Source organism: Amphiura filiformis, chromosome 1 (assembly GCF_039555335.1).
Source record: "Amphiura filiformis chromosome 1, Afil_fr2py, whole genome shotgun sequence".
In the NCBI taxonomy this organism is placed as follows: Eukaryota; Metazoa; Echinodermata; class Ophiuroidea; order Amphilepidida; family Amphiuridae; genus Amphiura; species Amphiura filiformis.
The window spans coordinates 12,925,002-12,993,288 of record NC_092628.1 but is presented as its reverse complement, the minus strand read 5'-3'; the positions used below and the strand labels follow the sequence as shown (position 1 = coordinate 12,993,288).

Here is a 68,287-nt window from a genome sequence, read left to right as displayed (position 1 = left end):
ACACTCTGATCACAAAGGACAATAGAGAGTTTGCAAAATGCGATTCAGAAGCACAAACTTCAACGTCTAGAAGGTTATAGAGGATTATCTATTCAAACCCACTCTGCCATGAAAGCGTCTAGAAGTCAAAGTGAAGCGAAAATCTATAGTAAGCAGTAAATTATGAACGAAAATACATCAATTTAATAACAATAGTTTCTACATTTCCTCATTGACTGCAAAATCAACTTATTAACGAAAATACATCAATTTAATAACAATAGTTTCTACATTTCCTCATTGATTGCAAAATCACCTGTTATGTATTATCTAGTTAAAAGACCAATTATTGGAAATCTAATTTGGTTTGGGTAAAAAACACACCGTTGTTGAAAATTACTGATTGAATTAGGTTAAAATATTTGTTTGTTTCAAACGTCCAGCTTGATATATACTTTTGTGTGTAATCATGACATAAAAAAAAACTGGAGATAACTGTTGTCTAAGACAACAAACACAGCTGTGGTGAACCCTTAATGACCTTTGACCCCAAAATCTCTGAAAAAAATGGCTAATGTCAATTATGCATGTGGCATCACTTTGGTATTATGTTAATTGTGCCAGAAGAGAGGCATTTTGAAGGAATTTCATTTCACAGCAAAATTTTGTATTTTTCACTCTTTTACACTTACTGCTGGCTATGCTACTGTGCAGTAGCGGTAGCCAATGGGGAGGGACAGTTCCCCCATGGGACATCTTGTCCTCCTTCTTGACCCTTCCTCTGTTAGATGCTGGCCACTGTGATATTTTAGTCCTTTTTTGCCCATTTTTGTTAATAATGTCCTCCCTTGTAAGTCGCATACATTTTATTGCTGCAATCACTTTACAGCAATTTCCGATGTCTTGTCTTGAATTTTTCCTTATGGAGCATTTTTTGTGTCTCCACAAGGCTGTACATGTATGTCTCCATTAGGTTGTTCCAAAACCCATAATTCATTCCACAGGGCATTAGGTTTAAAAGCACCAATCTTAAATCATACATTTATTGTAAGAGCTGCAAAATTATGGAATAACTTGCCACCATCATATCGAGTAAATTTAACCTTGAAGCTCTGTCTTTGACTCAATTAAAGACAAACATCATTACTTGTACTGAATTATAATCATTTATCATTATATTGTATGTATTTTTAGATTTATATCGTTCATGAGCTTTGAGATGCATTTATTTTCTTTCACACTTATTATTGATGTTTTGTATAAATTTGTGAATATCATGTTATTTTGTAAATATTATGTAAAAATGTTGTAAATATATCATTTTCTGCATGAATGTCTGCTTGGTGTTAAATCCCTCAATAAAGATTTCACATAAAAAATGAAATCCCTCTCTAATGAGACTGAACAAGAATTCATAACGTCGGTCGCTCCAATAAGTTGCATGCACCCCTTATACACCCACCCCCACACATACACACACCAGTCTTAATACATACCTCTCACAATGAGTCTAATGAGACTGAACAAGAATTCATAACGTCGGTCTCTCCAGTAAGTTGCATAGACCCCTGCATCATCTACTGTGACAGGGTTGAAGATCAGAGTAGTACTACCATCACCACTTGAAATATCCTGGAAATCACCCACTGTTGCACCTTGTTTCTCCCATCGTACATCTGATATTGAGTAACCAGCAGGAGTGGTTTTGATGGCGACAGAAAGGGCAGTGACTTCACCTGCATTTCTTGTTACTGTAAATTCTGCAGTTGATGATTCAAAACGTCCTGTTACAAATAAAAATAAGCAGTACAATTATATTTTGTATCAGAGTAGGTGTAATTGGTGCAGAAGGATACTGATATTAAAGGAGCTGTATGTGCAATAATCATCTGTCCCCCAGGAGGTAAAAAAGAGGGGGATTACATTTTTGGCAGGGCACAAAGGGGGAGCAAGCAATTTTTGTCAGGTTGAAATGGTGGAGGGGGAAGAAATGTTTGGCAAGTCAAAACGGGGAAGCAAAATATTTTTGGCATACATTTATGGGTAACTTTTAAATAAAATGCTCTAAAAGGCTTGAGAATACAGTACAGAAACATTCTAATATATCAACTTTTTCTGCTTGCTATGCTTGTGTTATATAATCTATATACTAGACCATTTATGATTTTGAAAATTGAGTTCCCCAAAAAAATTTGTTATATGCTAAGGGGGGGATAAGATTTTTGGCAAACCAAGGAGGGAGAAGGGGCAAGCAATATTTGGCAGGCTGAGGAGGAGGGCAAAGTTGTTTTTGGCATGCCAAGAGGGGAGGGAGCAAGCATTTTTTGGCAGGCCATTTTAAAATTTGCTCGCCCCACAAATAATTATTGTACAGCCCCTAATTTAACAACTCTTTTGTTGGAGAAATATGCGGAGTGTATAACAAGTGTCTAGACATTGTTGCATATAGTTAATTTAGTTTACAATTTTATATTTGCTAAGGTATTTTATGAAATTTTTAAATGTATATCAAAATAGCAAAAGTTCTGAATGAAATCCCGGGGGTCACTCACTACTTGACTTGCTACGCACCCGCCCAAGGAAAAACGTCTAAAAGGGTATGTTTTTTACCACACAGCGTTGTCAACGTCTTTTTGAAAAAGGGTACTTTTTCAGAAGGCATCACCATTTAGGGTCCTTTTTCAGATAAATCCTTAGACGTTTAGGGTTAGTAATATTATTGTTTGAGTGAGTTTGCACTAATTTGGTAAAAATCACCACTTTTTAATTGATTCTTGTTACCTTTGTGCATGTTTTCTTTAGTATCTATAGGTCGATCTGCAACATCAAAAAGACACCTTGGGTATCAAATTAGCTCAGAATTAGATATTTCTTCGTTGACGCCATTTAGGGTATGGTTTTTGCATGTGCTACGCCATTTAGGGTAGGATTTTGTATGTGTTTCGCCATTAAGGGGTGCAATTTGGTTATGTGAAAATTCGCCATTAAGGGTGCATTTCAGAGGTGGTCGGACGCGGGTGGGTAGCACTTTTGTGTGAGAGTGACCCCCCGGGAATGAAATCAGGTTAAACATTGGGCATTTTTTGTTGCTCGAGAAATTGGATGAAACAAAGCACTTATATGCGCCCAAATTTCAATGCACACCCCTTCCAAGCTTGTGCATTATAGACACACCAACATACATTGTATCTGTGTATTATTTTGGACAATTTCTCTTTCACCTATTGGATGCCTCACAGTATTATACACCCTGAGATTCTATGCTATAATTTAAGGTGCCTAGGAATAGTACTTACTATTGGTAGCCAGGATAGTGACAGGTACCCTTGTGGTGAGTCCTCTATTAGTTGCCTCACAGTAGTATACACCCTGAGATTCTATGCTATAATTAGTGCCTAGGAATAGTATACAAATATTGACTGCTATGAGGGGCACAGTTAAAATTATAGGCCCGAGGTGATGTCAAAACCATGACTATGCCCGCGAAGCTGAGGGCATAGTCATGGTTTTGACATCACCGAGGGCCTATAATTTTAAACTGTGCCCTAATATTAAGCAGTCAATATTTGTTTTATATACCTAATAATATAGATTCTTCTCATTTGATTGGTTAAAAGATTTCCTGACTGACAAGGCCTACAAGCTTTTAACTGCATAGGCCTTTAGGCTTAAATGCACACAGCATGACAGTGCATGCAAGAGCAAGGGTGCAGAATTTGGACCGATATCTACCGATGTCATAATCTAAAACAACCCTACCGTTTCTGTGCTAACATCACACACTGCCGAGTCTCCAGGTCGTAGTAATTTGTCTAAAAAGTGACATTTGGCAGGTATAAATCCTTGACATGTAATATTTTGTAAACAATCACTGCACTCACTACGGCGGCGGTTAAAGATCGTCATCAAGCAAGGAGAGGTCAAATTCATTGCGAACTGTGACCGCTGATAGTCTCAACACTCGTAATCAACGCCGGCCGGATAGTGGGTGCGCAATGTATACGAGCGATCTGTGTATTCGGGGTTGCGATTATCCAATTATATCCAATTATTTTCCGGGCATAGAATCAACTGTGCCCGGGGCACAGTTGTTTTATGACGTCATCTTGATAGAAAAAGGGGGCACAGCTATTTTAATGACTCCACTTTTAACCAATCAGATGAGAGGAATCTATATATGAGGTATATAATACTTACTATTGGTAGCCAGGATAGTGACAGGTACCCTTGTGGTGAGTCCTCTATTAGATGCCTCACAGTAGTATACACCCTGAGATTCTATGCTATAATTAGTGCCTAGGAATAGTACTTACTATTGGTAGCCAGGATAGTGACAGGTACCCTTGTGGTGAGTCCTCTATTAGTTGCCTCACAGTAGTATACACCCTGAGATTCTATGCTGTAATTAGTGCCCAGGAATAGTACTTACCAGGGTTCGAATTCGTTTAAAAATTTTGCGTAGCAGTTTTTGGCTAATTCATCATAATCAGGATACTTCCATATACTAAAGCACTATAAAAAGTGCTATACAAATGCAAAATTGGGTAGCAGTTACTTCAAAATGTGGAGCAAACTGCTATGCGATACAGCCGAATTCGAACCCTGGTACTTACTATTGGTAGCCAGGATAGTGACAGGTACCCTTGTGGTGAGTCCTCTATTAGTTGCCTCACAGTAGTATACACCCTGAGATTATATGCTATAACTAGTGCCTAGGAATAGTACTTACTATTGGTAGCCAGGATAGTGACAGGTACCCTTGTGGTGAGTCCTCTATTAGTTGCCTCACAGTAGTATACACCCTGAGATTTTATGCTATAATTAGTGCCTAGGAATAGTACTTACTATTGGTAGCCAGGATAGTGACAGGTACCCTTGTGGTGAGTCCTCTATTAGATGCCTCACAGTAGTATACACCCTGAGATTCTATGCTATAATTAGTACCTAGGAATAGTACTTACTATTGGTAGCCAGGATAGTGACAGGTACCCTTGTGGTGAGTCCTCTATTAGTTGCCTCACAGTAGTATACACCCTGAGATTTTATGCTATAATTAGTGCCTAGGAATAGTACTTACTATTGGTAGCCAGGATAGTGACAGGTACCCTTGTGGTGAGTCCTCTATTAGATGCCTCACAGTAGTATACACCCTGAGATTCTATGCTATAATTAGTACTTAGGAATAGTACTTACTATTGGTAGCCAGGATAGTGACAGGTACCCTTGTGGTGAGTTCTCTATTAGATGCCTCACAGTAGTATACACCCTGAGATTATATGCTATAGTTAGCGCCTAGGAATAGTACTTACTATTGGTAGCCAGGATATCAGGTACCCTTGTGGTGAGTCCTCTATTAGATGCCTCACAGTAGTATACACCCTGAGATTCTATGCTACAATTAGTGCCTAGGAATAGTACTTACTATTGGTAGCCAGGATAGTGACAGGTACCCTTGTGGTGAGTCCTCTATTAGTTGCCTCACAGTAGTATACACCCTGAGATTATATGCTATAACTAGTGCCTAGGAATAGTACTTACTATTGGTAGCCAGGATAGTGACAGGTACCCTTGTGGTGAGTCCTCTATTAGATGCCTCACAGTAGTATACACCCTGAGATTCTATGCTATAATTAGTGCCTAGGAATAGTACTTACTATTGGTAGCCAGGATAGTGACAGGTACCCTTGTGGTGAGTCCTCTATTAGATGCCTCACAGTAGTATACACCCTGAGATTCTATGCTATTAGTGCCTAGGAATAGTACTTACTATTGGTAGCCAGGATAGTGACAGGTACCCTTGTGGTGAGTCCTCTATTAGATGCCTCACAGTAGTATACACCCTGAGATTCTATGCTATGATTAGTGCCTAGGAATAGTACTTACTATTGGTAGCCAGGATAGTGACAGGTACCCTTGTGGTGAGTCCTCTATTAGATGCCTCACAGTAGTATACACCCTGAGATTCTATGCTATAATTAGTACTTAGGAATAGTACTTACTATTGGTAGCGAGGATAGTGACAGGTACCCTAGTGGTGAGTCCTCTATTAGATGCCTCACAGTAGTATACACCCTGAGATTCTATGCTATAATTAGTGCCTAGGAATAGTACTTACTATTGGTAGCCAGGATAGTGACAGGTACCCTTGTGGCGAGTCCTCTATTAGATGCCTCACAGTAGTATACACCCTGAGATTTTATGCTATAATTAGTGCCTAGGAATAGTACTTACTATTGGTAGCCAGGATAGTGACAGGTACCCGTACCCTTTTTGGTGAGTCCTCTATTAGATGCCTCACAGTAGTATACACCCTGAGATTATATGCTATAATTAGTGCATAGGACTAGTACTTACTATTGGTAGCCAGGATAGTGACAGGTACCCTTGTGGTGAGTCCTCTATTAGTTGCCTCACAGTAGTATACACCCTGAGATTATATGCTATAACTAGTGCCTAGGAATAGTACTTACTATTGGTAGCCAGGATAGTGACAGGTACCCTTGTGGTGAGTCCTCTATTAGTTGCCTCACAGTAGTATACACCCTGAGATTTTATGCTATAATTAGTGCCTAGGAATAGTACTTACTATTGGTAGCCAGGATAGTGACAGGTACCCTTGTGGTGAGTCCTCTATTAGATGCCTCACAGTAGTATACACCCTGAGATTCTATGCTATAATTAGTACCTAGGAATAGTACTTACTATTGGTAGCCAGGATAGTGACAGGTACCCTTGTGGTGAGTCCTCTATTAGTTGCCTCACAGTAGTATACACCCTGAGATTTTATGCTATAATTAGTGCCTAGGAATAGTACTTACTATTGGTAGCCAGGATAGTGACAGGTACCCTTGTGGTGAGTCCTCTATTAGATGCCTCACAGTAGTATACACCCTGAGATTCTATGCTATAATTAGTACTTAGGAATAGTACTTACTATTGGTAGCCAGGATAGTGACAGGTACCCTTGTGGTGAGTTCTCTATTAGATGCCTCACAGTAGTATACACCCTGAGATTATATGCTATAGTTAGCGCCTAGGAATAGTACTTACTATTGGTAGCCAGGATATCAGGTACCCTTGTGGTGAGTCCTCTATTAGATGCCTCACAGTAGTATACACCCTGAGATTCTATGCTACAATTAGTGCCTAGGAATAGTACTTACTATTGGTAGCCAGGATAGTGACAGGTACCCTTGCGGTGAGTCCTCTATTAGTTGCCTCACAGTAGTATACACCCTGAGATTATATGCTATAACTAGTGCCTAGGAATAGTACTTACTATTGGTAGCCAGGATAGTGACAGGTACCCTTGTGGTGAGTCCTCTATTAGATGCCTCACAGTAGTATACACCCTGAGATTCTATGCTATAATTAGTGCCTAGGAATAGTACTTACTATTGGTAGCCAGGATAGTGACAGGTACCCTTGTGGTGAGTCCTCTATTAGATGCCTCACAGTAGTATACACCCTGAGATTCTATGCTATTAGTGCCTAGGAATAGTACTTACTATTGGTAGCCAGGATAGTGACAGGTACCCTTGTGGTGAGTCCTCTATTAGATGCCTCACAGTAGTATACACCCTGAGATTCTATGCTATGATTAGTGCCTAGGAATAGTACTTACTATTGGTAGCCAGGATAGTGACAGGTACCCTTGTGGTGAGTCCTCTATTAGATGCCTCACAGTAGTATACACCCTGAGATTCTATGCTATAATTAGTACTTAGGAATAGTACTTACTATTGGTAGCGAGGATAGTGACAGGTACCCTAGTGGTGAGTCCTCTATTAGATGCCTCACAGTAGTATACACCCTGAGATTCTATGCTATAATTAGTGCCTAGGAATAGTACTTACTATTGGTAGCCAGGATAGTGACAGGTACCCTTGTGGTTAGTCCTCTATTAGATGCCTCACAGTAGTATACACCCTGAGATTCTATGCTATAATTAGTGCCTAGGAATAGTACTTACTATTGGTAGCCAGGATAGTGACAGGTACCCAGTACTTTTTGGTGAGTCCTCTATTAGATGCCTCACAGTAGTATACACCCTGAGATTATATGCTATAATTAGTGCATAGGACTAGTACTTACTATTGGTAGCCAGGATAGTGACAGGTACCCTTGTGGTGAGTCCTCTATTAGTTGCCTCACAGTAGTATACACCCTGAGATTATATGCTATAACTAGTGCCTAGGAATAGTACTTACTATTGGTAGCCAGGATAGTGACAGGTACCCTTGTGGTGAGTCCTCTATTAGTTGCCTCACAGTAGTATACACCCTGAGATTTTATGCTATAATTAGTGCCTAGGAATAGTACTTACTATTGGTAGCCAGGATAGTGACAGGTACCCTTGTGGTGAGTCCTCTATTAGATGCCTCACAGTAGTATACACCCTGAGATTCTATGCTATAATTAGTACCTAGGAATAGTACTTACTATTGGTAGCCAGGATAGTGACAGGTACCCTTGTGGTGAGTCCTCTATTAGTTGCCTCACAGTAGTATACACCCTGAGATTTTATGCTATAATTAGTGCCTAGGAATAGTACTTACTATTGGTAGCCAGGATAGTGACAGGTACCCTTGTGGTGAGTCCTCTATTAGATGCCTCACAGTAGTATACACCCTGAGATTCTATGCTATAATTAGTACTTAGGAATAGTACTTACTATTGGTAGCCAGGATAGTGACAGGTACCCTTGTGGTGAGTTCTCTATTAGATGCCTCACAGTAGTATACACCCTGAGATTATATGCTATAGTTAGCGCCTAGGAATAGTACTTACTATTGGTAGCCAGGATATCAGGTACCCTTGTGGTGAGTCCTCTATTAGATGCCTCACAGTAGTATACACCCTGAGATTCTATGCTACAATTAGTGCCTAGGAATAGTACTTACTATTGGTAGCCAGGATAGTGACAGGTACCCTTGCGGTGAGTCCTCTATTAGTTGCCTCACAGTAGTATACACCCTGAGATTATATGCTATAACTAGTGCCTAGGAATAGTACTTACTATTGGTAGCCAGGATAGTGACAGGTACCCTTGTGGTGAGTCCTCTATTAGATGCCTCACAGTAGTATACACCCTGAGATTCTATGCTATAATTAGTGCCTAGGAATAGTACTTACTATTGGTAGCCAGGATAGTGACAGGTACCCTTGTGGTGAGTCCTCTATTAGATGCCTCACAGTAGTATACACCCTGAGATTCTATGCTATTAGTGCCTAGGAATAGTACTTACTATTGGTAGCCAGGATAGTGACAGGTACCCTTGTGGTGAGTCCTCTATTAGATGCCTCACAGTAGTATACACCCTGAGATTCTATGCTATGATTAGTGCCTAGGAATAGTACTTACTATTGGTAGCCAGGATAGTGACAGGTACCCTTGTGGTGAGTCCTCTATTAGATGCCTCACAGTAGTATACACCCTGAGATTCTATGCTATAATTAGTACTTAGGAATAGTACTTACTATTGGTAGCGAGGATAGTGACAGGTACCCTAGTGGTGAGTCCTCTATTAGATGCCTCACAGTAGTATACACCCTGAGATTCTATGCTATAATTAGTGCCTAGGAATAGTACTTACTATTGGTAGCCAGGATAGTGACAGGTACCCTTGTGGCGAGTCCTCTATTAGATGCCTCACAGTAGTATACACCCTGAGATTTTATGCTATAATTAGTGCCTAGGAATAGTACTTACTATTGGTAGCCAGGATAGTGACAGGTACCCGTACGTTTTTGGTGAGTCCTCTATTAGATGCCTCACAGTAGTATACACCCTGAGATTATATGCTATAATTAGTGCATAGGACTAGTACTTACTATTGGTAGCCAGGATAGTGACAGGTACCCTTGTGGTGAGTCCTCTATTAGATGCCTCACAGTAGTATACACCCTGAGATTCTATGCTATAATTAGTGCCTAGGAATAGTACTTACTATTGGTAGCCAGGATAGTGACAGGTACCCTTGTGGTGAGTCCTCTACTAGTTGCCTCACAGTAGTATACACCCTGAGAGTCTGTACTAAATGATAGAAGAGTCTTTATGTAGCTAGCGGGAACTGTAGAAGTACCTGATACAGGGATTGATAATGTGTTATACGGGGAAATGCTTCCCCTCATTACATGTCTTTGACGTATTATGCTATTGAGATCGAGGCTTTTATCCGGATCACTGAGAAGACACACAAAGTTACTCGATGAAGAAAAGGAAGCACCAAATGGAGTAGGCGTGACTGACATCAGATGAACTGTGTCCCCTGAAAACAAAAATCAAAGAAAACATTTAAAATAGACAATTGGTGTGGAGTAGTTAAACAGTGTTCGCCACATCTAATTCTAATCTAGCTGGGAACAAATTAATGGCTGCATAGAAAAATATTCCCAGGGGCCTGAGACGATAATACCTAAATCGTCACAGCCAGGGCTTGTCTGCTCTGGACCCTTAAGTTTGATTCAGACTCCACATCGCAGCATGATGTGATGATGCAATGCTTTTAATTAAAATGTTTTAAAAGCATGTGGGGTCTACATCTCCTTTATGCTCATTGGCAATGGCCTATTTTGATCTGTTATAAGTGGGCAACAAGTCATTCTAGTTGGTCCAAACTATTCTATATTAGAGTTGATATCACAGAAAGCACCATTTGATACCATTTTCATCAAAATTGGAGCATTTAATCAAACCCCTGTGGAGTCCCCTATTTAATCTTAAACCTTTTTGCTCTTACCAAACAACGACAAGTTGTAGATATGTGAAACTATGTATTTTCTGAATCCTTATGACGAGAGGAATAATTTGTAGGTTTGGACAAAATTGGACCAGTTTGACCCCTGTATAAACTTCGAACTTGGATATCGATCTCCAATTACCCAGGGGTGACAATTTTACAAAATTAGTGGGTGACCCCATGCGTGAAGCATGTGATAGATTGATCACTTGAAGACAGGTATTCAGGGCCCGGGATTCAGGGTTACCACGGCCATTGGATACCCCATTGAATGACCTTGAATTTACAGTGTGACATGAAATGTTGTTATTTTATAAAGAAAAACTTTTGAATTTTGATCAACTTACGTATAGATAGGGCATATTATATCACTCATACATAAATTCTAGACAGTTCATTGGTTGATTGCCATTTATCATTTTTACCATCAGCCTCTCTGTGTGATAGTTTTTACCATCATCGTGCTGCGCCGTAGTGCGCCTGCGCCAAGTCGTGCGCTGACTCTTAAACTCACCGATTTAGTTATGGGGTGGACCCAAAAAATGTGAAGTATATCATCATGTTGATAAAAAAATGTATTTCCGACCTTAAATAGTATTTTAGTAATAGAATTTATGTATGAGTGATATAAAACAAATATTAACTGTCTTACATTCGTGTAATGATCAAAATATAATCACGAGGTGAAAGATGTATTGTTCCATCTACCACCTCGTGATTATATTTCGACCATCACACTCATAGACATTTAATATTTGTATAATATATATTAAAAAAAGAGACGGGGATTAACAGAATCTGCTAACAGATGCAGAGAATAAAATCTTTTTTGAACTTTTTCAAACACATCCCCTATTTCACGAAATTGAAGGAACTTGATTTATGTTAATATTTCTACTATACTATCTTCAGTAGACAGCATGCATTTTTTTTCAAAAACAAAGTTGATAAAAGGTACGAAAATACTAAAACAAACTTTCTTGATCATCCCCCATTTGAGAATTTGAAAACGCATATTGGTTTTGGTCAAAACGTTTTAATAACATCTAAATGTCGGGTTATATACACAACAACATAAAATGTTGTCAAAATGTAACTGCAAAATGTTTCAATTATATTTATTGCTATCTTGAGTATATAGTAAGCTTAGAATATCCCAGATGTTTCCCAAAAAAGTTTGTATGTAAGGTATGAAAATATCAAAATAAACTTTCTGTGGTCATGCCCCCCCCCCACACACACACACACCCACACACATTTGACATTTCCCCTCATGCCAAAAGACCATTTTGTCAGTTGGAGAAATTGGAGGAAACCTATTTTGCTGTGTTACCTAGGTAACGAAACATCCAAGATGGTGCAATCCTATCCTTATTTGATTTTTTTCATCAAAATGAACATTTTGACACCTCTTTTGGCAAAATTGGAGCACTTTGATGTTTTCGACCCCATAGAGGCAAAAACGTGACCTTTGACCTTTTTGGATATAACTCAAGAAAAAAATAAGATACTTTTTTTTATTGAAAATACCCAGATATTTTATAAAATAGCCCAATATTATTATTTCATACATATTTATGTATTTTTCTAATTTATAATGATTTCCAATTCTTTCTTGAAACTATAGATCTAAGTATTATTTGCTTTCATTTTCATTTTATAGGCCTATATGAAATCTGCATAAAATTAGAATTAAATTCAATACGATATAACTAGGACCAACACCAACGCCAAAAAGCAAAACATCATTTTTCCAAGAAAGACTTATGAATCATAGTTTCGCTTTCATAAGACAAAAAGTACATACACTGAAAAATGAAAACATTTTGATTTTTGATTCAGTGAGCACAGGAAATTATTTTTGTTACTTTTAAATATTTTGTTTTAAGATGAAAAAATTGAAATTTTTTTTAGTTTTTGCCATTTTTACCAAGTGGAACTGCAGTTAAAACCATGATTTTTTTTCCTCCTGCAGCAAAAACATGCAAACCCTGCATGCCATAAACCCTACAGGGAAATTAGTAGTCCTTCCCTCATTGTGGCAACAGGATTTTCTATGGGGGTATGAAATTTTACTAAATATGCTTTCTTTTTTTGAATGGGTTGGGGGAAGGCAGAAGCCAAAGACTGGGGGATGAAGAAATACATTGTACCTCCAATGCCTCCCCCCCCCCAGGGCCTCCCCTTAGCTAACTATGGCACAATTCTGTACACATCTTTACTACATACCTGAGACAAATATAACTAATTTTCGTCTCAGCTACATACTGCAGCGTTTTCTAAAATCCATTTTCCGTGTTTTATTCTGTATTGTAAAATTTGCAAATCCATGTTTTATGAATAAAGCTTAAAATGTATAAACAATGATTATGAATGATATTAATGTCACAATAAAGTGTTCAATATCACAATCAATATGCTATGATTGGAATATTCTCACGATAACAGGCAGACTGTTACGATGTTTGGGTTTCGGCCCTGGTAATAGCCTATGTCTTTATTTCGGTATTATTAAATAGTATTTTTCATCATAAAAATTGACACACACAACTCATGATTGACTGTTTTAACATTTATTTCTTTATAAACTTTTAACAATTTTTGTCACATCATACAAAAATGTCATTTTCCGTGTTGTACCTCCGATTCCATGATTTTTTTCTGTTTTCCGTAAAACAGAAAACTTCGGACTCTAGCCTAAGCTGATCAATAATTATCTGCCAGATTTTTGCCTATCCTGGGGGACAGATAATTATTGCATAGCCCCTAAGAGGGGTGAAGTGGTACACTAATAATTTAGGCCAACTATTAAATAAATAACATATATAGCCTATGGTATATCATCCAGACTTGTTCAAAATATTCTCTAACACAAAACTTGCGAGGGCATTCGTGAGCAAATTTGCTGGTGTTTCTTGAGTAATAAGTCAGGACTTTCTCAAATTTTGGTGAGGCCCCAAGGGTGAGGCCCTTATTATTGGTTAATTATTACAAATTTACTATTCATTTCTGTGTATTTTCAATTGCAAAGGCTTTGTCAATTTTAACACATCATAATCATATAAACAAGGAGGCCCTAATATTTTTGTTATTTCCCCAAAGCCCTACCCCTAGCTTGAAGAAAGTGTTTGCAATAGAACAAGTAACATCTTTACACCACAACAATTTTAGAAACAAAGTAAGGGAGACAATATGCCCAGGGGGGCCACTCATATAAAAAATTGTAAGCATGCGTGTGAACAAAAACGCGGAATATGGGTGGTTTTTTAGTACTGCAACACGGCCCTTGCACGGGCCCGTTTAAGGGTCTCAAAATCATTGATTATAGCAAATAAGGGTGTCATTTTTGACACCATGTGTCCGCATGCTAAGGGTAATTAAATCTAATCACATTCCTACCCCTACAATCGTCATAATAAAATATACTGCCCTAATAATGCAGGTGATAATTCTGTTGAATAATGATAACTGAGTAGGTCTAAGCCTACCAAATCCAGTTAGGAAGTATCCAATTAGAGTATAATAATAAAGGAAATAAGAAACCTTGAAAGTTGATGTCTTTTACTTTTTTCTTCAAAATTGATCATGCATCCTTGCTAAGGGTTGGATTTAATCCATTTGTAACTTTGTCCTTGTTAACTCGGCTGTGTACTCAAGACATTGTTTCTTTTGCGAAATTGAGCTTTTTTGAAATGTATTTACTTTGTTATACAAGGAAAGAAAATCCAGATTTGTTAACTCCAACTGCTCTATTTTATGGATTTTATTTCACTATTTCACTTGTTTCCGCAATTTAAAAGGAAAGAAAATCTTTGTTGTACCATCGGGTATACTGCCACAAGCGCAACGCATCGCGCTTTTGTAGACGCCAAGCAATTTGTTAACGCACAGATACGCTATGCATACATAACGCTTAGCTGCATGCGCCACGCATCTTATGGAAGCACCGCGAAGCACTGATTTCATAAAACCTAGCGGTCAAATGGCTCCGCTTTTAGCTGATAAAATGTGAATTTTTTCAAGTTCTTTCCCCCGATTTAAACATCAAGGTATGAATAGATTTTGCCCAAACTTCTCAAAGGGCTGTGGATTTACCCGATGTTCACGTAATGTAAGGTAGAAAAACAAGAACTGCCGCATTCTCCTGTGAGCTTCGATCAAAGTGCAAAATATGACCACTTTAAACTTCAACGGCCTTTATTTCAATGTTCATTTTCTCGGTAAAATGATGATTTAGGTACACGATAACTCACATAAATACAGCATCTATAGGTAAGCAATTATGCTCATCATAAAAAGCATGATCGACTTAAGAAACGGTTTTCTCATTTTTTATATTTTGGTCTATTTCCGATTTTAGGCATCATTTTGTGCAAATAGGCGTTTGTGAATTTTAAAAGTTCATTTTGATGCCTTATATGGTCAATATCTCAAAAATAAGGCCAATATCAAAAACTAAAAAACCATTTTTGGAATGGTGTCTCAAGATTAAGAAAAAAACAAAACAAAAATTTTTGGAAAGAGTGTTTTTTTGTTATGATGTACCGAACAAAAATTGCCAAAAAACTCACTTTTTTGTGATTTTCTTCATAATTGTTGTTTTTACACCAAATTTGTATTTATATTAAGATTCATTGATGTCTTGCCTTTATAAAAATGTATACTTTTATATGTCTTGCGTTAATAATTACAAAGTTATGGCACTTTTACTACATGCATGTCTGAGAGTACACAGCTGCCTTAAGGGTATGGTTAACAAACCATTATCCTTGTTAAGGGTCATTTTGAAGACACAATGGTTGTCCTTGTTAAGGGTACACAATGGTTGTCCTTGTTAAGGGTGCTTTTCTGAAGTGCATTCACACGCATGCTTACAACTTTTATATGAGTGGCCCCCCCTGGGACAATATGGTACTAATACAACTTGCTAGTTTACGGAGGTAAGGGTTATAGGGTTTAGGGTTGGGGTAGGGCAGTCTTGCCAAAAGAGTAGAGTTGCACCTTATTTGGTAATCGCTCCGAAAATACAAAGAAAAATAACAAAAATAATTGTAAAATTGGTGAGGGTCGGGACGATATGTATATATTATTTTATTACTTGGCCTCATATGTTTATGATACTTTCCGGCCCAGGAGGTTAATTCTTGGAAAGCAGCTCAGGTCCACGGACAATAATATAAAAGATTTAAAGAGGCCTATGGATTCCAAAACTATGGTCAGGGAAATATCCATATGTTTTGGCATTAAACATATATCGTCAAGAGATAGATTAAAGCTACATGTATTAAAACATGTTAAAACATAGATCGTGATTAAAACGCCACAAGTAAAAGGGGGCTTATGAATTAAGGGACCGTTCACAAGGGGGGTCTGATGCAAAAAAGGGGGCCCTTAAAATTTTTGACCCTCCAAAGGGGGGGGGGTCTGAAAAAAATGACCACAAATTTTCCTGGTAAAATTACCCACATACCTAGACTAGTAGGCCTATAGGCCTACCTGTACCGTCCAAGCCCGGGGGGTCAGTCCCATTGTGGCCTGTAGGGCCTATGCCATCCGCGATAATGAAAACGCGTAAAAAGGGTAGTTTTTCGAGGAAAGGCACGATACGCGCGTATCGTGTTTAGGGTATCAAAAACATGAAAAAAACAGAAAAAAGGGTAGCAAAATTGCAATGGCTATAATACGCGGAAATGAAATTTAGGGTATGAAATTTGATTCAAGGAATAAAATCCCTGTTTAGGGTATCGTTTTAGCAGTGTTCGAAATATGCCTCAAAAAGTTACAGGCCAGCCGGGCTTGACCTTAAAAGTTACCGCCAGCCGGGCCAGCAACTAGATGCCAGTCAGAAAAATTAGCGGCCAGGCCAAAAAGTTACAGGCCAATGGCCGGCTGACCGGCCCTATTTCGAACACTGCGTTTTAGCCAAAGATTAAATCCTTGTTTAGGGTGCTTTTCAAAAGTTGATTATCGCGGATGGTGTACAGGCCACAATGGGAGTGACCCCCCGGGCGTCCAAGGCAAGAACTTTTGAAGTAAAAAAAAAATCAAAACTGGGGGACTGGCACTGACAGTAACTTATTATTCATGATGATGCGTGAGATTTTACTCATTTTCCAGCTTTTTGCGTGAGATTTACTACCTAGGTGTGAGATTATACTACCTTGGCGTGAGACCGTGAGAAAGTGACTCAATGCGTGAGACTCACGGCCAATGCGTGAGAGTTGACAGCCCTGCGTATACATGTAAACGTAAACACGTCCGATCCACAGCACTTTCACTGATGATATTTATGATACGGCAGGCCTACGACGATGTACACATGCTATATCACTTACCTGTAGTTTCATCTAAAAACAAGACCAAAATCACCCCTAAAATCCCTCGAAAAACCCGGAAGAAGCGACGTGTGTCCCAATAAGTCGCCATTTTGGGCTTGCCTGTAATCCATTTGGCAAAGAAAACAGGCCAAATGGGTCCTTATTTGCAACACAAAAGGGCTAGGCGTATTTCACGTTAGTCATCAGCAGGTCAAAGGGACTTTCTCTATTGTGAATCGCATGCATGGGTGGATACCGTGTAAGCAGTGATCGCTGTGATGTCACTGTGGCTGAGTTGCTGCCAAACCAAAACAATAAATGATACCACTTTCAAGGCCAATTAGTGTTGGCTCGATTAAAATTAATCAAAATTGTATGAAAATCTTGGGAAAAGCAAAATTACATTTTCGATTTGAAAAACAGAAACAACTGTGGAAAAAAACATTAAATCAAATGACAAATGTATTTCCGGGAATCTTTTAAAACATTTTTTTCGATGCAACAGGTGTTTTTTGAATACAATTTACTTACCCTGAAAATAAATACCCATTGAATTTTTAAAATGGCCCATGTTGTAGAAGAGTCTACGAATTTGTCTACATTATATAAAACATACAATGAAAAAAATAAAATAAAAAAAATAAATAAATCCAAAATATAATTAAATATAAATAAATAAATAAATAAATATTTATATATAATTAATTTAATAAATTAATTATATTATAAATAAATAAATAAATAAATAAATAAATAAATAAATAAATAAATAAATAAATAAATAAATAAATAAATAAATTAATTAATACATAATTACACACATACCTATGCATAAATAATTACAGAAATAAAAATTAAAAAAACCATGATGAATATACAAAGATATAAGCACACAAATAATAAATAAATGAATGAATGAATGAATGAATGAATGAATGAATGAATGAATGAATGAATGAATGAATAGACCAATCAATCAATCAATAATATATTAACAAATAAAAACAACTACATAGGTCTAGATAAACAAATAAATAAATAAATAAATATATAAAAATGGAGTATATAAATATATAAATAAATAAATAATTTTTTACCACCATTATGTAAATTAGCTAAGCTGTAATTACTTCATCATGTAAATTGTGCATGTATGATCCCTTCATCGTGTTCATTGAGGTTACATGCTCTCCACATAATATTAAAGCACTGGATTAAGGTGATGATGGCTATGGTTTCATGAGAATTTAATTTATTATAACGTCAATGGTTATAATTTAACACGGTATATGTATAATGAAAATAATAGTACAAAAATGATCATTGTAAATATAATAACGATAATGATTATAATATATATAAAATAATCAAAATAATCATAAAAAATATCATCGTAATAAAATAAATAGCTTATAATATATGAAGTAGGCCTAATCAAAATAAAAGATGATAGTTTTAAAACTGAATGTTGGATATATAAAAACAAAAATGACCTGTCGTAAAACTAATTGCCTATATTTTCACTCGACAATATCAATGAGGGGGATATTATGATATAGGCCTACATGGTCAGAGAAGATGATAATAATTATGATTAATGCTTTATGCAGTGTCATTAGCAAGAGGATAAAATTGAGTGGCCGCACTATACACCTTAATGAGGAGGACATCTACCTCTTTCTGTACTATGAATTTTACATTAATTAGCATCCATGATTACGTAATCGTAGAGCAAGTGGAAGCACTGATATGTTAATTAGTCAGATGACAGATGATTAATGTAATATTATTTGATTTTTTTCTGCCATCATTGATATATTTGAAACCACACATGGCAGAGCGTAAAATATGGACAATAATTTTGTTGACTATTTTAATTTTTGAGAAATGCAGGATAAAACAAGCGAAAGCAGGTAAGGAAATATTATTATTAATATTTTATTATTAAAATATTTTTAATTTTTCTATATTTTAGGTTTTTATATGATTTTTTGTGTAAGAGCTTGTAAGAGAAAGCACGCATAATAATGTTTGCTACCTAGTACTAGTATAAGCATGATAAGATGCGGTAAATGTATATTAAAGATAAGATTGTGTCAATGTCATACTCTATCCGGGACTCTATCATGTCTATGTTTATAAATATGACCATGATTGATGTCCCATGGTTATTCTAAGCATTTGCTGTTCTTATGTATTTTTGTCGAGGAAAAAAACACCCTTTTATTTTTAGGGCAAACTTGAACGCTGCAATTTTGAGAAGGCAATGATTGTTGTGGGCGTCGTAAGCACTCCAAATTAAATGCTCTGTAAATCCTATTCATCATGTTCATATAGGCGGATATTTAGTGCATGGCGCTGCAAACTAACCAAAAAACAACAACAAATAAATTATTAAATTGTTTTTTCTGATCATACAAATATCAAGTGCAAAGACTACAACTTAGAATCTGGTGATATCCCGACTGTTACAAGATCTAGAAACAAACAATGAATGCCTTTAATACCTATAATAATTAATATATGATCTCGATCAAATTTTTAATTTGTTTATTCGTTGCCAAAAATTCTGAAATAATATTTAATTACAACTGTATAAGGAATTTAAGGTTTTCTGGTCATTTTAAGCCAAAATTTTGCGGCAAATTGAAAAAAAAACTCGACATACAATCGTGGCCGCTTGATGGGGATTTAGAACTAATTTTTGGGGATTAAAAAACTATTATCCTATTTTGCCAAATGAAACATATATAGCTAAATCCTAATCCTTTAGTTAGTCCTAACTGGCAATAAAAGTAAAATTTTATTATTTTTGCAATTTGAGGGATAATGGTCCAAAAACATGCAATTTTGTATGTTTTCTTACAATTGTATAGTCACAAAATTGTAAGACTTGGCACAAGTCTAAGCATTCAAAATTTTGAGTATTGGGTAAGAGTTAGCTCATAATTTTAATATTATATCTTATTTTTGCTAATTGGTTATGAAAAAGATTGAAAAACGTGTTTTCCAAAAAATGGAATGCATAACTTGAAATAATATTAGACTTTGTTCAAGTCATTGGGCTTGATTGTCACAGAATACAGAAACACGCCCTAAAAATGCACATTTTGGCCCTTATTCCAGACCAATTATTAAAATTTGACTTTTATTGCCAGTTAGGGCTAACTAAAGGATTCGGATTTAGCTATGTTTCATTTGGCAAAACAGGATAATATTTTTTTAATCCCAAAAAATTAGTTCTGTATTTTTATGGAATGCGGAGTAGTTAATACAACATTGCTCTGTTATCCTACAAGCACAATGAATTTCACTGAATCCAATTAGGTGCAAGTTGGGACATGTGTAAACATTACAAATATACCAAAAAAAAAATCAGGTTTGAAAAAAAAATTAACCGAATTTAAAAAGATAGCATGGAAATAATTGCTATCTACTGTAGATAGCAGACAAATACAAAATTGTTGCATACGTGCATCGATCGTGCATAGACATACATCTGCTTCTGATGCTTTGTACTTTAGAGCGCCTTTTTACTCTGTGCGGAAACACACTTGAATTCTAATAGGATATATATCAAGATAACTTCAAAAGCCTTTTAAATCATGATGGCTTTAAAGTCATAATGTACGATTTTAATTTTGCTGTTCTTTATCCAAAATGCTGAAATAATATTATTAATTAATTAATTGTCATACGGGGTTCTGTTCATAACGAGGTAAAGTGAAAGAAACCATACTATGCTCTCTATTGGGACATTTATAACTCCATAACAGCCAAAATGTATGTACCACTATGATGTCGAAATTGCGCTGCTGACCAACAAACTCAACAAAGTTGGCTGATGTGTAAACAATACAAATATAGCAAAAAGTAGGTTTGAAAAAATAAACCAATTTCATATTATAAGATCGTACATTATGGCTTTAAAGGGGCATTTCGGGATTCTAGCATCCTTTTTGTATGACATATGGTCAAATTATTAAGTTACAAGCAATTGAATAGACGAGGGTCCAGTTTTAAAAGTGACAAACTGGCCTATAGGCCTACACGGCACAAAAAGATTCCAACAAGCGCAACAAAGAGACAGACAACACAGTTTCTTCAATGAAGCGTTACTTAAAGCAGTTTTTATTCCATGCAGTTTTCACTTCTCTGTACTTTTCATAGGGCCTAACTTTATTTTATTTGTCAGTTCTTTTGTTTCAGTTTTCTTTTGTTCCTGTTGTTTTAAATTAAAAGCACGCATAAATTAGCCATTCCCCACTCTCAAACCAGATGTCTAATCGAATGCTTGTAACTTTGCTTCTTGAAGTCGCATTGGATTCAATGGGGTGTCATAATGTGCCGGATTAGATCTATTATTAAACAAATAAATTTACCCAAATATGATTTAGTTTTAAAATTAGGATTTTCTTCCAAGTCTAAGGATACATTTTTGGCGGAGTATAGATATGCAAAACGTATTTAAAAAAACATTGGATAGTCCTATGTTTCTAATGGTATACGGTATCTTCAGTAGATAGCAAGATGCCAGCTGTATAAGTTATCTTCAGTAGATAGCATGGTGCCAGCTGTATAAGCTATCTTCAGTAGATAGCAAGGTGCCAGTTGTAAAAGCTATCTTCAGTAGATAGCAAGGTGCCAGTTGTAAAAGCTATCTTCAGTAGATAGCAAGGTGCCAGTTGTAAAAGCTATCTTCAGTAGATAGCAAGGTGCCAGTTGTAAAAGCTATCTTCAGTAGATAGCAAGGTGCCAGTTGTAAAAGCTATCTTCAGTAGATAGCAAGGTGCCAGTTGTAAAAGCTATCTTCAGTAGATAGCAAGGTGCCAGTTGTAAAAGCTATCTTCAGTAGATAGCAAGGTGCCAGTTGTAAAAGCTATCTTCAGTAGATAGCAAGGTGCCAGCTATATTATCTTCAGAAGATAGCAAGGTGTCTGTATTAGCTATATTCAGAAGAAGATGTCAAGGTACCAGCTGTAAAAGCAATAGTCATGCAGGAGATACCAAGGTGTCAGCTGTATAATCTATCTTCAGGAGATAGCAAGGTACCAGTTGCATAAGCTATCTTCAGGAGATAGCATGGTGCCAGTTAACTGTACAAGTTATCCTCAGTAAGAAAGAACGAAAGAAAGAACGAAAGAAAGAAAGAAAGAAAGAAAGAAAGAAAGAAAGAAAGAAAGAAAGAAAGAAAGAAAGAAAGAAAGAAAGAAAGAAAGAAAGAAAGAAAGAAAGAAAGAAAGAAAGAAAGAAAGAAAGAAAGAAAGAAAGAAAGAAAGAAAGAAAGAAAGAAAGAAAGAAGGAAAGAAGGAAAGAAAGAAAGAAAGAAAGAAAGAAAGAAAAAAAAGAAAGAAAGAAAGAAAAAAGAAAGAAAGAAAGAAAGAAAGAAAGAAAGAAAGAAAGAAAGAAAGAAAGAAAGAAAGAAAGAAAGAAAGAAGGAAAGAAGGAAAGAAGGAAAGAAAGATAGAAAGAAAGAAAGAAAGAAAGAGAGATACTTTTTAATACACTGCATGCCAGTGTATTATTTAGAAAAACGAGACTGAAATAATGTTGGTTTCATAGTCTCAGAAAAAAGACATACTTTTTGACAATTCACACGGCCAACTTTCTATTTTTTATGTACAGATTGTAACGTAGGCTTCTATGGATTGGACTGCAATCAACCGTGCCATTGTCAAGGTGGTTTCTCATGCGACGCTCAATCGGGCTATTGTTACGAAAACAAAGGGTATTGTCAGCCAGGATATTCATCTTCCACAGGAAATAATTTCGATAACTGTCAACTTTGTAAGTATCACCAGAAACCCTTGGCCAATACTATGCATGTTTGTACTTTTAGCCAATTTGTGTTTCTATACTTAATTTGTTTCGAAAAATTTAATTAATTTTTTAATTTTAAATTTGAGTATTGTTTTGTGTGTAAAAGTGCTCATGTGTTTCGGAAGGTTTACCACCTGCAATATCGGAGTAACACCTTTATGCACATTAAGAATGTTGTAAAATTAATGAATTCCAGGATCTTGACATGAGTCATATTTTTATTCCTAGGAAGTCAAGATATATTCATCTCGTCAAGTTGCATGGCGCGTTTTAGATCCCATCATCAGGTCATGAGTCATGACCCTACATTGCAGTAGCGTAGCCAGGATATTAGTGTGAGGGGGGGGGGGGAAGCCAAATTTTCGTCCCCATTTGTAAATTTCATTTATCCCATTTCCCGGTCCCATTTTAAATCAGTTTAAGGTCACTTTACTCTTTGCCGCCCCCCCCCATTTTCCCTGAAAAGTTTCTGGGGTGGCTCCACCTGGTTACATTGTTTCAGAGTAGGGGCATATTGCAAAGTTTCGAACTTCGAAGCACATATAGTTGTATAGTTCCAAGAAATTAGTTAATAATGATTGTAGACTAGTGTTATTTTTCCACGTCTTGGTGCGCCATCGCCACATAAAAATACAATAATATTGATACCCTTTTCTTCTTACACAGTCAACGGATGTTTTGACAATTGTACAAAAACATGCCACTGTATCAACGGTCCTCAAGACTGCGATGAGACTACGGGACAATGTCGGTGCCATTCTGCTTGGGGAGGTGATGCTTGCCAATCAGGTATAGGCTTACATGATGATGATGATGACGAAGTGATAATGAGCCTGAGGTTGTTGATACTGATGACGATAATCATGTTGGTGATGATGGCGATAATGATGATGATAACGACGATGATGCTAATGATGATGATGATGATGAGAATGATGATGATGACACTGACCATTATGATAACCACGATAATGATGGAGATAGTGAAAGTGATCATGATGATGAAGGAATGGTGATGACTATGATAAAGATGATAATGGTGATAATGGTGACAATGATGATTTTGATAACCACGATAGGGATAGAAGATGATGACAGTGATGATAACAATAACCATGATGATGATGATGACAATAACCATGATGATGATGACAATAACCATGATGATGATGACAATAACCATGATGATGATGACAATAACCATGATGATGATGATGACAATAACCATGATGATGATGATGACAATAACCATGATGATGATGACAGTAACCATGACAATAACCATGACGATGACGACGACGACGACGACGATGACGATGATGATGATGATGATGATGATGATGATGATGATGATGATGATGATGATGATTCATTGCTCTCTTTCAGGTATCTTTGACTTCCACTCTGTTGGTAAAACTAACCCAGGCCAGTCAGTTACCTTCACATGTGCCACCATATCAGACAACCAAAGATCAAACACGCGAGAAATATGGATGACAAGAAACAACAATACAAGGATATTTGCAACATCCACCGAGACGGAGGAAGAGATCTTCCACGATAACCGGGTAATAGTAAGGAGTGAGTTCATCATACAGAATGCACTTCCGCAGGATACCTTCTTCTGTAGATTTAGAGTGGATGATGAGAGGACCGTGGTTGCATATACAGACGCACTTTTCTATGGTAAGTCACTCGAACATGTTTGTGTCGTATTGTAAAGAAACAATAATATTAATTAGTTCCTTAATATAAGAATATTGTATATAATTTAGTAATGCAGTAATCCTAATTCAAATACTCCACTATGCGAGATTGCGTGAGCTCGTACGAGTTCGAGCCCCGACCCCGCAATGTCATGTTTTCTTAGAAATATTGAGCTAGCCAACTGAAATTCCCCTGGACAAGAACTTACTGCAAATTGTATTGATTTCAGCTCAGAGTTTTTCCTGGTTGCGAAGGTTTTTTCTATATGTAGGCTGATTAGGGAATTGCGTTCCGATCCCTGAATGATACTAAATAGCCCGGCTAAATGGTTTATAAGGTGTGTCTTGGCCAAAGTGGTCAACAGCTTTCTGTAAAGCGAGCAACAGACGTTTGCGCTATATAAGACTTTTTTTTATTCTGTAGAATATGTTTGTAGAGTCTTTTAGGTTTCTGATTCAAAATGTCAGCAAAGTTTTTTTTCTATTTTAGGGTTACCGACATTAAGCAATCGCCCACAAGTAACCAAAACGACATCATCGACAGTAACGTTAACATGGCAAGCATGGGGTGTAGCGCCAACTGACACTGGAGACGGACCCGTTATTGAATACAGAGTCTACTACTCTTATTTCACCTTCAGCGACGATGTCCAATGGACTCTGGCAAAGACGGTGCCATCTGGTAACAGGACGTATGAGACAACCCTTAGAGGTCTCAGTCCTGGTTTATATAAATTGTACGTGACAGCCGTAAGAGCAGGGGGTGCTGAAGGGCCACCGAGTTTAACTGTGGAAGCCATCACCCTTCTTCATACACCTGAGCCAGCATCAACATCTGGACATGTTCAGACGACGACTCCTCAAGAAACCTCAAGAAGACCGTCGTATTCTTCGATGACAAGTTGGTATAATAACAAGGATCCAGAGATAAGAACAACAAGACGCCCACCTTCAGAACATCGTTCCATGTCTTCTTCATCTGAAATGGCCTCAGTATTACTCACAACAAAATCTGCCACAAACATGATGTCAGATGGAGCATTTTTATTTTCAGGTAATCAAGTACACGTCGTCATACATAAAAATCAATAATATTCAAAACAGAGGGTGTATAAATTCGTTAGATCAGATCAGATGTTTAAGTGAGCAACTACCATGACTACCGGCTGTTATTCTGCTGTTGGCAGTAACGTAGTAGCCAGGATTTTGGTATGAGGGGGCAAAGCCAAATTTTCGTCACCATTTGTCAACCTTTTGTCCCATTTTACACTTTGCTCTTTGCCGTCCCCATTTTATCCCTGCAAATTTTGTGTGGGGCAGTTTGCTGAACTTTGCTCCTCGACCCCCTGGCTACGCCCCTGCCTGTTGGCAGGTACCCGGGCAGATAGTTAAGAGTATTCCTTTTGGCAGTTTTCTACGGACGGAACACACGATGTTCTGCCGTGATGAAAGTTTTCCCTTTCAGTATAGGTTTATCAACATAAGTTAAGAAAAATGTAAAAATCTTAACAGGCCCGGATTTAAAACAGGGCAAAGTGGACCCAGGCCCAGGCGTCTACAGTCTATGGGGTCCAAAATTAAATATTTTTTGTATGAAAACAAAAGGAAAAGGAAGTTGGAATTAATGTGCATCATCTTCCCTTGACCCGGTTTTAGACCACAATATTATTACGCGCCTAGCTCGCACTTGTTCCGTTAAAGTCAAGTGAGGATCATATATACAACTTGAAGCAGGAATTCTTGAAACAGTGGTGGGGTGGGTCGACCAGGTTGATTTGCCCAGGGGCCAGTAAAAGTAATATATAGATGGAAGAAAAAGTGGGTATCAAGTAAATGCGTTTTGTTTAGATCAGTAAGATTTACACGCATTTCACATACACCGATCATTTCACTGAAATCAGTATAAGAAAAGACAATATTACGTAGTCTGACGAAGAGAAAATGTAGAAAAACTGCTCGGTTTTGTCAAACCAACCTTTTCGATCCGATTCCATCAAACCTAATTATAACCTAATTATTTTCTTTCGTTTGCAGGCGCTGTATACGTTCTTGTTATAGAGACAAATGCGGTTCACATAGGATGGAGGGCACCCAAAGAAGCTTCGGTCATTGATAAAGTGACACAGTATTTGGTGAGTGCAGCTCGTAGTATTTTTTCGTAACAAAGAAGGATTGTGACGGTACAAAAGTTGAAGTAATGTTATCTGGCCATACTTGGGCACGACACACAAGGACTTGTTAATGTTCTTCATACATCTGTATGCTGCTGATGCTGACGACGATGCAGTGGCGTAGCGTGGGTCATCCGTTTGGGGGCCACCGGATCTGATTGGGGGTACCGGGTCTGAATTTGGGGGGGGCATTTTACTATGGGATTTTTTAAATTTCAGATCGATTTGGGGGGGGGGGCACGTGCCCCCCGTGCCCCTATAATAACGCTACGCCACTGCGACGATGATTATGTTGTAATGTTCTTCGTGATGATGATGAAAACGAAGATGGAGATGAAGATGAAGATGAAGATGAAGATGAAGATGAAGGTAAAGATGAAGATGAAGATGACGATGAAGATGAAGATGAAGATGAAGATGGAGATGGAGATGAAGATGAAGATGAAGATGAAGATGAATATATGACTAAGATGGAGATGGAGACGGAGATGGAGATGGAGATGGAGATGAAGATGAAGATGAAGATGGAGATGGAGACGGAGATGGAGATGGAGATAAAGATGAAGATGAAGATGAAGATGAAGATGGAGATGAAGATGGAGATGGAGATGGAGACGGAGATGGAGATGGAGATAAAGATGAAGATGGAGATGAAGACGAAGATGAAGATGGACATGGAGATGGACATGGAGATGAATATGAATATGAATATGAATATGAATATGAATATAAAGATGAATATGAAGATGAAGATCATATCAATTTGTAAGCCCTCTTTAGCAAAGTCATTGCAATTTAAAGACAATCGGCCATTGCTCATTCTAATATAGCTAGTATATGGCCAATATAAGTGTGCTCTTTCATTTAATGACATAAAATTTGAAAAATATTGTAAGGAACACTTGAGGTTTTGACTTTTAAAACTTACATTTTGGTCAAAAAAATGTGCTTGGATAGGTAGTTTTCAACAGATTTACCACATTCGCCTTGCTACAACATTGAATCTGTTGACCTAATGTAAAAAAAATGTTTTTAGGGGGAAATGTTAGCTTTCGTTCGATATAAAAAAAAAATTGATTGGATGAAGGGAACACTTGAGGTTTTGGAAAAAAACAATCACAGATGTCTATTTTCCACTAGATCTCACACAGCTCTTATGATGCTATGCACTCAACCGTGTAGTATAACACAGACTGCGTGGAGACTAGACCCGCTGTGCTGGAAATATTTGTGTACTTGGGTGTATCGAGGTGGAAACTGTGCGCAGATGCATTGATAAGAGAATCATTTTTGTAGTCAAACCTTTTCATATGGAAGATGAAGCTGAAGATCAAGATCAAGACGAAGACGGAGATGATAAAGATGACGAAGATGATGAAATGACGTTGACAGTGAACATAAGGATGATGATGATAATGATGATGATGATGATTATGATGATGAATTAAAATTGATCACGAAGGGGTACCGGGTGTTTGTATACAGTACGTGATGGACGTTATTCAAACGGTACTCTGTTGTTTCAATGTTTTCAGATATTTTATCAAAATTCCAAAGAAGAGGATTTTGACACTCAAGCACGGGTGATCCAGGTCGAGGGAACGCGACAGTCAGTTCGTATTGGTAGCCTTTTCCCAGGAAACACATACACAGTTCGAGTAGATGCTACCACTAACGACAGATACATGACTATTGGAAGTGTCCAATTTGTAACGCCCAGTGGTAAGTGTAGGCCTACAGGTTTATTGGTAATGACAAACAATGGTAAAAAACGTAGGGTAATTTTTTTTCACACTGGATAACGTCTTCTTAGTCTCTTCTTCTTCTTTTCAAATAGCCTACTGGCAGATGACTGGCCAACATCTGTGATGTAAACTCGTATATCTTATTAAATATCTGGAGATAAATAATTATTTATTTATTTATTTATTTATTTTTATTTTTATTTTTTTTTTATATTTATTTATTTATTTATTTATTTATTTATTTTAACTCATAGTTAGACTATCTTTTGAATAGAATGCGCAATCCCAATAAAGGGAGAGCATACAAAAATTCAAAGAACAGACCTTCCAGAATAGGTAGGTAGTCGTAACTCTGCGTTTCATGCCTAAAAGGCAATTGTCAGACGACAAGTCTGACGATTTATTTATTTATTTATTTATTTATTTATTTGTTTATTTATTTATTTACTTGGAGAAAGTGGAGACTTGGAGACTTCGTGCAGAGTGCTCGATGCATTAAAGCTTGTCTGACAAGAGTTGTCTGATGATCGCATTAGCGTGAAACTCAGAGTTACAACTTTCGTTCAACAAGTTCTACTCGTATTTATTTATTTATTTATTTATTTATTTATTTATTTATTTATTTATTTATTTATTTATTTATTTTATTTATCTATTAGTAATGTGTACCAGACAAGACAGAATTATTCAAGTGCTGGCAGGTGTAATTGGCTTGTTTGGGATCGTCATCGTTGGTCTTCTTGTATTCATTGTCAGGTAAAAGATGGGTGATAAAATGTAGCTACAAGTTAATATTCATATCTTATTCATTTTGAAATATTGATGAGGCGTATACAATGCCAGAGGGTAATAAATCAGTTAACACTAACAGTAAACCTCATGTTTCTTGAATTATAATACAGAAGTACATCGCAGTAGGTTAATGGGTCTTATTTAACGTGTATGCAAGTACAGATGAAAACTTACATTGCAGGTGTGTTAGTGTATGCAGATACTGGAAAGCTTACACTACCATAAATCTTGCGAATATATTATGCAGGTAGATGGATGAAAGCTTACATTGTAATCGTATGTGTTAGTTTAAGCAGATACAAGAAAGCTTACATTACCATGCACCTTATAAGTGTATACAGATAAAAGAAAGCTTACATTGCAATCGTTTTTGTGTGTGCAGATACAGGAAAGCTTACATTACCATGTCTATTGCAAGTATATGCAGGTAGATGAAAGCTCACATTGCAATATTGTGTTAGTATGCAGATACAGGAAAGCTTACAAGTGTATGCAGGTAGAAGAAAGCTTATAATCGTGTTAGGGTATGGAGATACAGGAAAGCTTACATTACCGTGGCTATTGCAAGTGTAAGCATTAAGAAGAAAGCTTACATTGCAATTGTGTTAGTGTATGAAGATACTGGAAAGCTTAGCATAATCTTGCAAATGTATGTAGGTAGATGAAAGCTTACATTGTAATCGTATGTTTTACTGGCAGACACGAGAAAGCTTACAACACTATGGCTCTTGCAAGTGTATGCAGGTAGAAGAAAGTTAACATTGCAATTGCAATTGCAAAAGCTTACACTACCATATACATTGCAAGTATATGCAGGCATAGATGAAAGCTTAGGCCTACATTGCAATTGTGTTAGTGTATGCAGATACAGGAAAGCTTATATTACCATACACCCGGGCATAAACCTCGCAAGTGTATACAGGTAGATGAAAGCTTACATTGCAATTGTGTTAGGGTATGCAGATTCAGGAAAGCTTACACTGCCATAAACATTGTAAGTGTATGCAGGTATTTGTAAACCCAATAAAAGTGAGGACATTATTCTATACTACAATTATGTACAATGTGAGGACAGTAAAAAATATGAGGACAATTTTGATGTCCTCACATTTCTATGGTGTTAAGGCCACTGTGTTTTCTTGCCCTGCGGGGCCCTTCTATATTAGAACTCACTTGGAATGTTTAATCTTCGTATGGGAGTCTCCGGCTTCGGGCCTGCCGGCCCTGCGGCTTTTATGTTTTTGTTGATAATGTGACCCCAGTAGGCCCCATCTAGTTGGATGTCTATATTTAGCGGTTAATGGGTCTTATATAAAACGTGTATGCAAGTACAGATGAAAACTTACATTGCAGTTGTGTTAGTGTATGCAGATACTGGAAAGCTTACATTACCATAAATCTTGCGAATATATTACGCAGGTAGATGAAAGCTTACATTGTAATCGTATGTGTTAGTTTAAGCAGATACAAGAAAGCTTACATTACCATGCACCTTATAAGTGTATGCAGATAAAAGAAAGCTTACATTGCAATCGTTTTTGTGTGTGCAGATACAGGAAAGCTTACATTACCATGTCTATTGCTAGTGTATGCAGGTAGATGAAAGCTTACATTGCTATTGTGTTAGTGTGCGCAAATTATACAGGGAAACGTACATTATAACGCATTATTTAAGAGTTTAATCGAAGTACTGACCATACGCATGATAGTACCTGCAGATAAAATGTTGTGAAACGATCCAATGTACATAGATAGTGGATATACGTTGTATACAAGTTTCCTAAACTGATCAAATATTCGTTATTTTTTCTTAGGTGCCGTAAACCTGCGGCTGCAGAGTGCAACCACACCCTACCGTACGCAGATAACACATATGCCTACATCAATCGCTTAGAGGAACTATCATTACCAGGATTATCAACCTCAGAGGCAACTGTCATCAGTTGTTCAGATACGGTGTATCAGTCCTTGGAAGATGTCAAGAAGGATGAGTGTAATCATGCTCATATTCAACATCAGAAAACAGTAGACTTTGATGATGTTGATAATGAAACAGTTCTTAAAACACCAGAATATCAAGTGTTAGAAGGATGAAGACGACGATAACAACAACTGATAAATACACAATAATAATATTGTGTCGACTTGGATGTTTTTGTTGTGTACTGTTCAGTGTTTGTTGTGGGAATGTGACTTTGACTCCAATGGAGACCACAATAATGAGACCAAAATATGTCTTTATTCAGCCACAACTAAATGTCAACTTTGATTATAGAAGTCTATATCTAATCTTGTCTAGAGGACTGGTGAGGGTAGTGTACGCACCAGTCCCACCACATACATTTGCACCAAAAAGGTTAAAATACTGACCGGTATACACATTATTTATGATGGCCGCATATTTGAAAAATACCTCTTTGTTTTCATTTTATGTTCTATAGTTAAATGATGCCCCTAAATTCAAGTGGACGATAAATAAGTCACAAACTGTACACCAGCGACTAAACACTGCTTGCTAAGTTTACGATAGCTCAAAAAAACGCACTCTTGGGCTGTGCCCTTGGTCTGTGTGAACTAAACACATAGCAGCACAAGGCAGCTATTGGATGAAGCCTAAGCTTTAATGTATTTTTTACGGTAATTAAAACGCACAGTCAAGTACTAGTATATTTCATACCTGCCTAACACAAGTCACATAATTTCTGAATTTACAATCTCACGAATATTGTTTTTTTTGTATTGAATTTCTTTGCACAAAACCAGAATTTTACTGACTATTGATGGTTGCGTTTATCATGGTCGAGACATCTTCAGAATGATTTCCCGGAAAGGGGTGGAGTAGTATAGAGCATATTAGGGGCGCACCATTTGATTTTCAGGAGGGGCATGGGAGTTTGGGTCGGGCGCAATTTCGTTCTTTTTCGTTGACTGATGAAGTTTGTTTTTCTAAAGAAAAATTGAAGGTCTTGGAATAATGCTAAATACGGTAATACTAAGCTATTGGTGTATGCTATATCTACCGCTGATTGACTACAGTCAAATTGTTTTAATTTTACTTAGTAGAGCAAAAGTTTTCGTCCCTCAAGTGGACAAAGTTTAAACAAACAAACAAAAAACTCACATGCCGTAATCAAATGGTGCTCCCGTTAGTTCCATCTTAAGAGGTGTGCGCATGCGTCTTGTCTTACAGCACGACTATTGTTTTTCTTCTATTTCTTCAAGCCACCCTGGCTCTCCTCTTGCCAAATCATCACCTAGCAAGCCAACACTCCTTTCATAACCTATGACGCTGGAAGTGAATTTCCAAAGTATATTCTCCTGGCATCTTCTTGATAAAGTTGAACCCGACGTCATATATGGGTGTGAGACGTGGCTAAATCCCAGCATCTCAAATGCAGATATTTTCCCACCTGGTTACAGTGTCTATCGCTGCGATAGGAAGGATGGATATGGTGGCGCTCTTTTTAGTATTAACGCTACACTCAACAGCCATCAAATCTATATCGTGAGTGAAGTGGATATTGTGGCCGCAAAGATTGTACATGGTAATCACTCCAATGTTGTTGCATCTCTGTATCGCCCAACTAACAATGACCTCCAGTAGGTGGAAGAGCCACCTGTGCATCAGCAAACCCGGGTGCCCCATTTGGACAGCCTGCATCGCTATAGAGTTAGCAGGGTATCAGAGAACTTCACATCTGAATACAAGTCCTCAACATCTGTGTTGAAACTGGCTAGTGTGCTTCAACGGGAGTTGGACACGATTATTGTGGACTGTGTACCATCCAAGGACATTAGCACCAGAGTGAATGAGCCGTGGTTTAATGCTGAAACCAAGCGAGCTTTGAGAACCAAGCCAGACGTAGCAATATATAACGTGGCTACAACAATTATGTCCATGGCATCATCAGCAGTGAGCCAGGCAACAGGAGTAAAAAGTCAGAAACCTTAGTAAAATCAAATAGGTGTGACAGCTCTGGTATCGCATCGAAGGATGGCGGATACTTGCACTCCGACCCAAAGATCAAGACAGACATCCTTAATTGACAGTTCACATCTGTGTTCTCCAGAGATAATGGTGCTCCAATCCCTGACCTGAGAGACAGCGGCCGGCATCCCTCCATGGATAACATTCACGTTATCCTCAATGGAGTTCTTATTAAGCTTCTTAAAAATCTGATGCCTTTCTCTATATGTGATGCGATCAAGCAAAATCAGTCGGAACTAGGAAAAATTTAATTTTCAGTTTCTTATAGGATAGTAACAAGCATTTACAAAGTTGGATTTCGCAGAAAACCCCATTGAAATTGGACAACCAGTTCCAAAGATATGAGCAAATTATTAAAGAGTTTCCAAAACAAGAGGAAACACAAGGAAATATTTCCTTTGTTTGGCTATATTTCAAAATCAATATTTGCGAGTTCCCACTGATTTTGCTTGATCGCATCACATAATCAGAATTAGATGGGATTCCAACTATGCTCCTGAAGGAAGCAGCTGTAGCGATCGCACCAGCAATTACGTTGTTATTTCAGACGTCGATTAACAAAGGTATTGTTCCATCCAGTTAGAATAAGGCGCATGACGTCAACCTCTTCAAGAAGGGAAGTCGTTCAGGGGCTGCAAACTATCGCCCACTCTCCCTAACATCTATGCTGTGCAAATTATGTGAGCACATAATTCATTGTGCCATAATCCGCCACTTCCCTGCCATGCAACAACGTTTTATCTGATGCTCACGATTCCGTCAATGTAGATCATTGGAGACATAGCTGATCGTCACTCTATAGGATTTAACCAAGGGATTGGACAACAAGGCACAAATCGAACTGGTACTGCTTGATTATGAGAAAGCATTTTGACAATCACCACCTTCTGAAGAAGATCTACCATTATGATGTTAGAGCCGGAGCCTGAAACGGATCACCAACTTCCTTAGAACCGCACCCATTATGTTCTCGTCGATGGCTAGAGAAGCACTGCCATCTCATCATGTGTGCGCCAGGGCAGCGTTCTTGGGCCCCTGCTCTTCTTGGCATACGATAATGACTTCCCTGACTGAGTATCTGCATCAACCACCAACCTCATTGCTGATGACAGTGTCGTGTATCGCTGCATCTCTACTTCAGATAACTCTACTAGCCTCCAGCAAGACCTAGATGCTCTTCAGGAATGGGTTATTCAGGTACTACAGATCACCAAAAAGTGCAGAACAATTCCAGCCAATTACACCATCCATATCCAGAATCTTGACGTTGTCAACTCTGCCAAATACCTTGGAGTCGGTCTGGATTCTCGGTTGAGCTTCAACACCCATATTATCACCATCACGAAAAATGCTAATAGACCAGAACCTTCTTCTCCAGAATCACATCAGTCACAAGGTCGAAGAAGCTGTTAATACCACCTTTATCCAACAGTAGAATATGCTGCTACATCATGGGACCCCCACACAGAGAGAAACACAAGTAAACTGGAACAGGTCCAACGTAGCTCAGCTCGGGATGTCATGGGTGATTACAACAAGTACAGTAGTGTCCCTGCCATGCTGAAACACCTTGGCTGGACTTCACTTCAGGAACGCCGCCGAAAAAGTAGGCTGCACATGATCAGATAGAACTTGATCGACATCCCGTGCGCAAGTTCGGGTCCACTCTTTGCCAACCTGAATACTGCCAGCCTTTTTTAACGCCCAGAATTTGAACGTACTCGGAGCGCTCAACTTGTCAGTGAATACGCGCGAACTCTCTTTTGTGTACGCTCGCGCTATTTGCGCTATTTTTGAGTTCGCTAACGCACCCCTCATTTATCGTCGACCCCCATAGGACTAGAGACCCTTCGATCTAGAGACCCATAGGACTAGAAACCTTGGGACTAGCGAACCATAGGACTAGCGAACCTTAAGACTAGCGAGTCATAGGACTAGCGAGCCTTAGGTTTGGCGCAACTAAGGACTAACGCACATTAGGACTAGCGTACATTAGGACTAGCAAAACTTAGGACTAACAAACCATAGGACTAGCATACCTTAGGACTGGTGTCCCTTAGGACTAGTGCACCTTGGGACTAGCGCACCTTAGGACTAGCGCAGCTTAAGACTATCGCACCATAGGACTAGCATACCTTAGGACTAGCAAAACTTAGGACTAACAAACCATAGGACTAGCATACCTTAGGACTGGTGTCGCTTAGGACTAGTGCACCTTGGGACTAGCGCATCTTAGGACTAGCGCACCTTAAGACTAGCGCACCTTAGGACTAGCGAACCTTGGGACTAGCGAACCTTGGGACTAGCGCACATTGGGACTAGCGCACCTTGGGACTAGCGAACCTTGGGACTAGCGCACCTTAGGACTAGCGAACCTTAGGACTAGCGCACCTTAGGACTAGCGCACCTTAGGACTAGCACATCTTAGGACTAGCGAACCTTGGGACTAGCGCACCTTAGGATTACCAAACTCTAGGACTAGCAAACTCTAGGACTAGCGAACCTGGGACTAACGAACCTTAGAACTAGCGCACTTTGGGACTAGCGAACCTTAGCTGTTAGTACTAGCTGTTAGTCCACATATGTCAGTGGACACTACGAATGAGCCGTAAACTCGGCACATTGTATTCTGAGATACAGTGCAAAATGTGCGTGAAGGTCGTAATCATAGGTGTCTCAATTAGGCGCGACATGTTTCTCAGTTGATAGCGTTTAAACCAATCAATAATCCTATTGCTGAAGAAGATAATAATCTTCTATATATAGAATCATTAAATAGCTCTAGTCTTTGTTTGCTTTGGCTAAATCCTGTTTATCAAGTGGCGGATTACAATTGCATTGTATTTTGTCTAGGTATGTATAACCAACAATAACAATGAGAGGACATTCCTGAACCTCGTTGACTTGGGGATGATATAAAATGACCGCCAATTATGACTTTATCACCAGAAATGTGGAAAAAGAGACACACGTAGAACCGAAAAAACGTACCATTTTGTTGAAGGAGGAGAGTTCAACAAACCATAACCCCGCTTCTGGATATCGTTTGAAGTCAAATGATATACTATTTTAAAGCTTATGATATATATTTTCTAAACACGAAATAAAACAAAATTGACCGGGCCGACTTTACGGCTGATTCGTAGTGTCCGTCACATATTTTTAACTGAAATCACAAATCGCTGAATTGTAGACATAGTAGGGCATTTACTAATGATTTCTTTATCCTTAATGGTCATCAACAACCTGTAGATTGTGATCAGGTAAACATCTAACAAGTAAGAGAGATGAGCAAAACACAAGTGAACATGACCTTGTCGTATGCAGCTTTTATTGACATATACTCGATATGAGAAAGTTCATTATTAAAATAGTGTTAACTAAAGTATTGAGATTATTATGTGACACTAGCAAATGTGTATTTATATATATTGGAGAATAAGTAATTTTGTATAAACACTATCGTTCAGGTACAAAATAAAAAGTAAGTGTCTTAAAACTTGAACCCTGGGGCACACCATAACTTATTTCATGAAACGAAGATCTCTGATTCTCATACAAAGTAAATTGAGTTATATCAGTCAGATCCAGGGGTAGGGTTATGAGCGTTTGGTCAGTACTTTTGTGGGACATGAGAGCACATCAGACATATCGAATTGCATTCTGAATACGAAGAATGTCCTTCTGATATCAAATAATTTAGATTTTTTGAAATTCGCAATGTAATACACATTTTATGGCAAATGATTAAAAATTTATATTTTTGATACTCAACAGTCATCGAAGTAAATTTTATAAATCTAATTATAAGTATGAAAAGCCGACGATCAATTGAAAATTTTGACCTTTCGTATTGAAGATATGGTTTTCCCCCCAAAAGACCTATTTTTGTGTGTTTTGTGGAAAAAATCCATACCTTCAAAACTCCAATCAAAACATATTTCAGCCCTAACATTTCAACACAAATATTTACAATTAAAAGTAATGTTTTGAAATGTACTTAAATACAAATGGTTAAATACCACTAATTAGAGCTGGGCAGTGCTTGAAAAAAAACCTATTTTCTTGCATGGCATCTGAAAAAGGTGTTTAAAAATCACTGAAAAATACCAAGATGTATAGTCAGAAATGTGCACATTTGAGAGTAACATTTATAAATAAAATGTTTTCCACCATTATTATACAGTTTTGATGAAAGTTCACCCAAATTCATCCGCTGCACATCGATTTTGCCACCCAACCAATCACATTAGTGCTTTAAAACAAAAAAATCTCAGGTCATCATATTTTGAAATAGTGGTCATTTGTGGATTCACCCTTCTACCATGTCTACTCTTAATTGATAATAATGTCTTTTCACTGTGAGAATTCCACGTATGAGAAAATCGTGGTTTAAATTATCTATTTTTCAATTGAAACATGTGCTATAGAGAATTAGTGGTATTGAACCATATGTATACAACCGAAATTCCATTGATATAGCCTACATGATATCATCTAGGGTAATTGCATTATTCTGCGTTATACAGGCATTTCTGAGTATTATATTACAAATGTAATTCAAACTTAGATAATGTTTTATTCCATTGTTCTTTTCAAATGTCATTGTGCAGTTTCTGCTAGAAGCATGAGAGTTTTCACACATGAAGTAAAATGTCCAATGTTGTGTTGGGATTTTTGACATGGAACCATTTTTGATTTGGTCATACAGGGGTAAAAAATTCCCCGATCTTGTTTAAGAATACACAAAATTACTCGTCTGAATACAAGGATTAAAAACGAATAGTTTGTGGTATCTACCATCGTTATTGAGTTATCCTACCAAAACCTCATTTCTAGGTCAAATGTCACATTTGTGGCTGTACAGGGCTAAAACATTCAGCTTTCTCTGATTTTTTGCTCATCTTAACATTCGAATCAAGACACGGTATAGAACTAAACTGTTCACTTAAATTGGAGGGGTTAACATGAACAATGTTTACCCCTGCATAACCTTTCGTGACCTATAGCGGTCACCAAGAGCCAAATCAAAAATGGATACACGTCTTAAAATCAATATAAGACCTTGTACTTCGTCTGTGGAAACCAGTGCGCACAAATGTCCTTCTAAAAGCTATGCTCATCTCCCCCTAAATTGTAATGCTCCTAAACCAAGCATTGGCCCCTTGAGTGCACATGTCTTCCTCACGGTGAGTTTGGGGCCTCCAAAAAGGTAAATCCGGCCCTGAGGTTCATCTGGGTATATAAGTTTGACCTTTTCACTGAAGGTACTTAAGTGCTCTTTCTTCGGGGAAGTGGTACTCAAGATATGTACTGTACTCATGCATGACCAAATCAGTGAGTAAAATTCGAATTCATTGGGACCAGGCAAATAAATCATGTTGCCTATTTTTGTGAGTTGTAAAGGGTATTTTTTTACACATGCATTGTTTTGGGTAGGTTTACCAAAATGTTTTATTGAGTCTAAAAACTAAATTTGTTGTTTAGAAGGTATGTTTGCTATTGGAGCAAAACAACATGCATTGTTTTGTACCTTTTCCAAAAAGTACATTTATTGCATTTGAGGTTTTGGGTGAAACCTCTTAAAGGTATGTCAAGCACAAAAAGGAACACGCATGTGTGCAATATCATATACTTTAATCCCCTGAGTGCTCTGCTTCTCCCTTCAGCTTCCCGTTTCCTTTACTACATGTATTCTAGAAGAATTCGGGTAATGCGGGCATGTTGATTTGTAAGTGAGTTTTAAAGTGAGTTGTAGTTGCTGCAGCTGCATGGATGGGTTTTGTGTCTAAAAAGAGGCTATAAATAGGGATGACCAATGAACCATCAACTTGATTAGAACACTCCCATAGACATGCAGGGAGCTCAACTGTGCACTGCTTGCATAGACATTTCTAAATTAATCTCATTCTTTTATTTTTCAATATTTTTCTGTAAAAATTGGGGAAGTTAATGCCTATTATATTTTGTAACTATCTTGCAAATTACAGCAACATAACTTATTTCATTTTCCTGTAAGTGCGAGTCAAAATTGGTCCATCGCCACAGTGCGCTTAATTGCCAGTGACTGAGTTCAGCACTGCTCAAGAATGGCACAAAATATTCATGTCAATAAGATCAGGTGAACAACGTGGCATACTGAGCTGTAATTTGGCAGAGTTGCCAGTAATACCTCTATCATACCCTCTGTAAAAAGGTTAAAAAATTGAACAAGTAGATCTCGAGTTACAAATTAAATCACCAGCTTCCCTTTGGAATTTCCATATTCCTTTCGAATCATGCTAAGACGATACCTTTCTGAACATAAATGTGAAGTTTCGTGCTCATTTGATGTATTGTTCACCTGATTTCAACCCTAAACGTTTTCTTATATTTAGGCCTATACCATCTACAACTTGTTGCTGGCTATACCTTGTTTAGAACTTTCAAAAGAAGTACCTGAATGTGCAACCATAACTGTTTCAAAATAGCCCGCGAAAGTCATACAGGTAACTCCGAGGTCATGCATTGAATTGTTTTGAATGAGCAATACTACAGGAACCAGTACCTTTTGTTAGAAGTCACACATGAGCATGATGAGTGAAGTGGATAACCTCTATTGTTGTGAATGAGTCAATGACCTTCAATGACAATTAAGATTTTGTTTGCATACACCTACTAATTGGTCATATAAACCCAATAACATTGAAATTTTTGGTTGTGAAAAAAAAAAAAGTTCACCTGGACTTAGTGCAATTTTGATTTTGTGCCATATCGGCTATCTTGGATGATTTTTGGCAAATATTCTCTAAATGCATGATTTCAATGCCTCGGTTTGAAAAAATAATTGATGCCATTGACTAGTAAAGTGCCATTTCATAAGAAACCCTTTGATACTTTCACAATATGCTTGTTTCATGTTTGCATATATGTTAAAATAAAGAAATATATAAAGGCAAATATATGCTTGCGCCAATTTTGCTCCCAATTGCTATTTTTGGACCTTGTCATTTTATTTCGTTCCAATGACCGGTCAGAATGGGAAACTTTGAAAATTCATAATTCGAAAAGTTTTTGACCGATTTTGACCATTTAACCACCAAAATACTTCTATTGATGCGTTCTATCCAGAAAATAATCTTTTGTAGCAATAGGGACAACATGAAAATTTGATGGTTATCCCTACTATAAAGGAAATATTCTTGATCCCAGTGAAACCGGGCAGCGAAAACATTAAAAAGGTTGGCGTTGGATTTTCTGATTTAGTAAATCCCTGATAGTGTTTACAAACGCAACGGGCCTACCTAACCCATATAACAGCTACAATAACCACTCAATTGATGCTCCCAGCTCACCCACCACCATACATAATAATGATATATACGTAATTTCAAAGCTAAGAATGAAATAAAATTAAGGATATTTTTGTGGCTGGTACAATTTGTAATCCGACTTTACTGAACCACTTCGGTGACCCACTTAATTCTCCTTTATATCAAAATCGTACTGAAGTAAATACATTTTGCAGTGAATTTTTGTGAAGCAAAATATGAAAATGTGATTTATTGAGAGGAAGGTCTTTTTTCAGTTCTTCTTTCACAGGCGTCGAAAAAAAACACATGAAAATGACGTATGTATTATTGTATCTATCTTACACTGTCATTGCACATTCAGGTTTGTACAGGTCGCGGTCATACACTTTGCCATTACAAACGAAAAATGTCACTCACCGCTGCTCACCTGTCAAACCACTAGTCAAGCCAGGTCAATTGTTTAAAACAGTGATTCTCGTGCCTTAGGTAAATAAATTTACCTTGGTAAATAAATTCTTGAAATGGGTGCCTAATTGCAACTTGCAATAATATATTTGTCGTATGCAAGGGCCAGGTTTCTTCATCAGGTTGGGCAAAATAAAATATTGGGGGAGAGGGGCAAAGACGACAAAAATGTGTAGGTTGCATCATTTTGACCCGGTATTATCTCAGTGGAATATATACTTTTTTGAAGAGACTACAAAGTCATGTAAAATTATGTATTATATTCCAAAAAGTGACTCTATTGGGACAATGTCAATATCCGCGCTTAGCGCACACAAATTTGGCATTTTACACTTTTTTGTACCCTGATCGGTGTTAATTTTCGTCGGGAAACGGGTTCCTTGTCCCTTTTCTGTTCCTTTGCCTTCCCGATTTTCTCTTTCATTTTTTCTGGGGCACTTTTCTCTTTCATAGCCTGCTCCCCTGCTGGCAATGCTATGTCGTAAGTATTTTCATGATACAAGTGAGACAGTTCTGTCCATGTCTGGGTTAGTGAAATGGACTGCCGTACACTGTACACAAAGACGATATTAATTTTTGGGTGACATGTTACGTTGCTACAGAACCGACGTTCTTGTGTATTTAGGTTCTTACCAGCAAATATCAACGGCGTACGAGGTGGAGCAAACAAGTTGATAAACATTGGCTTTTACTAACTATAGAGGTATGTAATAGAGACTGCCTCAGGTTTATTTCACTGTCAAAATGAAATTCAAATGAGTAGTTTTATTGTTTTACAGAAAGGTTCACCAAAGTAGGATCAGGAAAGTTGAGCCAGAAATTGTACAAACCCCGGGGGGGGGCACTTCAATATGAAATGGATATAGGTGTAGGGCTGGCACTTTCGCACTAAGGGGCATTCGGTGAGAGCAAAATGTAAAAAATATGGGGTCATTGGGTGAGAGCATGATTTTTGGCATTCGGTGAGAGCAAAATGTAAAAAATATGGGGTCATCGGGTGAGAACATGACCTTTTTTTTAAATGGAATCTTTGGGTGAGCCGAAACAGCGCCACAAAAACCTTGAAAATCGAATTTCTAGTTCTAAATGGCTTCAAATTTCATCGTTTTTTCAAAATAAGTAACAAAATCAGTGATTAATGAAAGTTGCTGTTCAAATTGAACTTGTAAGGGTCTTTGGGTGACAGATCAAATGGAAAAATAGGGGGTCTTCGGGTGACAGAGCATGTGTTCGTAAAAAAATATGGGGTCTTTGGGTGACAGCGATGCTGAAAAAGGGGGTCTTAACAGCCCTACATACGCGCCACCTCCAAAGTTGGAGTGCCCCCCTCCCGGGGTACAAACACGATATTCTGAAGGGAGTAGAGTCCGTCAACCATCCTAAATCAAAGCAGCACAACTGTGTATCTGAACATTCTCGAGCGTCACCGCATCCGGAATACCAGACAACGGGATGACCATCAAATAAGCTGTAACTGTACGAAATACCTTATCACATGTACATCCGTCTATTAGGCAAGTACTGTACGTGCATTCCTCGTTGAACACATTACCTTGGACCTGCCTGTTCAGCTAAAATAGAAGTGCAGTTTAACATAAAAGAAACATTACATGAATTTATCTATACCATGTATACTAAGAGGTTATTGTTCGGACGGAACAGTGGGTCAAGATGAGGCGAAACTTCGCAAAAAATGGATAGGTTGAGCCCATGGAGCTATGATCTAATAATGGTTGCAATTAGGATTTGAACTTTTCATACAAGACCAAATTTTAACCAAAAGTCTTACATATTTTGGACACACAAACTGAAACCTCACTGACTGAATGACTGAATCGGAGACTGACTGACACACGACTCATGCTGGCATGATACTGCCATAAGGTTTCTTCCTTCTGAAAACATATTACAAGCATTAGGACCAGAATACAACCCTTTGTGTACGTTTTGCTATTCCGGCAAATGCACCTTTTGCTGCAGTGCTGTTGTGTTTCTTGAGAATAACAAACACTGAACAAAAGAGAGAGAATATCAATGTGGGTGGTAAATTTTAACCAATAACAGATAGGCAAGCATACATATTTATGATTTCTTATAAATAATGCATTATTCACATGCAACCCAACCCATGTGGATGTGGTCCAGCTGGGCCAGGTAACATAATAGTACACAAGGCTGCATTTAATGAGGTAGCATCATAGCCAGTATTAGAGTGAACAATTCATTGTATTATCCAAATAGAGTAGACCCTTTTTTCATGGGTGACGAGGTTCTATGTGGGCAGTGGTTTTCGGAGTTAGACTTTAGCTGTTGGATCAGAACATGATCTATCCGTTTCCATGGTCTAGGGGATTTCAGGGATGATAAAATAAAAGGATCTACTAAAGTAGACTACCAAATAATATGATATTCTAGTAATTTCCTTTAGAAAAATGTCATCTTCGGTTTCATTTGAGACGACAAAGACAAATTTCCAAAATGGGATATTCTTATATTCGGGTACCGGTATTCAATTGCCTACAGTGATCACTCAAATTAGGTATAAATTCTTTTGGGAGTAAATTACACTCCTTTACTCTTTCCAGCACACTTTTCCATCGTGAATTACCCCGGGTGAATTACATTCTTTCCAGAATAAATTACACTCTTTGCAGAGTGATAAAATTTACTCAATTTTCACTATTGTCATTTCACTTCATAAGAACATTGTAGAATGATCACTGTATAATTTGATCAGCTTGTAATAGCGGGAAATGTTAGGCTTTTACCACTACGCCGAAAAGTAGACACACGTTAAGAGTGCTATTAGTTGACCTGTCTGGTCTATATTTTGTGTGTTAAAGAAAGTAGACAAAGTATAGGACTTGAATTAATAACTCGTAATGGTTCTGGCGAGATGTCGCAAGAAAATTTCAAAATAAAATATTTTGATATTAATCCGCGATGTTATAAGGCCCGCCGATAACGAGCTGATTAAAGTATAGGCAATCTTTTAGTAAGACTAAAAAGCCATCTTTTTCACTCTTATATTTAGGGAGTATACTTACATGGGCGACCTGCGCAAGGTTGTCTCCTGTTAGCGTCACCAAAATAGCAGGCTTAGGTGGGTCAGCTGGGCATACCCTGGAAGTAGCATTAGAAGCCTGTCGTTTGCGACGAGTCTGCTCAAACTCACTTCTTGGCCGAAAGAAGATCGCACCGTTGCAACTGAAAAATCAAAGAAAAAAGAAAACAGAGATTTTTTCATAAATCAATACAATTTTTTTATTTCACTCTGTCAAAGCCATGGGTGCCCTACCGACATTGTATTATGATTGTATATAGCTGATCCCAAGGAACCCATATCATTGTAGCTGATCATCCTGCTTCGAGAATTAAAGAGCTGGGAATCGAACCCGTGACATCTCGGCTTTGAAGTTATATAACCACTAAACTAACTAACAGCTGTGCGAAGTGCAATATTAATTCTTGATATTTGTTTAATGTAATAAATCAATATTGTCGATGTATCGAATCTACTATACCATAAAAGTCCCACAACTACAGCTGATGACCTTGGACAAAATTGACTTTTTGGCAGAATGCATGCACTAAGTTCCATTACCATCCATCTATTAATAAAATTTGATCTTTGTTCGACCTTTACCCCTTTTTACCTTTGGTTGACCTCTGGTGACCTTGCAATGACCTCCATCATATTTTGAATCATATCAGGATTACATAATTATATTTTCAAATTGAACAAACTAGACTTTTACCAATAAACATTACAACTGCATGTTTTAAGCCAAATCGGATTACAATCCTATATGCACATAATATTAGTGTAAGGGAAGAAGCATTTTTGGTAAACATCACAGCACTAAATAGCGGAAAATAGTTAATTTTACAGTGATTTTCAGTAATCAACACTGTTTGACCCCTGTATGACCGTGGACTCAAAATCTATGAGGACCACATAGACACCTGCTAATGTCAATGCGTATGTGTCAGTTGCATCTTGGTACCATGTAATCTGTAGGAAAAGAAACAGTTTGAAGGTATTTGGTTATAAGAAGAAGAAGAAGAAAACTGCTGAAATACAAGAGTCAGCCGTGCATCTAGCGTAAAACAACGAGGCGGTTAAAATAATGATGTCGCCCGTGTTATATGAGACGATAGATGCACTCCAGCGGCTAAAAACAATACCTTTATTCTCTAAATATCAACACAACGTGGGATAGAGTGACCTTGTTTACGGTACCTGTTAAAAATATCCTGCTCCTGTGATTCATTAAAATTGACCAAAGTTCGACTGTAAAACTGCTCCTCATCTAAGCGGGTTAGATCGAGTTGACCTCCCATGTCAGCAATTAAAATATCAAGGTTGCTTTGCAGCTCTCGGACCTGTTGAAAGTCAGTAGGCCTATATAATTATCATATCATATATCAAATTTATATCTACATGTAATCATATTAGATTGGACCACATTTCCCCGGCTGGAAAGGGGTGGAGAAGTATAGACCATAAAAGGGGCGCACCATATGATTTTCAGGAGCGGCATGGGAGTTTGGGTCGTGCGCATTAATAAAGTTTTTTTTAAAGAAAAATTGAAGGTATTGGAATAATCCTTTATAATACGGTAATACTAAGCTATTGGTGTATGCTATCTACCGCTGATAACTACAGTCAAATTGGTTTCAAAGTAGAGCAAAATTTTTCGTCCCGCAAATGGACAAAGTTTAAACAAAAAAACAAAAAGAAATAACATGCCTCCTGTAAATCAAATGGTGCTCCCCTTAGTACCATCTTAAGAGGTGTACGCATGCGTCGTGTCTGACAGCACGACTATTGTTTTTTCTTCTACCTCTTTAAGCCACCCTGCCAAATCATCCCCTAGCAAGCCAACGCTCCTTTCAGAACCTATGCCTCGTGGAAGTGAATTTCCAAAGTATATTCTCCTGGGATCTTCTTGATAAAGTTAAACCCGACGTCATATATGGATGTGAGACGTGGCTACACCCCTGCATCTCAAATACAGATATTTTCCCACCTGGTTACAGTGCCTATCGCTGCGATTGCTGCGAAAGATGGATATGGTGGCGCTCTTTTTACGCTACACTCAACAGCCATCAAATCTATATCGTGAGTAAAGTGAATATTGTGGCCGCAAAGATTGTAGATGGTAATCACTCCAATGTTGTTGCATCTCTGTATCGCCCAACTAACAATGACCTCCAGTTGGTGGAAGAGCCATCTGTGCATCAGCAATCCCGGTTGCCCCATTTGGACAGCCGGTGAAATCAACTTACCAGACATCGATATTGGATGCCAACAGCATCATCTTACATACATACATACACACCCCCACCCCACCCCCATCTACATACATACACACCCCACCCCTACATCGCTATAGAGATAGCGGGGTATCAGAGAACTTCACACCTGAATACAAGCCCTCAACATCTGTGGTGAAACTGGCTTGTGTGCTTCAACCGGAGTTGGACATGATTATTGTGGACTGTGTACCATCCAAGCTCAGTAGCACCAGAGTGAATGAGCCGTGGTTTAATGCTGAAACCAATCGAGCTTTGAGAAGCAAGGGTCGCGCCTTCACCAAAGCCAGATGTAGCAATAAAGAACGTGAGTGGACTCGTTATAAACGCCTTTAAGGCTTTGCCCAAAGAATCTATAGGAGAGTCTACAACAATTATGTCCATGGCATCATCAGCAGTGAGCCAGGCAACAGGAGTAAGAAGTCAAAAACCTTAGTAAAATCCAATAGATGTGACAGCTCTGGTATCGCAACCTTGAAGGATGGCGGATACTTGTAATCCGACCCAAAGACCAAGGCAAACATCCTTAGTAGACAGTTCACATATGTGTTCTCCACAGATAATGTTGCTCCAATCCCTAACCTGGGACACAGCGGCCAGCATTCCTCCATGGATGACATTCACGTTAACGTTAGCCTCAATGGAGTTATTAAGCTTCTTAAATATATGAAGCCCTTCTCTACATCAGGACCAGATGGGATTCCAACCATGCTCCTGAAAGAAGCAGCTGTAGCGATCGCACCAGCACGTTGTTATTTCAGGCGTCGATTAACAAAGGTATTGTTCCATCCAGTTGGAATAAGGTGCATATGGTCAACCTCTTCAAGAAGAGAAGTCGTTCAGAGGCTGCAAACTATCGCCCAATCTCCCTAACATCTATCCTGTGCAAATTATATGAGCACATAATTCATTGTGCCATAATCCGCCACTTCTCTGCCAACAACGTTTAATCTGATGCTCAACACGGATTCCGTCAGTGTAGATCATGCGAGATAAAGCATTGAACTTTATGTGTTTGAAGTGACAGGGATGATGATCAGTCAAAACTGTAACGTATATGTGACAGATTTTTGGAGGAAATTGGGGTCACTTGTGATTTAGCCAAGGGATTGGACAACAAGTCACAAAATCGACTTGGTTATGAGAAAGCATTTTGACAAAATTTCTCATCACCACCTTCTGAAGAAGATCTACCATTATGGTGTTAGAGCCGGACCCTGAAATGGATCACCAACTTCTTTAGAACCGCACCCAGTATGTTCTCGTCGATGGTCAGACAAGCACTGAATCTACCGTCTCATCAGGTGTGCCCCAGGGCAGCATTCTTGGGCCCCTGCTAGCCTCCAGCAAGATAAAGATACTTTTCAGGAATGGGGGCTAAAATGGCTAATGAGTTTCAATGCCTTTAAGTTTCAGGTACCACAGATCACCAAAAAGCGTACACAAATACGAGCCAATTACACCATCATCCAGAATCTTGAAATTGTCAACTGTGCCAAGTACAAGGTCACAAGGTCGAAGAAGCTGTTTATACTACCTTCATCCAACAGTAGAATATGCTGCTACATCATGGGACTCCCACACAGAGAGAAACACAAGTGAACTGGAACAGGTCCAACGTAGCCCAGCGCGGTATGTCATGGGTGATTACAGCAAGTACAGTTGTGTCCCTGTCGGGCTGAAGCATCTTGGCTTGACTTCACTTCAGGAACGCCGCCGAAAAAGTAGGCTGCACATGATCAGATACAACTTGGTCGACATCCCCAGGAACAACTACGTGTCTCAACTTGCATCGTCCACCAGAGGCCACAGTTCAAGATTCTTCATTCCACGCACCCGCTCTTCAACGTATGTCAGCTCGTTCTTCCTTCGCACCATCCAGGAGTGGAACCGCCAAAGAGTAAACCCTGATGCATACCCATCCCACAACTACTTCAAGACTGCTCTAAGGGATGCTCATCTGAAGTAATCTCATCACCAGACTTTTCATTCGCACTTGTATATACCTGTTTTTCAATTTTCCTGTTGTCTTATGTGACACATGCCCACACACGCTGTGCGTTTATTCTCAGCCAACTGAGAGCTGCACAGTATTTGAAGGATTGAAAGAAGATAATTTATTACTCTCCATAACAACAGTACTTTGCTGATATCACCCCCAATCTGCTAACAGAACCACTCTCATGATACTATTACTACCTTCAGATCTACTCAAGTCCGCTCATAGGACTCCCAAATACCTTCAATATATCCTGCTTGCTTATTAATACAATATGATAATAATAATAAGAAGAAATTTATTAAAAGCGCGCTAATGCACACAAAGCGGTCTCTAGGCGCCAAATACATAATTAGAAAAATAATAAAAAGAGTGATAAATTTACAAAATAAGAATTGAACTTAAAAACTATGCATAAAAAGCAGGCCAGCTACACAATACACAACATCAAGAAGTGCAAAAAGCAAAATACAATCAAAAGAATCTGTCAAGATTTCATAAGTATAGTTACCTGAGTATCGTCCAGATGCAGTTGTAAGTTTACTTGCGAACAGTCTGTCAAGATTTAAGTGAGATATATTATATATTAGTAAAACTTGTTTTGTGTAACAACTATAACTTGAACCATCCCCGTTCACATCCTGTTATATTACTCTGACTACTGATGTCTTCGGAGCTGCAGCGTCTTTCGCAAGCAAAGCTAATCATTGAGTGGTAAGAACAAAAGGTCGAAGCGGACAAATCGAAAAACACTGTGGAGAACAGAAAACGCAACGTCTTTCGCCACGGAAAAATGCCAACAAAAAACGTCGGCTTTTCCGCAAAAACGTCGGACAGCTTTGCTCGCCGTCTGTATAAGATACACCGTAAGACCAACCATTATTAGAAATAGTCGGTATCTTGCTCGGATGGCTTCACTTCTACGGGGTCCGCATTCGAGCGATTAACATGCGAGTTATATACCTCAATAAGACACTTAACTGTTATTCATAATGGTTTGTTTTCTCACCCTTCATTCTAATACATCAACGGTAATCTCAAATTCGTACGCATGCGTTGCGCACTATACTAGTAACTATATTTGGTAACAAAATCGACTATTTTATGACTGTGATATTTTTGCCATATTTATGTTTTTGCTGGATTATATAGTATAAAAACAGCAGTCAAGTTAGCTCGATCGATAAGGCGTTTTACTATGGTGCGAGAGGTTGCGGGTTCGAACCCTGGTGGTGGTACAGTATCCTCTGGCCCAGGAACTTACACCTAGTTGTCGCGTTGTAACCCGTACGAAACTCGGGGAGGTGATCCTGGTTGCGATGGTTATTTGTGGAATGTCTAGAGTGTGCGCCCTTGAAGGAGCAAAGTCCATGTGTTGTTGTTAAATGGTTTATGGAATGATGTGGGCCGTAGTGATCAGCGACAACCTGTAAAGTGTGCTGAGGCTTGTGGACCAACGTCTAGGCGTTGTGCCTGTGTGCGTAGCGCACTATAAATCTCTGCGGGTTTTTTTAAAATAAAGAACACAAAGATTAGACAAATACTTAAGTGACTATCATTAATCTACCTTGGTCGCATTGACTACCGCCATATCCTGGTGGGCAGGTACAGGTACAACATTCTGGTGAGTTACATGTTCCGCCATTGTGACACTCGCCTACGCATCTTTCTATATTTAAAAACAAAAGTAAGAAACATGATGCAGTCATGTCTACAGTAGAATTCATCTCGACCTTTGCAGGACTTAAACCCCATTAAAAGCTATTAAACCAAGATAACACTCATTGAAACAGCTCAACTGATTAAATCGGATCTTCTCTGGTTGTGCACATGTGTCTGTTTTACACGTGCGATATCGCAATAAAGCTGGTATTATAGCTTCAGTTGGGTAACCGATTATAAAGGAAACGAAAGGAAACAATGGTAGTGGACCTTTGTTCACGAAATGAGACAATGGCCTGCTTTTTGTTAACCAGCATTCTTGAAAATGAGCAACATAATGATTGTTGACTTGGAAATAATTTCTTCATATTTTTGGTGTTATCTGTCGTTTACATATCCTTCCTAAAACACAAAATTGCGACCCTCTCCAAACACCTAAATTAGCTAAAAATTAGGACATGTTACAAAACTATATTTTCTAGAATTTCGTAGAATAGTATAAATGTAGCTTGTACCGTTTTTTTTTTTTTTTTTTCAGAACGGAGCGGTCCGTTACCAATATAGCTCAATATTTTCGGTCAAATCTCCATTCAATTAACACGGTGAGTTGGCTAGCTATGAGCTAGCTATGCTTTGCCCTCACTCATATTCTACGAAAGTGCGACCCCTTCTGAACATCTAACCTAGCTGTAATTTTAGGTCATGTTAGAGAAATATATTTGCTAGAAGTTTGGAGAATAGTTAAAATATTGGCCGGTTATTTTTCACACAGTGATGTTAACTAGGCAAATGCAATATACTTCTAACATAGACTATTTGTAAAGGTCGCGTGTCAATGGTGAGAGCACTGTGTATTGTGTATAGGAAAACGGACAGTAACTGCAGTATGAATTGTAGATATTTTTCTTTTATTATCTAGATCGACCCTACTCTCTAACCGGGAATAATTAGTGCTTGGAAAAAAGAGGAGCTATTTTCTTTTCTATAGCATCTGAAAAAACTTGGTTGTATAGTCAGAAATGTGCATATTTCAGAGTAACATGCAGAAATGACATGTTTTCTACCATTTTGATTATTTTACAGTTTTGATGAAGAATTCTGCCCAATTCATCCGCTGCCCATCGATTTAACCACCCAACCAGCAGGCTACAATCTGTTTACAAAAAGGACGGCGCACTGTAAAATTATGGTCTTTACGTAAGTGCTTTGAAACAAAAAAGTCTCGGGTCATCACAGGTTGAAAATTTTGGTTATGCGGGGATTCACACTTCTACTATTAAGTGATAATAATAGAGTTCCATGTATACGAAATTCATGCTTGAAATTACCCATTTTTCCATCGAAACCTGTGTTATGGAGAATTAGTGGTATTGAACTTTATGTGTTTGAAGTGACAGGGATGATGATCAGTCAAAACTGTAACGTATATGTGACAGATTTTTGGAGGAAATTGGGGTCATTCGGCGAATGAAAAGTGGTGGTCAATCCCACACTTTATGCAAAAAAAGAGACATTCAGTAAAAACGGGGTGCTTTTTAATTGTTATTCCTTTTCTTAGAAATGTGTTTTGGTGATAGAATAAATGTTGTAAAAAGTGATCATTCATCATTCTTAGTCAGTGGGGGTGGCTTAATTTGTAGACACATAATCGTCTATCATACTAGATCACTGCTATGGTCTGCTTATCATCCTCCATTCTAATACATATAGTTTATTTAGCTTAGGATAAAAAGGGTAACAACACGTTAAAAAGGGGGATCAATATGGCACGCCATACTGGACATAATATAAACTCTTCAAAAAAGTTTGCAAACTTTCCAAAACGGCTATATATCAAAACTATTTGCAATTTATTTCCATATTGTTTCATATCAATACAAACAAACTTTCTTGTCAAAAATGACACCAAAGTTGTGACCATAACCATGGTTGAGTAACTGTCTTTGAAGGAGTTCTCAAACAAAATGTGCCAAATCTGCCATTGTCTGCGCCATTTGCATCAGTAAAATGAGTAAGGAATATCACTGGCAGCCTGCTGCACCGGTCTGATCTCCGGTCTGACGAATATTGGCTTTTAGCTTGGAGATCATACTGCGGGAAATTCCAAAAGTTGACTGAACTTGATTCTGAGGTATGCCAGCCTCAAGCTGACCAATAGCTCGAGCCTTATCCAGATCTGATAATCGAACCATGGTTGATTAGAACTTTCTTGCAAATGACCACTATGAAAAAGTGACCAGCAAGAGAGATTGACTTGCGTTGATCCATTTCGATCCACCTGTAGAACTGTTAATCCCATCCTAGCACTTTTCATTCAAAATGATATACTGCAAACAACTTTTTATACATTCATTTAAAGCAATGAGATGAGCGCAGACAATGGTCAGTTTGGCACATTTTCTGTGAGACTGCTCTGTCTTTCAAAGAAAGTTACTCAGCCGTGGAATAAGTTATCGTCACAAATTAGGTGTCATTGTTGACAGGAAAGAACAATGTTTTCACTGATTTGAAACAATATGGAGATAGATTTCATAAATTTCTGATATACATCCGGTTTTAAATCTTTGCAACTGGACTTACTGTTTTTGTTGACTACAGTATCACGTCATATCTCTGACGCTTCATCAGGCCTAGTGATGTGAATTGGCTCTGTGTTATTGACCTGTGATGAAGCGTCAGAGATATGATGTGATACTGTAGTCAGCAAAAGTCCAGTTGCAAAGATTTATAACCTAATCTAACTTTATTCAACTACCTGGATGATTGAGGATATATTAATAGATATACATCCGGTTTTGAAACTTTTTTGAGGAGTTTATATGGTAATCTTTTTTTTACGACTTCTTATTTTCAAACGTCATACTGTAGAATCCGTATGAGACACAGCATATATGGAAAGCTGTTATTGAAATGATATGAGTTAGTTGTTTTTGTTGTGTATGATTTATTATTCTTAAAGGTCATACTGTAGAATCCATATGAAACACAACAAATATTTGAAATAATATGATTTTGTTTTTTCGTTTTTCAAATAGAACTCAGTAGCACAGTTTACTTAGGTAGTAAACTGTGCTTCATTGAAGTAAGACATGCTTATTTTGCTCTGAGCTTATCTTGTTTGCTACTGAGTTCTATTTGAACTTGCCTTCAGTTTTTGACTTGAATTTGTTTTTAAACTACAGCATGTAGTTTTTGTTGTTTGCTTTTATATTTTGTTGTCTGTCCCTGAAGAAGAGCAGTTTATCTGCTCGAAACGTCGGTTGTTTTTTGTCTGTTTGGTTTTGTTTTGTCTGCTCCAGGTTACTTTTGTACTGTTTTGCTGACACTTCTGTGGGCTCTGAAATTGGCAATTTTTGGCCATCGAACTTTGTCTGTTTTGGTACCTACATTGGTTGTTTGGTTTATCCTTGTTGTTTTTGCAGGTTTAGCACTTTTGTGAGCCTTGGAACTGGTAATTTTTGGCTATCGAACTTTGCCTACTTCCTATGCCTACATTTGCTGGTTTTGCCCCCCCTGCATATTGTCTAGTCTATATTTTACATGTTTCCCCACATCAAGTTGGTGTACCTTGCTCGTTTTCTTTTCTGTTGTTCATATTCAAGGTATCTTCTTGTATCATTTATTGATCCTTGATGTGTTTTGTGTCCTCGTCCGTTGGATTCACCATTACCCACTTTTTTTGGTAGACGAGGTATTGTTGGTCGAAGCAACCTAAAAATCGATTTTCATTATGTAGATCAATATATTATTGAAAATTAACACCTTGATGTTTTGCAAAAGTTCATTCTACAAATCGTATACTTTGCAAACTTGCTTAATTTATTGTTGTTAATGAGTTATGTACGTTTTACAAAAGTGTTGTTCTTTCAGCCCTCTTTACAACGTAACTCAAGAACCGCAGCACCTATAAAAGTATATTTGTGATATTTTAAGTCTTCTACACGCTCGCTATGAATTGAGCAATGCAGTTTTTGCCCAAGCTCACTACCATTCGTAAGATGCTGTGAACTACCAAATCACAACAGTTTAAAATAATTAATAACCTTAACAATAATTTTACGCGTGGATGTACGCATTCTTGTTCAGCTTACCTCTTTCACAATGTGTTCCAGACCATCGAGGAGGACATGTGCAGTAGTACCCATTGACATCTTCCGTGCAGGTGCCTCCTTGTTGACAAGGACTAGGACTACAGCGATTATCTAAACAAGTCATCAAGAAATAAGTAAGGTTAAGGTGGTACTACACCCCTTGATAAATTTGTGACTATTTTTGCATTTTTCTCAAAAATAATAACACACTGGTAAGTTATGTATATTATAGGGGCACGGAATCCAGTTACTACACTGGAATTTCAGTGGCTCAAGACAAGCGGTACGTTATTTATGATAAGAAAAGAGGTACTGCTAGAATGTACCTCATTTCTTAACATATATAATGAACCACTTGTCTTGAATCACTGAAATTTCAGTGAAGTAATTGGTTGATTCCTTGCCCTATAATATACATAACTTTTTGTTACAGTGTGCAGTTATTTATTTTGAGAAAATGCAAAATTAGTCACAAAATTTATCAGGGGTGTAGTACCACCTTTCCCTGGTGCTAGGTGTCTAAAGTGTACAGTCTTACTGTAGCACCACACTGACTGTAGGAATACTTTTAACCCACCTCCTTACACATTGAATAAAAAAGATCCCTCACCATCTTGACTTATCTTGATTGACCCTACTCTCTAACTGGGACTTGATAAATTTGTGACTATTTTTGCATTTTTCTCAAAAATAATAACACACTGGTTAAAGTTATGTATATTATAGGGGCACGGAATCCAGTTACTACACTGGAATTTCAGTGGCTCAAGACAAGCGGTACGTTATTTATGATAAGAAAAGAGGTACTGCTAGAATGTACCTCATTTCTTAACATATATAATGAACCACTTGTCTTGAATCACTGAAATTTCAGTGAAGTAATTGGTTGGATTCCTTGCCCCTATAATATACATAACTTTTGTTACGAGTGTGCAGTTATTTATTTTGAGAAAAATGCAAAATTAGTCACAAAATTTATCAGGGGGTGTAGTACCACCTTAACCTGGTGCTAGGTGTCTAAAGTGTACAGTCTTACTGTAGCACCACACTGACTGTAGGAATACTTTTAACCCACCTTTTAAGATCCCTCACCATCTTGACTTATCTTGATTGACCCTACTCTCTAACTGGGACTTTGGATTACTTATAATATATTCAGCAATATCAAGGATTACTATCAAACTTCGAAAAGCTAATAGTTAGTTGGCTTCGTGGTCATGCACTGAGTTTCACAATCAGGATTTCCCGGGTTCGAATTCCCGAGCTTTGCCTATTTTTTCAAGGCTGTGAAAAATGTGCAATTCCTGAACTGCTGTCTTATTTGGCGCGCGATCTGAGCAAGTCCTTTTCTGATGGCTGTGTCTCTTACAGGCACACTCCCTCTGGAATTCAAACCAGGTTCCCGCCCTCTATACATCCCTTAAGACGAAAATTCAGGCAGTTGGTTTATGCATCATGCATATTGTTTTGGCCAAAGGCCCTAATAATTCCGAAATGCCTCGAGATTTGATTTTACAAAAATGAAATGACTCGACTCAGCTTTTCCACTTTTCTCCATAGAGATTATACAGTGACCCGAGTATTTTAACTCGAATCACTGGACTCGACTCAAGAAATGGATCAGTAATGACTAGATTCGCAGACCTGCCAACCTACCGAAGTCAGAAAGAGGGACATTGAGGCGAAAACCTTGTACATGTACACAAATCAGTGACAGACTAATTCAAAGACTTCCAGAATTCAGGGAAGGTTTTGCGGGTCTAAATTTATCACAATAGACTAAAGAGAATGCTATAGCAAAATTTTAAAGTGAAATTTGCATCATTTTTCTGCTGTTCTTACATTTAAATTTGCCATCACTGAAATTTTTAGAAAGCAGGACTTTCCCTCTTTTTCACTTTGGAAATCCCCAAATGAGAGACGGTCCCTCAAAATGAGGGACAGTTGGCAGGTCTGTATTCGACCATGAAATGACCCGACTTGTCCCAACACTGAGAACTACTCACATTAGGAGGAATAGCTGTGTATCAAAGTGTTATACTCCTACATGTATCTTACGTAAGGCGATCAAAATCAATGTTTTATTTCTCATTATGTTATTGTTATTTTTAGAGTGTTTCAAAAACATACCCATCACATCACGGAAGTCGATTCAGCCACACCTTTTTCCAAGTTTTGGTGAGACTACTGTGATGTAAGCCGTTGGGTATGTTGGCCTATAAATACGTTAATTAAATTGTACTTACTTGTTTCACAATTACGTCCGGTAAAGCCAAGGGGACATGTACACATATAATCAAATGCTAAATCCTCACAAGTTCCCCCGTTCAGGCACGGTTCAAGTAAACAATCATCCACATCTTTTAAATAAAATGCAATTTATTTACTATTATAAATTACACTGCACATAATGGCCTATTATAAGCGTTGGCTGATAAGTTTTGAAATGAATTACAGAAAATAAAGAAGCTGATGGCGATTATGCTGGACGAATCTACACGAGACCGAAGTCCGTAGCAACGCGCACTCCCGGGATCCGCATCCGTAATGACAGTTGTCTATACGGCATCCGCATCCGCATCCAGGATATAATTGCGTAGTTTCTTGTCGCATTAAACTAATCGTAAGTTATATTTCTTTACTTACGAACGGTGGCCTTCTTTCCGTCATGGCGCGATGCAGTCTGTGCCCAATGATCCGCACCCCAGGAGTGCGTATTAATGCCGCTTCCCTTGTCGTCCATTACCAGCTGCCGGTATATACTCTGTGAGCCAATTCTTTTTAACAGTACGCTGATTCCATGTGTCTTTTTTGTGTGTGGAATTTTTGGGTCCACTTGTTACCGCGCCCCTCAAGGATTCGTCGATAAGCGTGCATTCCCTCCCCCCCCCCCTCGAGGAACTGAAACCAATTCTACATCAATTGTCAATAATACGGCGAACATGACATAAAAGACAACTTTTATTTCATGCCATTCTTGGAACATTATTTTCAGATTAAAATACAGACTTTGTCTCAAAATAAGTTCTTTTTTATTTGGAGGGGTAGCCCGGTAAGACCGCACCTTCCGCGATCTAACTTCTTCAACAAATTTCTAGCCCTCCTGGAAAAGTAATGGTGAGTCCATAATTTGCTAGTAATTTTGATGACAAATACATTATTCTAAATCTATGCTTTGATCAAAAGGTGATCAAATTGTTGATAGTCCAATATATGTGATTTATGTAATAGGTCTATACAATTGACGTACGGTACGAACACAGGATATAAAATGTCACAAAATATATAGAAAAATAATTGGTTATTTGGAAATCAAAAGTTATAATCATACCTGCATTGTACATCAGCTCCCAGCCTGGCGATGGAATAGTCTTGTCAGTTTTCCATATAAACCAAAGGGGTGCCATGGTAATATTGATAGCCATAGCTTTCGGTAGAGCATTTAGCGTAGAGAGATTGCCTTGAAATACCCCAATTGCTTGGTTTACATCAACAGTGTATCCTGTTCCATATGCGAGATCATCTTTAAACAATTCACTCTCGAAGTAAGTAAAGTAAAAGACGATCATACGAGCATTGTGTACGTTTATGAAATAAGAGCACGAGGCACTCTCTGGTGATGACATTGGATAACCTGGTGACCGTAAAATCCCTGAAGGATCTGTAAACGTACCACCACAGTCTAGGGTTGACAAAAAAGAAGTACAAGAAGATATGAAAAAAAAACCACTTAAAAAATAAATAAAGAAAGTGGATGAAAGAGAACATGTCAGAGAAACACGTTTTTAAAACTATTTATATATATTTATTTCGATGATTAAAGCTTTATTTGGTTTATCGAGCCCAACAGGAACCAATACCTGCCCAACCTTAGCAACCATCAGCAATCTTGTATGTACTGCCATACAATGTATCGTATTTTTGGGATCGTACAATCACCTACGGTCTTCTGTTGAATAAAGTGTAGTTAATTGTCCGGTCCTACGGTCCGTTTGTCATTAGAAAGAAATAAAATGGTCAAAATTATATTTATTGTCTTTCATTTCTAACTATCATATTATTACTATTATTATTCTTTATTATCATTAGAATTATTATTACAAGTATTAGTGTTATTATAAATATTATCATCGAGAGCACGGTGGCCTAGCGGAACGGGCACTGACTCATAATCGCAAGGTTGCGGGTTCGAGCCCCGGCGACGCCATCGTGTTGTGCCCTTGAGTAAGGCACTTTATCTCGATTACTCCTCTCCACCCAGGTGTTTAAATGGGTACCGGCATTCTTAAATGCTGGGAAGGTAACAGACTCGCTGTAGAGGAGGTGTAGCGATCCCCCTATAGCAACATTATATGGAGGAGTCTGGCCCAATCGCCAATGAAAGAGAGATGGGCACTCCGATCACTGTTTATACAGGATCGTCTCCTTTACCTTTTACCTTTACCTATGTCTTACTACTTGGCTTGCTTGGACTACCTATGTTGCAATTTACACCTTCAAACCCCGGAGGACAATCACAAATATAGGTTCTATCCTCGTAGTCAATACATGTCCCGCCATGACAGCATGGTTCGGACGAGCATGGCGTTGGCGTTACACCACCTCCCGCTAAAATAGGAAGAACATAATCAGAAACAATACGCCGTGGAAGTGACGTCATAATCGGATTAACTACCATAGCAATAGATGAATACAATTTTTGAATAGATCACCTTGCACTACAAGCAGATTGCACTAATCACTTGTGTATGTCAGCAAACATAGATTGAATACAATACCGCTCTGTTTCAAGATACTTATCTTACAGGTGCGAGTGATCAGCCTTTCTTTGACATCTATAGCTCAATGCATCGGTACCGCGTGAACGTTGTAGTACAGAGCGGTATAGTTAAAATTGTATTCATCTATTGCTACATGTAGGTATTCCGATTAACTACGTCACTTCTACGGCGTATACTAATTAGATGTTGAGCTATAAATATTATGGTGGTTTTTTTGTGTATTATAATAGTTTCTTGTGAAGTGGTCGAGGATTCTGAACTTTTATACTAAGTATAGAACTGGGCAGTCATTTTGCACATTGTTCCGTGAGCAGACGAAATCGACGTTGAACTCAAGGGAGTGATAACATTGTTACTTACCATTCATTAGAGCTGGACAGTCCCTCGTTTCAAATGATAAGTTTTGGTTTCTCTTTTGTTCAGAAAGCAAAACTCAAGGGATTATAAAGTGAAGATGAACTGGTCTGCAATCATAACACTATTTAGCCGCAGTCTGTGGCCCTCACGGACTTAGCGAGCGCGTAGCGCGAGGCGTTCAACCGAATATATGGTTCAGTTTGGAAATTGTGATTATTTTTCCAAGTTTAAGGATACTTTCTCGGCGCAGTATAGTATATGGACAGTGTAAGTGTGACGCAATGCAAAAAAGCATTTTTAGCTGGAAGTGTTAGCTTTTGTTTGATATAAAAACTTTTCTGATTGGATGAAGGGAACATTATTGGTTTTGACAAAAACCAATCACAAATGCCGTATTTTCCACTAGTCACCAGCTAAATCTCACACAGCTCTTATGATGCTATGCACTCAACCCTGTAGTATAAACACAGACTGTGTAGGGGCTAGACTCGCTGTGCTTGGAAAAAAAATCTGTGTACTCGGGTGTATCGAGGTGGAAACAGTGCGTAGATACATTTATGAGAGAGTCGTTTTATATTCAAACCTTTTTATATGGATTCCAGAGAAATTCTGTCAATACGCAAGCTTATAAAACGAAATCAACGCAATCTGTATACAGACTAAATAGCTACATTATGACCTGTTTACAATCTGCAGCCAAATCAAGAGCAAAATCGGGGCATGCATCAGTAATATATGGCCTCTGTCACAAAAAAAAATCTGCTCACGAAACGTAAACAAAATTGAAACACTTTTGAAGAACATTTGTGTATGAACTATGATGTTACAAATATAACAATAAGAAAGTACACATAGAGTGTCAACTTTAAGATGAAGTATGATTTTTAGGCCTACCATGTTTATTTTGAAAAAAACAATTTAGGTGGCTACGTCAGTGGCGTAACTAGGGGGGGCAGGGGGGGCAACATGCCCCGGGCGCTACCGTTAGGGGGGCGCCAAATTGACCAATTCAGCCAGGGCCAGCATCGATTCTGCGCCCCTCCAAGTGACGAAAGTCAAAATTTTCGCGCGCTTCGCGCGCATTTCAACACAAAATCAATTGAAAGAACATTTTAAGACCGGTATTCAACTTTTAGTAACCAAAATTAATTAGTGGTAGGCCTTATTTGTCCTCAAGAATTAACTGAAATTCAGGGGGGGGGGTAGGGGCGCCAATTTTGTTTCTTGCCCCGGGCGCTACCGACCTTAGTTACGCCACTGGGCTACGTGCAGCAAATTTGAGGGCACAAACGCGTAACCTTAAGTTAGCTATTCACAGTTACTGTGCAGAATCATACCTCCAGTTTCTGATGGTATGTCCGACACGGAATTTGCCCGGAAGTTTCTGAGTTTTGAACCTAAACGTTGCTCGACTGAGGGCATCAGTCTACTAAAAATTTGAAAAGTAACTTACTGATCTGGCACAAAGTACCCGTCCACCCTTGTGAACATAAACATCTAAAGCCCTGAGGGTTAGCAAAGCAGGTACCCTGATTCTGACAAGGGTTCGAATCACAAGCTATATCTGTAAAATGAGTCAAACAATCGGTGTATGGTAAAGCAATGGGGAACAATAGGGAAGAAAGGGCATTGGAAACAAACCAAAGTACGGTAAAAGGTTTAAAATAAATTTGCCTTTCGCATTTGTCATAACCGACTGTTATTTTATGGTAATTATAGTTTAGGTTAAAATTTAATTCGAATTTAACGAACTTTACGTGTTAATGATGAATTTATTATGGGTGTGCATATTATGGCAAACAAACAAACAAACAAATAAACATGTAAAATACACACATCAAGAGACCATGTTGTATTTAGGGAAGTTGATAATGTGATATGTTTTATAAATCCACAGAAATAGCAATTTGTATTATTTATAATGTCCTAATAATACATTACTTGTTTCACAATTAGGTCCATTCCATCCTGGTGCACAGTTGCATGTGTATCCATTGATACCATCAATGCAGGTACCGCCATTCCTACAGGGGTTACTGACACATTCATCTATGTCTGAAATCAAAAGTAATACAGACTTGACGTTTAGTAGGGAATATTGTGTCAAGGTACTTGGGGGGGCAACTTGAACAATTTATAACAGGGCAAAAGGGGTGGCACAGGCATTTTCTTGCAGAGTGGCAAGAAATATTTGGTATTCAAAAGAGGGCATTTTTGGCACGCATTCATACCTATTAAACAAAATGATATAGCGTAGATGGGGTTAAACGCCCAGATATTTCTTTTTTTGATGAATCCGAGTAAAATTAGCATACAACATGTGGTTGTAGAAGATATCATAGAAATAATGTAACTAAGAATTATGGAAACATACACGAAAACAATATTATTGTTGCAAAAATGACAATAAAGTGGTAACAGATTCCAGAGAAATTCTGTCAATACGTAAGCTTATATAATGAAATCAACGCAATCTGTATAGAGACTAAATAGCTACATTATGACCTGTTTACAATCTGCAGCCAATTCGAGAGTGAAATCGGTGCATGCATTAGTATTTATGGCCTCTGTCACAAACATCTTTATGTTCACGAAACGTGAACAAAATTGGAAACACTTTCAAAGTACATTTGTGTATGAGCTATGACGTTAAATATATAACAATAATTAAGTACCCTGCCCACAGAGTGTCAACTTTAAGATGAAGTATATTATTTTTGGGCCATGTTTATTTTTGAAAAAATAATTATTTTAGGTGGCTGCATGCAGTAAATTTGAGGGCACAAAAACTCACTACGCGTAACCTTAAGTTAGTCACAGCTGCTGTGCAGAATCACAGTTTCTGATGGTATGTCAGACACGGAATTTGCCCGGAAGTTTCTGAGTTTTGAACCTGAACGTTGCTCGACTGAGGTCTTCAGTCTACTAAAAATTAACTTAAAAGTAACTTACTGATCTGGCACAAAGTACCCATCCACCCTTGTGCACATAAACATCTAAAGCCCTGAGGGTTAGCAAAGCAGGTACCCTGATTCTGACAAGGGTTCGAATCACAAGCTATATCTGTAAAATGAGTCAAGCAATCGGTGTACGGTAAAGCAATGGGGAAGAATGGGGAAGAGACAAGAGGGCGGGATTAAAAAGGCATAGGAAACAAACCAAAGTACAGTAAATGAAAATTTAAAATAAATTTGTCATAACCGACTGTTATTTTATGGTAATTATGGTTTAGTTTAAAACTTAATTCAAATTTAACGAACTTGGTGAATTTATGGGTGTGCATATCATGGCAAACAAACAAACAAACAAACAAACAAACAAACATGAAAAATACACACATCAAGAGACTATGTTGATAATATGATATGTTTTTATAAATCTACGGAAATAGCAACTTGTATTATCTATAATGTCCTAATAATAATACATTACTTGTTTCACAATTAGGCCCATTCCATCCTGGTGCACAGTTGCATGTATATCCATTGATACCATCAATGCAGGTACCGCTATTGCTACAGGGGCTGCTGACACATTCATCTATGTCTGAAATCAAACGCAATAGTATGAATTTATCACTTATATTTTGTTCTGGTTTTTGTTGTCTTTCAAAACCGTAAATTTGTCAACACTATTCTAACACAGGCTTTGTACACAACACCTCCTGCAGGGTTTGCTATCTGAACATATTAATGATTCATACACTCTTAGAACCACATAGCTAATCAGAAAAGCAGTTAGAAAAATACGCGGAGTGCATTAATATTGTATAATTGCACGGGCGCGCACTCCGCGTACTACCCGCAGTGCTTTCGCACGCGTTCGCATCGCGTAGGATTGATTCATTTTTCTTACGGGTTGATGCATTTATATTTGCTCGTATTTTTCAACATTTTTAGTGACAATTTTTAAAATAATAATCAAGGCTTTTTTTCGTGTATGAAATAGGTTAATAAATGCGTATCACTTGTTGCTCGATGATAATGCACTTGTACTGAGATGTTGAAGCGTCTAATGCACTCCCCCCTTCGGGGCTCGTGCATTAGACGCATCAACATCTCAGTACGCGTGCATTATTTTGTACAATTTCACTCTCAACAAGTGATACGCATTTATTAACCTATAATTATGCTACGCATTTGATGATAAAATAATGGACACTAATGAAGTGACAATTGCCCCAGGACAATTGCATAAGACTTTTTGAACTTGAACGTTGCTCGACTGAGGGCATCAGTCTACTAAAAATTGTGAAAGAGTAACTTACTGATCTGGCACACAGTACCCATCCAGCCTTGTACACATAAACATCTAAAGCCCTGAGGGTTAGCAAAGCAGGTACCCTGATTCTGACAAGGGTTCGAATCACAAGCTATATCTGTAAAATGAGTCAAGCAATCGGTGTATGGTAAAGCAATGGGGGAAGAATGGGGAAGAAAGGGCAGGATTAAAAAAAGGCATTGGAAACAAACCAAAGTACAGTAAATGAAAATTTAAAATAAATTTGCCTTATTATTAATTATTTTATGGTAATTATAGTTTAGGTTAAAACTATATTCGAATTTAACAATTTTTACGTGTTAATGATGAATTTATTATGGGTGGGCATATCATGGGAAACAAAAACAAAAAAGTACACGCATCAAGAGACTATGTTGTATTTAGGGAAGTTGATAATATTATCTACAGAAATAGCAACTTGTATTATTTAGGCCAATTATGTCCTAATAATACGTTACTTGTTTCACAATTAGGTCCATTCCATGCTGGTGCACAGTTGCATGTATATCCATTGATACCATCAATGCAGGTACCGCCATTGCTACATGGGTTAATGACACATTCATCTTTGTCTGAAAATTAAAAGTAATACCATGAATACAGACTTGACAATTAGTAGGGAATATATTTTCGCAAAATTCCACGACTGGTCTGGGAGGGGGCTACATAAACCGCACGGGTAGAATATTAATTGGGGTGTGTCGGAAGATGGTGTAATATAATTGTTTGATAGAAAATGTGTTTTTCATGAGTTTACATTATGGTGCTCATAATGTTGTGAATTTACATAAAATGGCGGATGGAAGCTGAACTTGAGCTTGGGGGGGGGGGCATAATTTCGGACTTATGTAAGATTGTTCTGTTTTTATCAAATTTAATAATTGGGGTTTGAGGTGATACTTCGTCAGCAATTGGCATTCGTCACAGCTGAAATACACTTTCAATATACCAATTTTTAGAAAATGGGAAAAGTTTAAAAATATGGGTCCTAAACGTGAAACGTGATACGTACTCAGAAAGTTTGAAGGCCCCCTGTTGTCAAATGTTATAAACTTACGGTACAAAAACAATTGCGCGGATTCCTGGTTGTCCAATGAACTCACATCATTTCTTTGTCAGTGTTTGTGTACAGTAAGTTTATAACATTTGACCCAGAGGGCCATTCAAACTTTCTGAGTGCGTACCACTTTAAAGAGAAATATTTTTAAAGCTCCCCTCGCTTTCACAACTGGTAGATTGCAAGTGCATTTTAGTTGTGACGAACACTTATTGGTATTAAGATTCCCTCAAACCTCAATAAATTTGATAATATCACAATAATCTTGCTAAAATTCGGAAATCCCCCCCCCCCGCACAACAACTCAAATTCAGTCTGAATTTGAGTTGTTGTGGGGGGAAGGGGAAATAAAAATCCGCCATTTTAAGCTAATTCACTACATTTATCAGCGCCATAATGTAAACTCATGTACAGCAGATTTTCTATCAAACAATTATTTTACACCATCTCCCGACACACCCCAATTGATATTTAACCAGTGCGGTTTATGCAGACCCCTTCCACACCAACCTTGGAATTTTGCGGAAAAAAAATTCCATACTTAATGTCAAGTCTGTAGTATATATGATTTTATTACTTATATTTTGTTCTGGTTTGTTTTTGTTTTCTTTCCAAGCCGTAAATTTGTCAGGCTTTGTACAGGGCACCTATCTAAACATATTAATGATTATGATACGCATTTGATGATAAAATAAGCGATACTAATGAAGAGACAATAATCATGATAATGTCCCGGGACATTACATAAGATGGATGAAAAAATTCCGATCACGCAAATGCTGATGGGACCTGTCGTATTTTCAGGACCCAAAAAACTATCGGGAATTAGGAACTTGCAGATCACAAAGGTAAGATTCGACTGAGACTAATTTGGATCATGTCGTGATTGCTTACCATGAAATGAATATTGGCATGGAAAGATATGGGAATGCAATGATGAGCCTCCATAAGATCGGAAAAGAGACTAAACGTTCAGATTTGCAGGAAAGTTCATCAGGGATCATATGATGGTCTGGCGACGACATAAACGAAATATTAGAGTGAATGAAATTAAATATGTACACTTACAAATTATTCTATAAGTGGTTTTAAAAACATGAAATACGAGGGTCATTCAAAAAGTTCTACCTCCATCGTCACATCTTTGTTATCTTATGTGCCAGGATATTGAAATTACTTTTGAGTCTTGGCTACAAAATAAAAGTAATTTGATTAAATTATGATTTTTGGTTGTTTAGATGTGTTGGTTAAGTGAATACAGTACGTCGGAAACGGTCTGAAAAGAAAGGCTAATTTTGATTAAAAAGGTTGGCCACATCTATGTGGAAATCATTACAGATTTATTTCTGAAAATGATATATTGCAGATATATAGTACAGTTTTATTGGGAACCGTGTCATTTGCACAACAAAACCGATACATGCATGGGAATAGCCTTCATATGGACCCTTTTTCATAGGTTGTTGACTTCGATCAGGTGAACACTTGTTGGTTCAAGTCGTATTAATTGGTTCACAACCGTACCCATTTCTATATGACATGAAAGTACGGGATTATAAAGACGTCCAGAAAAAGGTAAATGCCTGGCAGGAATTATCATTCCAATGCTGTAGTGATGGTAAGCAGTGCACTTCGGTTGTATTTATAAATGCGCTTTTATAAATTCGCACATGACCACCTCCGCGCTGCCATAACAGCTTATAGACAGTAAGTCTCGAAGTAACCTTGTAAATAGCGAGTGGTCTTCCTATACATTTGAATGCAAAGGCGGAACAACATGAGAGTGCTGTGCAGCAAAATTGCCTATTTTGTTCAACTTTGTGATTGTATTGTAAACGTTGCCGTCGTTGGATATTTTTTTCCGTCGTCAAATACTTTCAAAATGTTGTTTTTGACAACATATTACAAATTCGAAATTGCAAAATGTGTAATAAATTTGCAATTCAATTAATACTTAATTTTGATGATATTCATCTACAGAGTTATAAATATAACCGAAGTACACTGGTAAGTAATGTTTTATGCAAATAATATGACAAACATAACCCACAAACGTACAAGTGAACGTTTCCATATTAACGTAGCTCTATTTAAATCGACTGATGCAGAAAAAAATTATTCAAAGCTACAATATGATGCCTTCTAAACATTTGGCTTCAGGTTTTAACCGTTTGCGACGTACCAAATCTGTTTTCACTTTAACCAAAATATCAATACAACCAAAAATCACATTTTTATTTTAAGAACTTTTATTTTGTAAGTTGGATTTAAGAATATAATCAGGGATAATTTCAATATCGTTGAATTACTTTTCTTTATATATCGGCCAGCACGTAGCTATCGACTGTTAAACAAACAAACAAATTCAAAACAAACATACCCTACAATTACACGTTTTCTTGCACGCTTTAATGCTCTTATTTGAAAATGTTACAACACATCTTGTTTCGAGCCTTCGTTCACCAAATTATACACAGGACCCTTATTGTACGCTCGATATCTTTGCGTCTTCTTCAATTCAATTGCATTACTTTTCTTTCTATATCGGCCAGCACGTAGCTATCGACCGTTAAACAAACAAACAAAACAAACAAACAAACACACAAATTCAAAACAAACATACCCTACAATTACACGTTTTCTTGCACCATTTAATGCTCTTATTTGAAAATGTTACAACACATCTTGTTTCGAGCCTTCGTTCACCAAATTATACACAGGACCCTTATTGTACGCTCGTATACAAAAATATTTTTACCTTCTCTAGTCTTCTCCGCTTCAACAAGACACATGGTAGAAAGTAAGGCTATCACCGCCACATTGATTGCTATTCGATTATTCATTTCCATGTTTTGTGATGAAATGAGAGATGGATGAAGCATATAAAATCGGTATGCTTGTATGTAGCTAGTCAAAGTGAATGTAGCATCTATATACGACGACGTGGTAACTCTAAGGTAAATGAGACAATGGACAAAGCAAGCGAATCATAAGAATATAGGCCTAATACATAGTGTTACGGTTGGTTGAAATACCTAAAGAGATAGGTAGCAAACCTGTTAACATGTCAACCATGTAGGGCAAGGTATGCCTTGGCAATTTTTCATTTGGCCCCTGGAAGTACACCGAGTGTATCGTAAGCCATATATCTATCAATATTCGAGTGGTCTCGGTCGACCGAGAAATTTAGTACCATATTAAGAAACATTAGGGATTCAGGGGGAGCAAGGGAAATAAAAGTATTCAATGTACAAAAAGCTGACAGCTGAAGGTTACAAATCCAACTGTGTGTGATGTTGCCTTGGTCCAAGGCCTGGGGGCTAAAGTCACAGAAAATCACACAATTCAGAGCCTATACATCATGCAGTTATTGTTAACTACATGTATGCACACAACACAGGTGCACTCACATAGGTAATTGACCCGTACTGGTAGCGCTGTGCTGTGGGTATAGGAGATGAACTAGTTAGCGTCATATATCAAAAAGTATAAAAGCTCTGATTTTAGTACTTGCTCTATGTTTCAATTACTTATTCTTTTCAAAATATCTGAATTTTTAATCCCGTACATGCTTTAATAACGGGGGACCATGCATTTGTATGAGAAAGGAAATCTACCATCTTATCCAAACTCCCGTGTTAATCCAATGCACATTTTGCTTCACCGGGCCGCCCTGACTTAGTCGCGTTTGGAAGAGGGGTGCCACCAAACCGTAATAGGTAC

General features: G+C 37.8%; 3 protein-coding genes and 1 long non-coding RNA gene across 4 annotated transcripts; 1 reads left to right on the top strand and 3 right to left on the bottom strand.

Moving 5' to 3' along the window:
- The first annotated feature begins 17,190 nt into the window (after positions 1-17,190).
- On the top strand, positions 17,191-28,183 carry LOC140167910 (uncharacterized). The gene is made up of 7 exons (XM_072191202.1): positions 17,191-17,233; positions 22,664-22,825; positions 23,525-23,647; positions 24,245-24,544; positions 25,055-25,618; positions 26,599-26,712; positions 28,053-28,183. Exons 1-7 carry the CDS (start codon positions 17,191-17,193, stop codon positions 28,181-28,183), a joined length of 1,437 nt encoding a protein of 478 aa, XP_072047303.1.
- A 14,169-nt stretch (positions 28,184-42,352) lies between these two features.
- LOC140165613 (uncharacterized) lies at positions 42,353-45,397 on the bottom strand. Its single transcript, XM_072188900.1, has 3 exons — positions 45,261-45,397; positions 44,065-44,224; positions 42,353-42,588 (listed from the first exon to the last, which is right to left on the bottom strand). The coding sequence occupies exons 1-3, from the start codon at positions 45,359-45,361 to the stop codon at positions 42,397-42,399; spliced, it is 453 nt and encodes a 150-aa protein (XP_072045001.1). The 5' UTR covers positions 45,362-45,397; the 3' UTR covers positions 42,353-42,396.
- Positions 45,398-49,879: 4,482 nt separating this feature from the next.
- On the bottom strand, positions 49,880-60,788 carry LOC140167900 (fibropellin-3-like). The gene is made up of 6 exons (XM_072191192.1): positions 60,680-60,788; positions 58,544-58,696; positions 57,420-57,770; positions 56,335-56,448; positions 54,089-54,199; positions 49,880-50,004 (listed from the first exon to the last, which is right to left on the bottom strand). Exons 3-6 carry the CDS (start codon positions 57,712-57,714, stop codon positions 49,880-49,882), a joined length of 645 nt encoding a protein of 214 aa, XP_072047293.1. The 5' UTR covers positions 57,715-57,770; positions 58,544-58,696; positions 60,680-60,788.
- A 1,892-nt stretch (positions 60,789-62,680) lies between these two features.
- Positions 62,681-64,066, bottom strand: LOC140165606 (uncharacterized). Its single transcript, XR_011860742.1, has 3 exons — positions 63,966-64,066; positions 63,494-63,604; positions 62,681-62,772 (listed from the first exon to the last, which is right to left on the bottom strand). It is a non-coding gene; the product is annotated as an uncharacterized lncRNA (long non-coding RNA).
- Positions 64,067-68,287: the final 4,221 nt, after the last annotated feature.

Bases quoted from the DNA above. Each gene is read 5' to 3' on its own strand.
- LOC140167910 (XM_072191202.1), top strand. From the start codon at position 17,191: ATGGGTCCTTATTTGCAACACAAAAGGGCTAGGCGTATTTCAC. The intron at 23,648-24,244 runs GTATAGGCTTAC...GCTCTCTTTCAG, and splicing joins AGGTGATGCTTGCCAATCAG to GTATCTTTGACTTCCACTCT. The intron at 24,545-25,054 runs GTAAGTCACTCG...TTTCTATTTTAG, and splicing joins TACAGACGCACTTTTCTATG to GGTTACCGACATTAAGCAAT.
- LOC140165613 (XM_072188900.1), bottom strand. From the start codon at position 45,361: ATGGGAGGTCAACTCGATCTAACCCGCTTAGATGAGGAGCAGTTTTAC. The intron at 44,225-45,260 runs GTACCGTAAACA...TTGATTTTTCAG, and splicing joins GAGCAGGATATTTTTAACAG to TTGCAACGGTGCGATCTTCT. The intron at 42,589-44,064 runs GTAAGTATACTC...CTTCTATTTTAG, and splicing joins ACCTTGCGCAGGTCGCCCAT to CTGAACAGGCAGGTCCAAGG.
- LOC140167900 (XM_072191192.1), bottom strand. From the start codon at position 57,714: ATGTCATCACCAGAGAGTGCCTCGTGCTCTTATTTCATAAACGTACAC. The intron at 56,449-57,419 runs GTATGATTATAA...TTTATTTAAAAG, and splicing joins GGAGCTGATGTACAATGCAG to ATGTGGATGATTGTTTACTT. The intron at 50,005-54,088 runs GTAAGCTGAACA...TTTTAAATATAG, and splicing joins TGGAACACATTGTGAAAGAG to AAAGATGCGTAGGCGAGTGT.